The sequence below is a fragment of the Tasmannia lanceolata genome, unplaced genomic scaffold (assembly GCF_043159265.1).
Source record: "Tasmannia lanceolata isolate RefF3 unplaced genomic scaffold, GAP_Taslan_0.1 ptg000001l, whole genome shotgun sequence".
Taxonomy (NCBI): Eukaryota; Viridiplantae; Streptophyta; class Magnoliopsida; order Canellales; family Winteraceae; genus Tasmannia; species Tasmannia lanceolata.
The window spans coordinates 7,678,962-7,751,050 of NW_027518678.1; the positions used below are offsets into that span (position 1 = coordinate 7,678,962).

The 72,089-nt window shown below is 38.2% G+C and overlaps 1 protein-coding gene across 1 annotated transcript; it reads left to right on the forward strand.

Annotated features, from left to right (window-relative positions):
- Positions 1–25,831: 25,831 nt before the first annotated feature.
- LOC143853544 (uncharacterized) lies at positions 25,832–31,222 on the forward strand. Its single transcript, XM_077363557.1, has 2 exons — positions 25,832–25,971; positions 29,356–31,222. The coding sequence occupies exon 2, from the start codon at positions 29,489–29,491 to the stop codon at positions 31,028–31,030; it is 1,542 nt and encodes a 513-aa protein (XP_077219672.1). The 5' UTR covers positions 25,832–25,971; positions 29,356–29,488; the 3' UTR covers positions 31,031–31,222.
- Positions 31,223–72,089: the final 40,867 nt, after the last annotated feature.

Genomic DNA, 72,089 nt, shown 5'->3' on the forward strand with positions numbered 1-72,089 from the left:
TAGGGTTAGGGTTGATGCCTTCAGGTAACACTGATAAAATGTGTGAAGATTAAAAAAAACTTTTCCTTTGGGGTTAGGATGTAAATCCCATTCATTTTCAAAGATCTCATAGGATTAGTCATTCATGATCCATCCGTTGAAAGCAATCTTATGCTATCTCATCTCATCTTGATCACATATTTTCAATCTTCTATTATCTGATTCGATCGTGTTTCCATCTCTTTTAGAGAGTCTTTTGACTCATCTGTCTTTAGTTGTTGTCAGTAGAGTCTTTGAGTCATGTTCCTTTTCTTTTAGGGAGTCTTTGACTCATATATCCTTTAGTTGGTGTTAGTGGAGTCTTTGACTCGTGTTTTCATCTCTTTTAGAGAGTCTTTGACTCGTTTATCCTTTAATTGGTGTTAGTGGAGTCTTTGACTCGTGTTTCCATCTCTTTTAGAGAGTCTTTGACTCATTTGTCTTTAGTTGTTGTCAGTGGAGTCTTTGACTCGTATTTCCATCTCTTTTAGAGAGTCTTTGACTCATTTATCCTTTAGTTGGTGTTAGTAGAGTCTTTGACTCGTATTCCTTTTCTTTTAGGGAGTCTTTGACTCATATATCCTTTAGTTGGTGTTAGTGGAGTCTTTGACTCGTGTTTTCATCTCTTTTAGAGAGTCTTTGACTCATTTATCCTTTAGTTGGTGTTAGTAGAGTCTTTGACTCGTGTTTCTTTTCCTTTAGAGAGTCTTTGACTCATATATCCTTTAGTTGGTGTTAGTGGAGTCTTTGACTCGTGTTTTCATCTCTTTTAGAGAGTCTTTGACTCATTTATCCTTTAGTTGGTGTTAGTGGAGTCTTTGACTCGTGTTTCTTTTCCTTTAGAGAATCTTTGACTCATTTATCTTTTAGTTGGTGTCATTGGAGTCTTTGACTCGTTTATTCTTCAGTTACTGTCATTAGAGAGTCTTTGACTCATTTGCTCTTATAATAGTATTATTAGAGCATAGTTGATTTGCCGTAAGTGTTTGATAGTTAGAGAGTTAGTTTCGAACTACGTTGGCTTGATCCTCTTCCACGAGGTACGTAGTGCAGCTTGGGATCCACATCCCAAGTCCAGCCAAACCTTTAAAAATAAAAATTTTAAATCTTTCAAAGTTACAAAAATATTCAAACCATTTTCAAAAAGATCTTCCTCTAGAGTTAGGAGTATGTCCTAGCTGTTTAGGTTGTGTTCTAGAGTTAGGAGTTTGTCTTGATTTGTATTGATATGGTATGTCCTGTCGTGTGAGTGTCCCTAGAGTTAGGAGGCCTCGAGTCGATCGGTTAGACATTTAGTCGAACCGATGGCTAGACTAGGCATATAGTCAGCCCGTGGTTTTCATTAGGTTGCACAGCCTAGTTACACATAGGATTGTAGGAACCACCTGCATTAGCCTAAGGCTAATCAACTTGCATTAGTTAGGGCATATAGGGTGTCCTAAAATCCACAATTCACTGGAATTTTAATAATCATACAAGAAGCTTTAATAACTGGTTCGGTCTTTTAGATCGAGTCTAGGATAGAGGGCTAGATGTCTTAGGCATCATAATTTAGAATAGGGCATCGAACTACGTGGGCTCCGATTCTTCCCGAGGCCGGGATACGTAGCGCAGCTAGGATGGATGGCCATTCTGGTCCGAGTCCAGTCCTGCATTAGAGTTAGGACTTGTCTTGTCCCGTCATACATAGCATAGATTTGTGTCTCATGTTTTGATATGTTTTCTTACTTTCTTGTACTGATACTATACCTTTGGTTGTAGCTTGCATGTGCGTGTCCACCAGAAACTTAGACACCCATTAGGCATGTCACTCATAACCTAGCTTTGCTTAGGTGACACATTTTTCATTTCATTTTACGTGTTTATTTCTCCATTCTCAGGAAATGCATGCTTAGGTAGACGATTCCTGAGGATTGTTCCCATTTCACATGATTTTTACTCAAACTTCTTTGGAATTAATGAAAATGGCATAAGAGACCAAGTGCTTGCACTCGGGCGAATTGGGGGTGCTCTCAGACCTTCCCCATTCGTAACCAGGCACGAACCCATATATATTTCTGGTTATCCATTGCACAGAGGATTTGATTTTAGGGTTCCATGGCCTATCCATGGATGGCGACTCTGAGTTTATTTTGGGTATGTCTCGGTTTCGAACCTCGGTTCCGAATCAAGACATATCCCTTTCTTTTTATATCGCCACTCGTGCTATGCAATGAGGGTGGCATCCGTTTTGAGAGTTCCTTGGCAGAGCTCTCCTTCACACGTGGATGATCCAGAGAGGATGGTGTGGGGACCTGTCCCCTCACCTTCATCGTCGTTCTCTCGGATCGGGGTCCACAGGCTGGCGACTCTGCTGGGGAGTTCTTGAAACATTGCCTAACTCTTTAAAAATGCCATTTTTATTAACTTTGGAAAAATTTGAGCTAAAATCATTTTAAATGGGAACCTTTTCGCTTAGAATCCAGGGGCACCAGATAGGTGCGTAATTAAAACAAAGGATTCACACACTACATATCATGCATTATCATATTTGTTATTTCTTTCATTTTTGTTTTTCCTTCTTGGCTCCACGGGATAGATTCAATGCGTGCCCGACTGGGATGTCTTCACCCTGATGGTACTGTTGAATCTATTTCCAAGCTATGCGCCAGCGCTGTAGCCGTAAACACTCGGTGCACTTGTGTTTACAGCAGCCGATGAGCAATGAAGCATACTATGTATAACACTCGGTGCACTTGAGTTATACATATTAAGTATGTTTCATACGCATAGTACCCATTAGATTGAGTCCGGAGCCCTACTTTGTTTTATATATATTATATATATACTTACTGACCTAGTGAAGCCCAACTAGGGAGTACCCGTGTGTATATTGCATTCATGTAGGGTCGAACATGTGTTGCTTACACATGTGGAGCCTAGAGTTAGGAGCTTTGCCCCATTTGTAGACTAGGGTAGCTCATTTTTACATGGCTACAGCTCGGTCCTAGTACACTCATCAGTCTGTCTTGAGTCGAGACTTCCTTGACTCCGTTAGATTAGAATTAGGGCTGGTGCCCCTGGTTAGGATTTGTGTGTATGTGTATTTACTTATATATACTGATTATGTATATTATGGTTCTCCTCTTAGTCAGAGATTCCTTATTCCTTTCAGTCGGTTATATCCATTCCGAATTTAGATCTAGATCTAGTCAGTGGATTTTGACCGCCATTACCTTGGCCGGGTTTAGCCCTTGATCTGTTGATTATAGGGTTTGACCCATTGTTGTATATTCTCACCTTTGGTTAGTCCATCTGTTGATCACCCTTCTCTAGTAACCGTTATTCATACCTTTCGATTGAGCTAGGGTGATCCCTTGTATAGTCGTTATGCTGCCGGATTTTATCCAGAACATTTTGAGCATGACGGCTACCCTTTAGAGTCAGTTTACTTAGTCAGGACCTTGACCTCCTTGTATAGCTGTTGTGCTGCCGAATTTTTCGCAACACATGTTGAGCATGATTGCTATCCTTTGGAGTCAGTCTGCCTTGTCTTGATTCTCATGTATACATCATTCAGTAGGATTAGATCCTTACCCGTTTTGTCTTGAGATCTGGCCGATAGCTCGTTTGCTATCCTTATGACCATGATCTACCATTTCTGATCATATTGATCGTACAGTTGTTGATATCCATCATTCAGATTTTAGATCTGGTCTTTGACCCTACTTTTGTCATTCTTATGGCCATGGTCTATTATCTGAACCATTGATTTTTCATTGATCCATGTTTACCTATCATATATCTTTTACCCTTGGATCATATCGAAATCATTAATGGGAAAGTTTGATCTTACCTGTATTCTTTGAGTGCATGATCATTGCTGAGATCGAAATTTATTTTGATTAGGGATGTTTATCGTTCCTGACTCTTTCATTCCCAAAAAGAAGAGCAGTTATACTCAAATAAGACTTCAAGGTGTGGATTGAGAATTCATTGAAACCCTGTTGATGTAGGTCATATTATCACTGTCTATTTTTCCTTGACCTTCATAGACAATATTTCTTTGATTTTCAGAATAAAATACCCTTTGGTGTATTTCAAGATTACTCTTTTCTCTATTTGTTCAGAATCTTTATCCCATGACTATTGATCTAGTATGTGTGCTTCCAAGTCAAGAGTCTATGTTTAGCGAAAGACCATTCTTTCAAAAGACTGACCATATCCAAAATCATACTTGATCCAGGCAATCTATTGCTTTACCCACATTGTCAACATAAGCCTTTTGTTGCCCCCATTTAACCTAGACCTTGTGGAGTTGCCTTTTCTGGGATTTCTACTCCGGGATTGAACTTTATAGTTATCATTATCATGAGGAAAGGTGTATCACCTATAAGCTTTCAGTGTCAGTTCACTACTTTTGAAGAAGTGTCCTGTATCTTTAGATTTGTCTTTCATTGAGCGTACATCAACTTTCTTCTCTCTAAGTTGAAAAAGTTCAGTTACGTAGATGTTAAAAAAAAAAAAAAAGAAGTCATGTCTGTCAATCTTTCTTATATGGAGTCAGAACTGATGAAGAGCCCATTGAGGTGTGTCAGAAATCATCAATGTACTTACAGTCTTCAATTCAATAAAATTGTTGATTTCGTATCTTTGATACTCTATGATTCACTCTTGGATTTAATGTTTAAATAACTAAAGACCCCCTTCTCAAATGAGAATGCAGACGAAATTCACCTCGAGATCTGAAAGATGGTCAAACGAGAGGAAGAGCGTCGAGCATAGCCACTTAAAGAAGAAATCGAAGCCAATGATAGAGGTATCGAAATCCGAAACTCGGGATGGATGGATTGGAAAAACTTTATCTCCTAAGGAGCGCAAAGAATTGATAAACCTGTTTAGAGGGGTTTGAGGTAGTTTTACTTGATCTTATAAGGATAAACCAGGGGAATGCCCTGTCATTGAGCAAAGCAAGACTTCATCTGCTTTAGACATCCAGTTGAAGAGTAAAATTTTAAAGAGATACGCGTCAGACATCCTGTGGAGCTGATGAGATATTGAGAGAAGATTTTCAGACAGAGTTGTGGAATCTTGAGCATAAATTCAAGATCTTCGAGATGGGAGTGGAGCACAGTGGTTGAAGTTTTGCCAAAAAACCACCAGACTCCTCAAAAAGAAAAAAAATTCAAAGGCTTTGAACCTTAAACAGAAGGGCTTGTACATCAAATACATCAGGAGGCCATCCTTGATCGTTTGAGCTTTGATAGCCAAAATCCTAATGTTTTAAAATCCTTCTATAAACCCTTTGGGCCAAAAGCAAAATTAAACAATTTCTTTTCAAACACATTATAAACCCGGGGCATTTATGCACCCGAACTACGTCGGACCTGATCCCCATTTCTTCAGGGGTACGTAGGCAACTTGATTAATTCAAGTTCGGTCAAACCTTGGGATAAAACCCCTTTTGAAAATTTTGAAGCTAAATGCTAAACCATTCTTTGAAAAATCCCAAAGCGATCTACGCGGACCTGATCCTCCATTTTTGGGGTACGTAGGTAGTCTGGCTAGACCAGATTCGGTCCAAATCCTTAGAACCTTAGGTATTCAACCCTTTTGAACCAAAGCCCACCTAGAAAGCCCTTCTGGTGAAACAAGCAAAGGTTCGAGGCGAATGAAAAGAAAAACAGAAAGAAAAGAATGAGAGTCTGAAGACCCACTAGGTTAAAAACCCGAAAGGGCGGCCTAGAAATATGCATTTGCTAAGTTAACAGCCAAAAGAGTTGGCTTATGCAAAAGTCAGGGTAGTGGTCTGCTGGATTGAAAATTTGGGGAGACAATCTAATCAGAAGCAAACACTTCCCATGAAAAGTTGTGTAAGCCCAAGGGTCTACTCTCCTATCTTGTTTTGATGATTCTAAACATAATTGATTGTGTTTTTGAATTCTAATCAATTTGCTTTGAAGTGTTGTGTTTGAGATAGGATTGATCATTGAAGAAACCAACACACAACATGGTCATGCTTGGAGATATCCCATACAAGAGTCAAAGGAGCTAAGTGAAGCTCACCTCATCTCTCAAGCAAGCATACACAAGATGGAAGATCAATTGAAGACCAAGACTAAAGAGAAGTTGAAAGCTACATAGGTATCATTGTACATCCTTTCTCTTTAGATTTCCAAGTCAAGGCAAAGTGTTTTCAACTTGGTTTTCAAAGAACACTTAAGAACTTAAAATGCATTAGTGAATGGTTATGTGGTGGACCAACATGTTGGGACCCTCATAAACATTCCAAAATAACCATAGGAGTTGAGTTCCAAAAGCTAAAAATCAAATTTGCAATAAAAATCAAAAACTGCGGATTTTTAGGCTTCTCGGAACTCCGAGAATTTTTCTCGGAGCTCCGAGCTCGGAACTCCGAGAGTTCCCTCGGAACTCCGAGAAAAGGTCCAGTAGCATCTGGACACTTTCTCGGAACTCCGAGACAATTTCTCGGAACTCCGAGAAATGGTCCAGTAGAAATTTTATTTCTTCTGGCCGTTGTCTCGGAACTCCGAGAATATTTCTCGGAACTCCGAGAATTCTCGGAACTCCGAGAATGGTTCTCGGAACTCCGAGAACCTCGCGACAGACTAAAAAATAGCCGTTGGGATTCAAATTAATTATTGGTTTTTGATATTTCCACCCCCAAACGGTCATATTCTTTGGTGTGGTTATATATACAACATGTAGAGAAGTTTTTCACTCTCTCTTGATCTTTGAAAAACATCCTTAAGCATCAAAAACATTTGCAATCCATTTTAGCTTGAGTTTTTGTTTTTCATCCCAAACTTGCCTTTCACTTGTGAATCTTTTGAGTTTGGATATAGTAGTGCTTTCACTTGCAAATCACCATCTTTGAAGAGCAATCAAGGGTCTACAAAGAGCATCAAGCTTTCAAGAAGAAGCCAAGCTATTCTCTTTCAAATCTAGTGTAGGTGGCTAGGGCATTCCCTTTTTAATTCCCTAGAGAGCAACCGCTTAGAACTCGGCGGAGAAGGAGAGTCTTTGTAAAGGTGTAAGGGCATCCTTGTTTAATATCCCTTGGATTTGTAACCGCCTCGGAGCCGGGCATCGTGGAGGTCTCCTATAGTGGAATCCCTCAAGTGCGACCTTGAGTAGAGTGGAGTAGGCCGTTGGCCGAACCACTATATATCGGTGTGTCAATTTCTCACTCTTGCATTTCCATTATTGTTTTGGTTTGGCATTTCACTTTGTTCTTTCAATTATATTTGCACTAACCAAATATTTATTTAAGTGAAGAAAAATTCCAATTAGGGTTTATAGATAATTTTCAAAAGGCCTAATATTGAGTTAAATTCAATTCACCCCCCCTCTTGAGTATTTCAATTGGTATCAGAGCCTCGTCTCTATTTTTTTTGAAAACCCTAACCGGTTTAGAGTAAAGATTCAAAAATGGCAAACTACCCTCAACATCATGAAGGTTATTCAAACACTAGGCCACCCTATTTTGATGGTACAAATTATGGTTTTTGGAAAACTAAAATGAAAATCTTTTTAACTCAAGACTATCAAATGTGGAGAGCAATTAATAATGAATATATCCTACCCACAAGAAATTTAAATGATTGGACCGAAGCCGAACAACAAGCTTCGAATTATAATGCCAAAGCCATGAATTCTCTCATTTGTGCTCTATCTCCCGGAGAATTCAATAGAGTATCAAATTTGAATTCGGCTAAGGAAATTTGGGACACTCTAGAAGTCACCCATGAAGGAACCAATCAAGTTAAAGAATCTAAAATGAACCATATTTTTCGGCAATACGAACTTTTTCAAATGACACCCGATGAAACAATTGCCGACATGTACACTAGATTCACCAACCTTGTAAATGGATTAAGGGGACTTGGAAAACAATTTTCCAATAGAGATTTAGTAACTAAAATTCTTAGGTCCCTACCTTTGTCTTGGGAATCCAAAACCTCCGCAATCACCGAAGCCAAGGACATGAACACTTTGAACCTAGATGAACTTATAGGGTCCTTGATCACACATGAAATGATTTTCAAAACAAAAGCACCCGAAATCGAAACTAAAATCGAAAAAGGAAAAGGAATTGCTTTTGCGTGTAATGTAGGTGAAAGTGAAGATGCAAAGGAAGACATCGAGGATGAAGTAGCTCTCCTAACAAGAAGGATCAAGTTCTTGCAAAGAAACATGGGAGGCATGAGAAATAGAAGGACCAATCCTCCATTCAAGAAGAAAGAAGAAGTTGGTGATGGATCTTCTCAACCCCGATGTTACGGTTGCAAGAAGCTTGGACACATTCGCCCGGATTGTCCACTCAACAATGAACCTACTTCAAACAACCGCTTCAAGAGAAGAGAAGGCAAGAAAGGAATGTCCGCCACATGGGATGAGGAGATTGAAAGCGAAGGCGAACAAAATGATGGGGAAGATTGCCTATTAGCAAGAAATGTGTGCTTCATGGCCTCAACAAATGACAACAATGAGGTATGCCTTAAAAGCCACAACAAGAGGAACACATGGTACCTTGATAGTGGATGCTCTAGACACATGACCGGAGATCTCACTCAATTCGCATCCCTATCACTCAAGGATGGTGGAGAAGTTACCTTTGGAGATGACAAGAAAGGAAAAGTCAAAGGTGAAGGCACCATAGGTAACTCTACCTCTCCCATACATGATGTACTCTTTGTTGATGGCTTGTCCCATAATCTTATTAGCATTAGTCAATTATGTGATAATGGTTTTGAAGTTGTCTTCAATCCCGACAAATGCATTGTTAAAAATAAGATAAATGGAGAAGTAAAATTCATAGGGTCTAGAGACAATAACATTTATACAATTGGACTAGATGATCTTAGACTCCAAAAAGTGACTTGTCTAAATGCCATTAGTGAGGATTCTTGGCTATGGCATAGGAGGTTGGGTCATGCCGGAATGGATCTCATTTCGACCCTCTCCTCAAAAGAAAGTGTTAGAGGATTGCCTAAGTTCAAATTCATCAAGGATCACATTTGTAGAACTTGTCAATTAGGAAAACAATTGAAAAGCTCTTTTGCACCTAAAAATATGATTTCAACTTCCTACCCTTTGGAGCTACTTCATATGGATCTTTTTGGACCAATGAAGACTAGTAGCCTAGGTGGAAAGAGGTACGTGTTTGTAGTTGTTGATGACTACTCACGATTCACATGGGTCATATTTCTAGGACATAAAGATGAAACTTATGAAAACTTCCTAACATTATGCAATCAAATTCAAAATGAAAAAGGTGTTGCCATCTCCCACATTAGAAGTGATCATGGAACGGAATTTGAAAATGTACACTTTGACACTTACTGTAATGAACATGGCATTAAACATAATTTTTCCGCACCTAGAACACCTCAACAAAATGGAGTAGTAGAAAGAAAGAATCGAACCCTCCAAGAAATGGCTAGAACAATGTTGCATGAAAATGATCTCCCTAGATATTTTTGGGCGGAAGCGGTTAGCACCGCTTGCTATATCATAAACAGGGTATACTTAAGGCCAATCTCTAAGAAAACACCTTATGAGCTTTGGAAAAACTTGAAACCAAATATAAGCTATTTTAGAGTGTTTGGATGTAAATGCTTCATTTTGAACATTAGAGATAATTTACATAAATTTGATAAGAAGTCGGATGATGGAATATTCTTAGGGTATTCTTCTCATAGCAAAGCATATAGAGTATTTAATAGGAGAACCCTAGTAGTAGAAGAATCCATGCATGTGACATTTGATGAAAGAGAGCCAACACCTCAAGAAATGCCACATGATGAGGATGAACCCGTTGAACATCTTTTTCCAAAATTGAGTGCTCCTCCTCATGCATCTACTAGTCATACACCACCTAGTGAGGAAGTAGAAAATGAAGATGATGCCTCATTACCTAGGGATAGGAGAACATTGGTTGATCATCCTGAATCCCAAATCTTAGGTGATGCCACATTGCCAGTAAGAACTAGATCATACTATCGTAGTGTGAGCAATAATTTGGCATTCCTATCCGAATTAGAACCAAAATCCATCAAGGAAGCAGAAAAGGATGAATATTGGTTGATGGCCATGCAAGAAGAGTTGAGTCAATTCGAAAGGAACAAGGTATGGAGGCTAGTACCTAGACCTAGTGATCATCCAGTCATTGGCACGAGATGGGTGTATAGAAATAAATTGGATGAAAATGGAATTATCACTAGGAATAAAGCTAGGCTTGTAGCCCAAGGGTACAATCAGGAGGAAGGGATAGATTATGATGAGACATTTGCTCCTGTTGCCCGTATGGAGGCTATTAGGATACTTTTGGCATATGCATCTCATAAAGGATTTAAACTATATCAAATGGATGTCAAAAGTGCCTTCCTAAATGGCTATATCCAAGAGGAAGTGTATGTTGAGCAACCTCCAGGTTTTGAAGACTTCAAACATCCAAATCATGTCTTCAGGCTTGATAAAGCTTTATATGGATTAAAGCAAGCTCCTAGAGCTTGGTATGAGAGGCTTTGCACTTTCTTAGTTGAAAAGGGATTTGAGATGGGAAAGGTGGATAAAACCTTATTTATCAAAAGAGAAAATCATGATATCCTCCTTGTCCAAATCTATGTGGATGATACCATCTGTGGCTCAACTAATCAAAAATTGTGTGATGAATTTGCAACCTTAATGAAAAATGAATTTGAAATGAGCATGATGGGAGAGTTAACCTACTTCTTAGGACTCCAAATTAAACAATACAAAAATGGAATATTTTTAAATCAAGAAAAATATACAAAGGAGTTATTAAAGAAGTATGGCATGGATAGCAGTAAGACATCAAGAATTCCCATGAGTACTACTGCTAAGCTAGAAAAAGATGAATTTGGCAAATCTGTGGATCAGAAATTGTATAGGGGTATGATAGGTAGTTTGCTCTATTTGACAGCCAGCAGACCAGACATTATGTTTACTGTCTGTCTCTGTGCTCGATTTCAATCGGATCCAAAAGAATCTCACCTATCGGCAGTTAAGAAGATCTTCAAGTACTTAAAAGGAACCCAAAGTCTAGGACTGTGGTATGAAAGATCATCTTCCTTCACTCTCATCGGATATTCAGATGCAGACTTTGCTGGATGTAGAGTTGATAGGAAAAGCACTAGTGGGACTTGCCAATTCTTGGGTAAATCACTTGTTTCATGGTTTAGCAAGAAGCAAAATTCAGTAGCTCTGTCCACAACAGAAGCAGAATATGTGGCAGCTGGAGCTTGCTGTGCTCAAGTCCTATGGATGAAAAGCACATTGATGGACTATGCAATCAAAATGGAAAATATTCTCATCCAATGTGACAATACTAGTGCTATAAGCTTAACAAAGAACCCCATACAACACTCAAGAACAAAACACATTGAGATTAGGCACCACTTCATCAGAGATCACTCACAAAAAGGGGATATTTGCTTAAAATATATCAACACTGAAGAACAATTAGCGGATATCTTTACAAAACCCCTTAGTGATGATAGAATTTGCTATATCCGAAGTGCCTTAAACATATGGAGTGCGGATCAAATCAAAGAAATTGCCAAATAAATACTTTGTGCCTTTAACCGGCTTATCTATATAGTATTTATATATATAATCTTTGTTTGGTAGTATCTGCATGAATGAGATGTCAAATTTTTAATCTTAAAAATCACTCAATTGATATTCTTAGCCTTCTTAGTTTTTCTAAGTTGGAGAGGTATCTTCACTTTAATTAAAATACCTAACATCTTGACATATGTCAACATCTCGATCATGAACAGGTATATGTGCATTACTTGGTTATATAATTTTATACCATAAGCATTGATTCAGGGGGAGTTATCCACTCCTATTTTTTTACACCCTTTCTGTCGATGACAAAAGGGGGAGAAGTTTGAAATTGATTATCTATTCAATTGACTATATGCACCACTTGCTTATAACTTGTATCATTTATATGTGTGCATATATTGAGGGGGAGTTCTAGTATTCACTTGCCTACTATGTCACTCCACACACACCTCATAATCAATTTTGTTTGTCATCATCAAAAAGGGGGAGATTGTAAGCCCAAGGGTCTACTCTCCTATCTTGTTTTGATGATTCTAAACATAATTGATTGTGTTTTTGAATTCTAATCAATTTGCTTTGAAGTGTTGTGTTTGAGATAGGATTGATCATTGAAGAAACCAACACACAACATGGTCATGCTTGGAGATATCCCATACAAGAGTCAAAGGAGCTAAGTGAAGCTCACCTCATCTCTCAAGCAAGCATACACAAGATGGAAGATCAATTGAAGACCAAGACTAAAGAGAAGTTGAAAGCTACATAGGTATCATTGTACATCCTTTCTCTTTAGATTTCCAAGTCAAGGCAAAGTGTTTTCAACTTGGTTTTCAAAGAACACTTAAGAACTTAAAATGCATTAGTGAATGGTTATGTGGTGGACCAACATGTTGGGACCCTCATAAACATTCCAAAATAACCATAGGAGTTGAGTTCCAAAAGCTAAAAATCAAATTTGCAATAAAAATCAAAAACTGCGGATTTTTAGGCTTCTCGGAACTCCGAGAATTTTTCTCGGAACTCCGAGAGTTCCCTCGGAACTCCGAGAAAAGGTCCAGTAGCATCTGGACACTTTCTCGGAACTCCGAGACAATTTCTCGGAACTCCGAGAAATGGTCCAGTAGAAATTTTATTTCTTCTGGCCGTTGTCTCGGAACTCCGAGAATATTTCTCGGAACTCCGAGAATTCTCGGAACTCCGAGAATGGTTCTCGGAACTCCGAGAACCTCGCGACAGACTAAAAAATAGCCGTTGGGATTCAAATTAATTATTGGTTTTTGATATTTCCACCCCCAAACGGTCATATTCTTTGGTGTGGTTATATATACAACATGTAGAGAAGTTTTTCACTCTCTCTTGATCTTTGAAAAACATCCTTAAGCATCAAAAACATTTGCAATCCATTTTAGCTTGAGTTTTTGTTTTTCATCCCAAACTTGCCTTTCACTTGTGAATCTTTTGAGTTTGGATATAGTAGTGCTTTCACTTGCAAATCACCATCTTTGAAGAGCAATCAAGGGTCTACAAAGAGCATCAAGCTTTCAAGAAGAAGCCAAGCTATTCTCTTTCAAATCTAGTGTAGGTGGCTAGGGCATTCCCTTTTTAATTCCCTAGAGAGCAACCGCTTAGAACTCGGCGGAGAAGGAGAGTCTTTGTAAAGGTGTAAGGGCATCCTTGTTTAATATCCCTTGGATTTGTAACCGCCTCGGAGCCGGGCATCGTGGAGGTCTCCTATAGTGGAATCCCTCAAGTGCGACCTTGAGTAGAGTGGAGTAGGCCGTTGGCCGAACCACTATATATCGGTGTGTCAATTTCTCACTCTTGCATTTCCATTATTGTTTTGGTTTGGCATTTCACTTTGTTCTTTCAATTATATTTGCACTAACCAAATATTTATTTAAGTGAAGAAAAATTCCAATTAGGGTTTATAGATAATTTTCAAAAGGCCTAATATTGAGTTAAATTCAATTCACCCCCCCTCTTGAGTATTTCAAGTTGAGTTGAAGAGAAGTAGAAGGAGTTCATCCATTGCGTAGAATTCCCAAGTTTGAGTACAAGCAAAAGTTGAGATAAGTAGTCTTTTAGACTGAAAGCTTGGAAAGCAAAAGTTGAGATAAGTGGTCTTTTAGACTGAAAATTTGGAAGACATTAATTTTGACTTCTTCCGAAAAGAGAAATCAAGGAGACAGAGAAGCAACCTCTACAGGGCAGGATCTTGAAATCCGAATAGTGTCAGCGAGGCTTACTTTGACACCTTTTTAAACTAAGGGCATTGAAACCGAGCAATCCGAAGGTGGTATAACCATGACGGAGATCCTGATGGAGGAAATTAGGTCATCTTGACATGGTTTTTGAGAGTACTCTAAGAGTGACTAACCTTACCATAATAAAATAACACATTTTATCTAAGGGTGAATCAAAATTTAGTCAAGTCCCTTGAATATTGTAAGTCTTCTTTGAAAGAGTCTTCAAGAGTCTGTTTCTTGTTTATCATTGTTTTCTTTTAGATTCAAAAGTGTTTGGCACTGGACAGAATGGGTGTATACCTTCCAAAGTGAAAAGAAAATTCAAAGTAGATCCTGGTTTAAGAACCAAAGAAGGGCAAGAGATTTGTTATTCAGACCTGCCTAAAACATCAAAGCCTCAAGCACTGAGCAAAATGAAGAATTCTTACATTCAGCCTTTGTGGAGATGGTTTTACCACTATACCAAAGAAAGAACCCATGCAAACTCAAATTTTTTCTACTTACCTTGGTTTTGCCTTCTTAAGACTTTGTCATGGAAGCACATCATACTAGGGGCATCTTTTATGACTTGCGTCATAAAAGATATTACACAATGATAACTGGGATATCTATTCTTAGCAAATAGAAACCAGAGAAGCTTGAACATACTCTTTGAGTTGAATTCCTTGATCAAATTGTTTCTTTTGGAGTCAGTTTCAGAAACTTCAATTCCCAGCGGAGTATAGAATCTATTCTTGCATCCTTCAAACCTCATCAAAATGCTTCACCTGTTAAAGAGAGTCAGCACCTGAAAATCTCATCAATCTATTTGAGTTTTGCTTTCAGCAAAGATCATGCGCTCCTAGTTATTCTTGGTAAGAGATGACTGGCCCATTAGTGAAATTGATCAAATATGGTAAATTCTTCATTCCTTTTGAAGGTTTTTAATAGAATGTGAAAATTACCGAACCTGTGTTACACGGTTTGGTCTTTTCTTCGATCATTTTGAAAGATTTTTAATTAGGAGAAACTTTCCGATCCTGTGTTACACGGATTGGTCTTTTCTTCCTTCTCCCGGGTATTTAGTACCCCGATGATTAGTATTGTAATGTCAAGTGGTGACTTACCTAATCATCGTTCCGCAATGTGCAACTTCCTAACGTGTTAGGAGTCATGTGTATCTGCGAAGAAGTTTGTATGGGACTGTTTAGCAGGACATATGAATTTGGGTTTATGTGAAACTGTTTAGCAGAACCGCGTGACCTGGAGTGATTCGCTACCTTGAAAGAGAGGAGTCAGAGTTACTCGGATAGTTAAACAGATTTATTTTCAGTAATGATCTGTATAACTATCGCTAGGCTTGAGACTTAGTCTCGCCTTGGGTATTTAGTACCCTGATGATTAGTAATGTAATGTCAAGTGGTGACTTACCTAATCATCGTTCCGCAATGTGCAGCTTCCTAACGTGTTAGGAGTCATGTGTATCTGCGAAGAGGTTTGTAGGGGACTGTTTAGCAGGACCTACGAATTTGGATTTACGTGGAACTGTTTAGCAGAACCGCGTGATCCGGAGTGATTCGCTACCTTGAAATAGAGGAGTCAGAGTTACTCGGATAGTTACACAGATTTATTTTCAGCAATGATCTGTATAACTATCGCTGGGCTTGAGACTTAGTCTCGCCTCGGGTATTAGAAGTTTGAGTTTAGCTTGAATATTCGATTACCCTAATAATTGGTCGAGTCTTTGACTGATCGGCATGATTTAAAAAAAAAATTTACTCTTTGAGTGTTTGATTTTGAACTTGTTTTGGACGAGTTTTGATACATTGGTCTTTGGCCTATTTTTGCAGGTTTCTAAAAAAGAAAAAAAAAAAAACTCTTTGAGTGTTTCGAATTATACTTGTCTTGGACAAATTGCAATGTGGTTTCTAAAAAATTAAAAAAGAAAATGGAAGCTCTTTGAGTGATTGAAGTGATTAATTTGTTTGTTTGGTTGGTGCTCTTGGAGCAATTGTTATGTTTACTTTGGCTTAGCCTGATATAAAAAAAAATGGAAACTCTTTGAGTAATTAAAATGATTATTTTGTTTGTTTGGTTGATGCTCTTTGAGCAATTGTTATGTTTACTTTGGCTTAGCCTGATAAAAAAAAAAATGTGTGTTTGTGTTTTTTGCAATCGTTCGTTCGTCTTTTGTTAACTAGTTTAGATAGTTGAGTCATGAGTATTAGGGAGAGACTATCTCTTTGAGATGTCTTAGTTACAGAGTTAAGAGTCAGTGAGAGGCTATCTCCCTATTGTTGGTAGAGTTTTATCTTTGTGAATATCGTTTTAAAACTGAAAACCTAAAAATTGGCTTTGTTTTCGGGTCAGTCAAAATGTGTCGTCTATTCAGCTTTGCCATTCGCGTTTTGCACACGCTCTGCCAAAGAGGGGCATCTGTAGACACCCCATTTTGACCGGACCCAAGTTTGCTGTGCTTGGGCGAAGCCCCATCTAATCACCAAGTTAGGATCCCGAATTGCACCCTAAGCTAGGTTAGGGTCCCCCATAGGTCCCCGTAAAATTTCATCAAGATCCGAGCTGATTTGTCAAATAAGACGAGCCGGGAGAGGGTGCATAGTACAAATCCAAAGGGGGGTGAATTATCTGAAGAATGGGATATCCAGTTGAAGAGGGGAGTGAGTTATCCTGTGATGGTCACGCCCAGGCCGAATAAGACAAAAATGGCGGGCGCGACTCATCCATTTTTGTGCGCCCATCAAATGGGGGTGCGGATATCAACAAGTTATTTTAACATATAAAAAAAAATCAAAACGAAAGGGGAGGGAGGAGCTCATTGGTAAAAGACAAAAAAAGATAGAGAGAGAGAGAGGAAGAGGGGAGCTCATTTCTAAAAAAAAAAAAAAAAAAAAAAAAAAAAAAAAAAAAAAGATACAGAGAAAGGGAGAGAGAGAGCTTCTCCTCCGGCAACGGTGCCGGAGCTCCGATCGGATCGGCCACCACCTCATCTTTGCCTCCATCCTATTTCTGCAACCCAACTCCTCCGACCACATCCCACCGGAGCCGCCCATATTTTCCCTCATCACCACCTCCGATCGAGCTTTCACCCAATCACAACCACCAACAGCCACCACCTCCATTGATTCCGGCAAGCTTGCCGGAATCCGATCACCACCGTCGAACCATCTCCACCTTCTCCTTCATTTTCCCCTTTTCTCCTCTGCAAAACCCAAACCACCACTATTCGGCCATTTCCAGCCCTACCACCATCTCCTCCACCCCACTTCCAACTTCTTCTTCTTCATTTTATTTTATTTTTTTTATTTTTAAAAAAAGAAAAGAAAAAAAAAAGAAGGAGAGATCTGCAGAGAGAAAAGAGAGAGAGAGAGAAGGATCTTCTTCTCCGACAGAAATTTCGTCGGAGTCCGATCATCACCACCTCCGACCGGCTGTGCCGGAATCCGGCCCCAACTCCGGCCACCCTTACGCTCAGGTATTTTCATTTTTTATGTTTATTTATTTATTTATTTTTAATTTTTTTTGTCGTTTCATCATTGCATGTTTGACTGTTCGTTGATTATTAATATTAAATTATCGAGAATAGTAACAGCTGTTTGAATAGTAATAGGATTAAATTTTTATTTTCGTGAATAGTAAAGGTTGCGTGAACAGTACGAGGTCGATTAATATTATTAAATCATTATTTTCGTCGATTAATATTATTAAATTATTAATTTTGTCGATGATTAATTATTGTTTTTTGACCGTAATGATTATTTTATTTAAATTATTATTTTTGTCGGTTATTAATATTATTAAATTATTAATTTTTTTGACCGCGATGATTACTATTAATTAAGTATTATTATTTTTCTTTCGGTGAATATTTAATTGTTATTTCGTTTCCAATTACCGATGTGGGACCCGTTTGTGTGGGGCCCGCTGATGTGGGACCCGCTGTGTGGAGCCCGCCGATGTGGGGCCCGCTGATGTGGGGCCCGCTGATGTGGGGCCCGCCGATGTGGGACCCGTTTGTGTGGGGCCCGCCGATGTGGGACCCGTTTGTGTGGGGCCCGCCGATGTATGAATAGTACTTGGTAGGTCCTACTGTGAATAGTACTTTTGAATAGTACTTTTGAATAGTAGTTTTGAATAGTAGTTTTGAATAGTAGTTTTGAATAGTAACTGTGAATAGTAGTTTTGAATAGTAGTTTTGAATAGTAGTTTTGAATAGTAGTTGTGAATAGTAGTTGTGAATAGTAGTTGTGAATAGTAGTTTTGAATAGTAGTTTTGAATAGTAGTTTTGAATAGTAGTTTTGAATAGTAATCTTGTATAGTAATTATAAATAGTAGTTTGTATGCTTTATTTTCTCATCACATTTACTCAAACTTAATCTAACAAAACCTGAAGGCATCATAGATTGCGCGAACTTATTGCACACACTTACATCACTTTCATCTAAACCCCTGCATCTCACATGCACACACGTCCTATTTTAGGAACCCGGAGTGTTATCTAGCATGGTTGACTGGGATTTCATCACCTGGTGCCTCTGTGCTAGAGAAGCATTCCACCCTTAGCCTAGTACCTTTATGGTACGTAAACGGATCTCTTGTTCACGTACTGATACGCCGGACACTGGTACAGTATATCGAACATGGATTCGCGCTAAGGGAACTCTTGGCCTTACCCCTAGATTAACCCACACATGCATGTAGTATACGAACACATGTGCATCACGTGTGTGAGCCTAGTTTAGGATATCCTACCCACTTGTGTCTAGATTAGGCCGTAGTCCATCTTCCAATGGCTACGATCGGTCCTAGGTACACAAACAAAGTCATGAGTCGAGATCCTCTCTCCACTCCGCTAGATTAGGGTTAGGGTTGATGCCTTCAGGTAACACTGATAAAATGTGTGAAGATTAAAAAAAACTTTTTCTTTGGGGTTAGGATGTAAATCCCATTCATTTTCAAAGATCTCATAGGATTAGTCATTCATGATCCATCCGTTGAAAGCAATCTTATGCTATCTCATCTCATCTTGATCACATATTTTCAATCTTCTATTATCTGATTCGATCGTGTTTCCATCTCTTTTAGAGAGTCTTTTGACTCATCTGTCTTTAGTTGTTGTCAGTAGAGTCTTTGAGTCATGTTCCTTTTCTTTTAGGGAGTCTTTGACTCATATATCCTTTAGTTGGTGTTAGTGGAGTCTTTGACTCGTGTTTTCATCTCTTTTAGAGAGTCTTTGACTCGTTTATCCTTTAATTGGTGTTAGTGGAGTCTTTGACTCGTGTTTCCATCTCTTTTAGAGAGTCTTTGACTCATTTATCCTTTAGTTGGTGTTAGTAGAGTCTTTGACTCGTATTCCTTTTCTTTTAGGGAGTCTTTGACTCATATATCCTTTAGTTGGTGTTAGTGGAGTCTTTGACTCGTGTTTTCATCTCTTTTAGAGAGTCTTTGACTCATTTATCCTTTAGTTGGTGTTAGTAGAGTCTTTGACTCGTGTTTCTTTTCCTTTAGAGAGTCTTTGACTCATATATCCTTTAGTTGGTGTTAGTGGAGTCTTTGACTCGTGTTTTCATCTCTTTTAGAGAGTCTTTGACTCATTTATCCTTTAGTTGGTGTTAGTGGAGTCTTTGACTCGTGTTTCTTTTCCTTTAGAGAATCTTTGACTCATTTATCTTTTAGTTGGTGTCATTGGAGTCTTTGACTCGTTTATTCTTCAGTTACTGTCATTAGAGAGTCTTTGACTCATTTGCTCTTATAATAGTATTATTAGAGCATAGTTGATTTGCCGTAAGTGTTTGATAGTTAGAGAGTTCGTTTCGAACTACGTTGGCTTGATCCTCTTCCACGAGGTACGTAGTGCAGCTTGGGATCCACATCCCAAGTCCAGCCAAACCTTTAAAAATAAAAATTTTAAATCTTTCAAAGTTACAAAAATATTCAAACCATTTTCAAAAAGATCTTCCTCTAGAGTTAGGAGTATGTCCTAGCTGTTTAGGTTGTGTTCTAGAGTTAGGAGTTTGTCTTGATTTGTATTGATATGGTATGTCCTGTCGTGTGAGTGTCCCTAGAGTTAGGAGGCCTCGAGTCGATCGGTTAGACATTTAGTCGAACCGATGGCTAGACTAGGCATATAGTCAGCCCGTGGTTTTCATTAGGTTGCACAGCCTAGTTACACATAGGATTGTAGGAACCACCTGCATTAGCCTAAGGCTAATCAACTTGTATTAGTTAGGGCATATAGGGTGTCCTAAAATCCACAATTCACTGGAATTTTAATAATCATACAAGAAGCTTTAATAACTGGTTCGGTCTTTTAGATCGAGTCTAGGATAGAGGGCTAGATGTCTTAGGCATCATAATTTAGAATAGGACATCGAACTACGTGGGCTCCGATTCTTCCCGAGGCCGGGATACGTAGCGCAGCTAGGATGGATGGCCATTCTGGTCCGAGTCCAGTCCTGCATTAGAGTTAGGACTTGTCTTGTCCCGTCATACATAGCATAGATTTGTGTCTCATGTTTTGATATGTTTTCTTACTTTCTTGTACTGATACTATACCTTTGGTTGTAGCTTGCATGTGCGTGTCCACCAGAAACTTAGACACCCATTAGGCATGTCACTCATAACCTAGCTTTGCTTAGGTGACACATTTTTCATTTCATTTTACGTGTTTATTTCTCCATTCTCAGGAAATGCATGCTTAGGTAGACGATTCCTGAGGATTGTTCCCATTTCACATGATTTTTACTCAAACTTCTTTGGAATTAATGAAAATGGCATAAGAGACCAAGTGCTTGCACTCGGGCGAATTGGGGGTGCTCTCAGACCTTCCCCATTCGTAACCAGGCACGAACCCATATATATTTCTGGTTATCCATTGCACAGAGGATTTGATTTTAGGGTTCCATGGCCTATCCATGGATGGCGACTCTGAGTTTATTTTGGGTATGTCTCGGTTTCGAACCTCGGTTCCGAATCAAGACATATCCCTTTCTTTTTATATCGCCACTCGTGCTATGCAATGAGGGTGGCATCCGTTTTGAGAGTTCCTTGGCAGAGCTCTCCTTCACACGTGGATGATCCAGAGAGGATGGTGTGGGGACCTGTCCCCTCACCTTCATCGTACTTCTCTCGGATCAAAGCGCGAGTCTAACTATTTCCATCATAACTCTCAAAATACTTGGAGTTTTTCGTCTCCGTTTCTTCCGTTTTAAACTACACTTCGACACCTTCGAAATGGAATAAATTTCAATGAATTCCGAGTTGAATTGAGTGAGTTATGGTCAATCAATCGGAGTTAGGTCTGTAAAATGCTAGACCAAAGCGCGAGTCTAACTATTTCCATCATAACTCTTATAATACTTGGAGTTTTTCATCACCGTTTCTTCCGTTTTAAACTACACTTTGACACCTTCGAAATGGAAAAAATTTCAATGAATTTCGAGTTGAATTGAGTGAGTCATGGTCAATCAATCGGAGGTATGTCTGTAAAATGCTAGACCAAAGCGCGAGTCTAACTATTTCCATCATAACTCTCAAAATACTTGGAGTTTTTCGTCTCCGTTTCTTCCGTTTTAAACTACTCTTCGACACCTTCGAAATGGAACAAATTTCAATGAATTTCGAGTTGAAGTGAGTGAGTCATGGTCAATCAATCGGAGTTAGGTCTGTAAAATGCTAGACCAAAGCGCGAGTCTAACTATTTCCATAATAACTCTCAAAATACTTGGAGTTTTTCATCTCCGTTTCTTCCGTTTTAAACTACACTTCGACACCTTCGAAATGGAATAAATTTCAATGAATTCCGAGTTGAATTGAGTGAGTTATGGTCAATCAATCAGAGTTAGGTCTGTAAAATACTAGACCAAAGCGTGAGTCAAACTATTTCCATCATAACTCTTATAATACTTGGAGTTTTTCATCACCGTTTCTTCCGTTTTAAACTACACTTCGACACCTTCGAAATGGAACAAATTTCAATGAATTCCGAGTTGAATTGAGTGAGTCATGCTCAATCAATCGGAGGTAGGTCTGTAAAATGCTAGACCAAAGCGCGAGTCTAACTATTTCCATCATAACTCTCAAAATACTTGGAGTTTTTCGTCTCCGTTTCTTCCTTTTTAAACTACACTTCGACACCTTTGAAATGGAACAAATTTCAATGAATTCCGAGTTGAATTGAGTGAGTCATGGTCAATCAATCGGAGGTAGGTCTGTAAAATGCTAGACCAAAGCGCGAGTCTAACTATTTCCATCATAACTCTCAAAATACTTGGAGTTTTTCATCTCCGTTTCTTCCGTTTTAAACTACTCTTCGACACCTTCGAAATGGAACAAATTTCAATGAATCCCGAGTTGAATTGAGTGAGTCATGGTCAATCAATCGGAGGTAGGTCTGTAAAATGCTAGACCAAAGCGCGAGTTTAACTATTTCCATCATAACTCTCAAAATACTTGGAGTTTTTCGTCTCCGTTTCTTCCGTTTTAAACTACAATTCGACACCTTGGAAATGGAATAAATTTCAATGAATTCCGAGATGAATTGAGTGAGTTATGGTCAATCAATCGGAGTTAGGTCTGTAAAATGCTTGACCAAAGCGCGAGTCTAACTATTTCCATCATAACTCTCAAAATACTTGGAGTTTTTCATCACCGTTTCTTCCGTTTTAAACTCTACTTCGACACCTTCGAAATGGAATAAATTTCAATGAATTCCGAGTTGAATTGAGTGAGTTAAGGTCAATCAATCGGAGTTAGGTCCGTAAAATGCTAGACCAAAGCGCGAGTCAAACTATTTCCATCATAACTCTCAAAATACTTGGAGTTTTTCATCTCCGTTTCTTCCGTTTTAAACTACACTTCGACACCTTCGAAAGGGAATAAATTTCAATGAATTCCGAGTTGAATTGAGTGAGTCTTGGTCAATCAATCGAAGGTAGGTCTGTAAAATGCTAGATCAAAGCGCGAGTCTAACTATTTCCATCATAACTCTCAAAATACTTGGAGTTTTTCTCTCCATTTTTCCGTTTTAAACTACTCTTCGACACCTTCGAAATGGAACAAATTTCAATGAATTCCGAGTTAAATTTAGTGAGTTATGGTCAATATATCGGAGGTAGGTTTCTAAACCACTAGACCAAAGCGCGAGTGTAACTATTTCCACCATAACTCTCAAAATACATGGTGGTTTTCATCTCCGTTTATTCCGTTTTAAACTACACTTCGACACCTTCGAAAGGGAATAAATTCAAATGAATTTTGTGTTGAATTGAGTGAGTCTTGGTCAATCAATCGGAGGTAGGTCTGTAAAATGCTAGACCAAAGCGGGAGTCTAACTATTTCCATCATAACTCTCAAAATACTTGGAGTTTTTCGTCTCCGTTTCTTCCGTTTTAAACTACACTTCGACACCTTCGAAATGGAATAAATTTCAATGAATTCCGAGTTGAATTGAGTGAGTTATGGTCAATCAATCGGAGTTAGGTCTGTAAAATGCTAGACCAAAGCGCGAGTCAAACTATTTCCATCATAACTCTTATAATACTTGGAGTTTTTCATCACCGTTTCTTCCGTTTTAAACTACACTTTGACACCTTCCAAATGGAACAAATTTCAATGAATTTCGAGTTGAATTGAGTGAGTCATGGTCAATCAATCGGAGGTATGTCTGTAAAATGCTACACCAAAGCGCGAGTCAAACTATTTCCATCATAACTCTCATAATACTTGGAGTTTTTCATCACCGTTTCTTCTGTTTTAAACTACACTTCGACACCTTCGATATGGAACAAATTTCAATGAATTCCGAGTTGAATTGAGTGAGTTATGATCAATCAATCAGAGGTAGGTTTCTAAACCGCTAGAACAAAGCGCGAGTGTAACTATTTCCATCATAACTCTCAAAATACTTGGAGTTTTTCATCTCCGTTTCTTTCGTTTTAAACTACACTTCGACACCTTCGAAAGGGAATAAATTTCAATGAATTTCGAGTTGAATTGAGTGAGTCATGGTCAATCAATCGGAGGTATGTCTGTAAAATGCTAGACCAAAGCGCGAGTCTAACTATTTCCATCATAACTCTCAAAATACTTGGAGTTTTTCGTCTCCGTTTCTTCCGTTTTAAACTACTCTTCGACACCTTCGAAATGGAACAAATTTCAATGAATTCCGAGTTAAATTTAGTGAGTTATGGTCAATCAATCGGAGGTAGGTTTCTAAACCGCTAGACCAAAGCGCGAGTGTAACTATTTCCACCATAACTCTCAAAATACATGGTGGTTTTCATCTCCGTTTATTCCGTTTTAAACTACACTTCGACACCTTCGAAAGGGAATAAATTCAAATGAATTTTGTGTTGAATTGAGTGAGTCATGGTCAATCAATCGGAGGTAGGTCTGTAAAATGCTAGACCAAAGCGCGAGTCTAACTATTTCCATCATAACTCTCAAAATACTTGGAGTTTTTTGTCTCCGTTTCTTCCGTTTTAAACTACACTTCGACACCTTCGAAATGGAATAAATTTCAATGAATTCCGAGTTGAATTGAGTGAGTTATGGTCAATCAATCGGAGTTAGGTCTGTAAAATGCTAGACCAAAGCGCGAGTCTAACTATTTCCATCATAACTCTTATAATACTTGGAGTTTTTCATCACCGTTTCTTCCGTTTTAAACTACACTTTGACACCTTCGAAATGGAAAAAATTTCAATGAATTTCGAGTTGAATTGAGTGAGTCATGGTCAATCAATCGGAGGTATTGTAGACACCCCATTTTGTTTTGTTTTAATCAACAAAGAAGTTAGTGTTCTTGTTATCAGTCTCCTTTAGTGTTTTCCATTCCCGTGTCCGCTCCTCTTGTTTTCTCGATCTTTTTGGTTATTTTTGTCATGTTTTGTGTCGTCCTGATAATTGTTGAGAAAGGTTATTCCCAAGAATCCGAGCAAGAGAGAATTTGGATCCGATTGATGGGCCCGTCTTGAGCATTTGTTTAGATTTGGATCAAACAGGGTGGCCCGCGCATTGTTTTAGTGAAAAATGAGTTTTGAACCTACTTCGATCCAACACCTAAAGATGATCATCAAGAGAACGGTCAAGATCTCAGAGAAGTCGTTTTAACAACCAATTTTGTTACGATCATCAGGTTGAGTTACTCGGATCAGCCCATTGAAATGATTTAGGAGGACACAACCTACTTAGGTAGGGGACCCATCAATTGGATGGTCTGGATCGTCATAGAGGAATGATTTAAGGGGGCACAACCAATTTACATTGCGACCCACCATTTGAACGGTCAAGATCATCAATTGTCGCCCATCAAATGGACGGTTCGGATCATCAAATGGGAGTGATTTAAAAATGGGGTAACATATTCACATTTTGATCTATTGGATGGTTTGGATCAGCCCATAGGATTGATTAGTGGAGCACAAATTAAATCACATCGCAGCCCACTATTTGAACGGTCAAGATCATCAATTGTCGCCCATCAAATGGACGGTTCGGATCATCAAATGGGAGTGATTTAAAAATGGGGTAACATATTCACATTTTGATCTATTGGATGGCTTGGATCAGCCCATAGGATTGATTAGCGGAGCACAAATTAAATCACATTGTTGCCCATCAAATGAACGGTTCCGATCATACTTTGGAGTGGGGCATATGATTTTATGCACAATTGGGAATTTGGTCACATATGGGACCCACTTGGGTTATCTTTTACCTACTCAAAAGGACTTTAAAAAAACATGCATGGGGCCACACACATGTCAAAATTCAATGTCCACAATGGTGGCCACCTACCATGGAATATGTCCACAATGGTGGCCACCTACCATGGAATAAGTCCACAATGGTGGCCACCACCCTCCCATTCCTTTGCTATAAATGGTTCAATGAGGGTGAGTAAGAGGGAGAACTCATTTCTCTTCTATCATGTGTTCTAACAAAGTTGCTATGTGGGGTTGAAAAGAAAAAAAAAAAGAAGAAAAAGAAACAAGAAAAGAAGAAAAAGAAACAAAAAAAGAAGGAAAAAGAGAAAGAAAGCGGAAGCGATCGCACGGAGGCGGGATTTTCGAGTTTTTCGGCTCTCGGATTCGGCGAGGATTTCGATCACAGGTAGGTACACCGTTCTCGGAATCTTTTTAGAATTATTTGGTATATTTTCGGATTTTTGCATGATTTTTAACAAAGAAAACTAAACGATATACTAAACAGATTCCAAAAATAATGAAATTTTGTGGGAAAATAATATGATAATGATATATTCTACCATGAATTTGTGAGAATTTTTGGATTTTGTTTGGTATATAATTTTATGCTTTCTTTGAAAACCAGCAGATTTTGGGGGAATTTTTACTGACATCAGATCACAAAGACAATTCTTAAAATTTTTACAGTAGTCTTATATTTCATATTTCTTGCTTCTATAAAAGTTTCAATTACTTTAGATCTGGTTTTACATGGGATGTAGTGTTAATTCATAATCTGGTCTAACAATTGAAAAATCCGAAACTGATAGTAAAGAGTTTTCTAAATTCATGAAAATCTCACAGCATGCTACTTTCACTTATATCTTACTAATGTAGAAATTTCATGGAATTTAGATTTCTATTTCTAGTAGTTTCTGTGTTATTTTTGCAATCTGGTCAATTAATTGTTAAATCAAAATTAAATATGAGCTTAATGTAAAAATCTGTAAAAATCTTCCAGCAAGCTACATCTCATCATATCTTGCTGCTGTATAAGTTTCAACTCATTTCGAATTCGTTTGCAACAATTTCACTTGTAAAATCACTCATATGCTTAAAATTGATAAAATTCATTGAAAATCCGAAATTAATTGAAAATCACCTGAAAATCTCTAAAGAACCTTAAATCTCTGTCATATATTAAATCCTTAATCCATTGAAACAGAAATCTTAGGATCTTTAGATTTCCCTGGAAAAATGGCCAATGCATCCATAATCGTATCCCAATTGCAACCGATCTTTGACAATTTGAATACTTAAGCTATAGCACGTTGTTGGCTCCGAGGTTCACTGTCCACGGAAATCCTGAGATATGCCAGGCAATAAGATGCTATAACCTAAGTATTAAATTGCGCAAGGAAAGAGCGCACGATTCCCTTCCTTGGATGCTATCCTGGGCCGAAACTGGTGAACCCTAGAACCATTGGTAATCCTTGAATGTCCAAAAACTGAAAATCCTTGAAATCTAAAATTCATTAACCTCGAGAATTTAAATCGATTTGTCTTGTGTCTTTCGGAACCGTTGGATCACGGTTTCCGTCGTAAGGACCCTTAGAGCCCAATTTAGGAACACCGGTGTCGTGTCGTGTCCTAAGTTTTAGGGAGTCTTAGGTTTTAGGGAGTCCTAGAGTTAGGAGTCAAGCCTCATCACGGACGTTTGCTATGTATAGCAACCGTGCCATAGGTCTAGTTACACTAGTCACCCAATCTTTCCCTAGGACAAGCCTAGTAAAACTAGGATGTAGGCAAACCTGCATTAGTCTAAGGGACCATTTGCATTTAGATGAGAATCATATAGCATCTTAGATGAAATCCTAAGATAATAAAATCCTCAACTTGAATTAAATAACTTCTCCTAAAACTGTTGAAACAGTCAATCCCGTCTAGGTCGGTGTCTTAGTTGAGTTAGGCATATGTAACTTAGCTTAGGTGCACCGAACTACGTCGACTCTGATCCCAGTGAGGCTTGGGTACGTAGGCAGCTTGGATGTCTGATGGCATACCACCCGCGAGTCGGCACCACAAACAAATTGTGGTGTTTTGTATATTAATTTTCTTGTAAATGCTTAATCAAATCACTTAGGACTTTCCATGAAATTAGAATTTTAGGAGAACTTTCACTTAGATTGAATCCAGACAAATTAATAAATCAAGATACACATTTAGGATTCACATTGAAATTAGATCATAGGATGCATGTCACTTAGTTCGCACATTAACATAGAGTTGAATGAGCCATTTAAAAATAAATTTAAAAGAGTTAGCTTTTGGAATCGAAGACCGATTATCGGGCAAGAATGGTGCATGTGGTGGATAACTCCCCATACCTTCCATTCTCGTAACCAGGTAGCGAGTCTAGATTTCTGGTTAATTACGGGTCCTAGATCCCACATCTAGGTGGCGACTCTGTCAGTCTCTTTCGTGTGGAATTCGGATTGCCTTAGTGATCCCAAGTTCACAGGAAAGATTAATTCAAATCAATAATAAAATGCACACGCCAATCGCGTGGATACGAGAGACCAAGAGAGAGAGAGCGGCGGCTCGCGCCCCACACCCCTCTCGCGGGATCAGGGTACCACAGTCTGGCGACTCTGCTGGGGATCACCTAACTTCATTAAAATTCCAAAAGATAATTCATTTGAATTTAATTTAACTGGCTCATAAGAACTCTATCTCTTGTATACTTGTCAGATTAGTTTGTCTTGTTTTATTTTCTCATCACATTTTACTCAAACTTAATCTAACAAAACCTGAAGGCATCATAGATCGCGCGAACTTATTGCACACACTTACATCACTTGCATCTAAACCCTTGCATCTCACGTGCACACACGTCCTATTTTAGGAACCCGGAGTGTTATCTAGCATGGTTGACTGGGATTTCATCACCTGGTGCCTCTGTGCTAGAGAAGCATTCCACCCTTAGCCTAGTACCTTTATGGTGCGTAAACGGATCTCTTGTTCACGTACTGATACGCCGGACACTGGTACAGTATATCGAACATGGATTCGCGCTAAGGGGACTCTTGGCCTTACCCCTAGATTAACCCACACATGCATGCAGTATACGAACACATGTGCACCACATGTGTGAGCCTAGTTTAGGATATCTTACCCATTTGTGTCTAGATTAGGCCGTAGTCCATCTTCCAATGGCTACGATCGGTCCTAGGTACACAAACAAAGTCATGAGTCGAGATCCTCTCTCCACTCCGCTAGATTAGGATTAGGGTTGATGCCTTCAGGTAACACTGTTAAAATGTGCGAAGACTAAAAACTTTTCCTTTGGGGTTAGGATATAAATCCCATCATTTCTAAAGATCTCATAGGATTAGTTATTCTTAATCTACCCGTTGAAAGTAATCCTATGCAATCTCACATTTTGATCATGTGTCTATCATTCGTCTTTTGTGGGATTCGATTGTGTCTTCATTGGCGGAAATTGTGTCTCAATCATTTGATCGTGCAATCTTGATGATCCAATCTTGCCTGTACCCTTGATCTCTTCCTCCTCTAGGGGCTACCTTTTTCAAGAATATTTCTGCTAAATCCTTCAGAGTTTACTCTCATAATCCTTGAACTAAGGGCATTCCCCTATGCGAATCTGTCATCATTGTCATGTCTTGGTCCTTTAGGATTCATTCTATTATCCCAATTACTTGCTTAAATGTGTAATATTTTTCAGTCATTGAGAAGAAACACTCCATGAATGTCAAGCTCATATACCTCGTGTTCATTATTTCCATGACAGAGCAGTAAACACCATAGCTAACCCTGCTACTCCTTGGGTTCGGATTTCTTCACGGTTAAAGAGAAAATCTGTCTCTCCGCCACCTTCCCTGAGAATCCCAGCATCTCCTTCTTTCTCAACCTCATCTTCGCCAATGGCAGACAACCAAGATGGTCTTCCACCCGCTGCCATTATCGATACTCTTACCTTGATTCTCCAGCAGCTTCAAGAACTCAAAGAAGAGAACCGAGTTATCAAGGCCCAGCTTTCTGAAAAGTTGGGGCCATCGTTGTCCAAAGATAAAGGGTCCATGCACCATACAGTTACTTCAGCCGCACCTGCCCAGCCAGTGTTCATTCCTATCCCTGACAAAACTGAAGAAGATTTTGAAAAAGAGCAGTACAGCGAAAATCGCAGCAGGCCTTCTCAGTCCATGGTTGATAAAGTAGTTATGGAGAAATTAGAAAGTCTTACCAGGAAGGTTCAGGACATTCAGTTTCAAGACCAAGGTGGTTTCAATCCGAGTGATCTCACACTGTTCCCAGAAATCCGTCTCCCAGCCAATTTTCAAATGCCGGACTTTGATAAATATGATGGTGTGGGTTGTCCAATCACACATTTGCAAATGTTCACCATCATGTGTCAGCCTCAAGGCTTATCTTCTGAGCAAATGGCTCAATTGTTCCCGGTTTCCCTGACCAAGGTTGCCAGGAGGTGGTTCATGGTCTTGGACAAGACTCGTTACAAGACATGGAAGGATATCGGCGAGCAATTCATCAGGCAGTTCAAATATGATGATGGTACAGAAATCACTAGAAAGGATTTGGAAAGGACCAAGCAAGACTCGAGGGAGTCCTTCCTAATTTTTGTGAAAAGATGGAGGAGAACAGCAGCGCAGATGATGGAGCGCCCTTCTGAGGAAGAGCAGGTCCAAATAATCATGAAAAATATTTCCCCCCAGCTCCAGTATCACATGTCGTTGCAGTATTATCCGGACTTCAAACACTTTATCGTGGCAGGCACCCAAATAGAGGAGGCTATGGCTCAAGGTGTGTTCAACCGAAGTAACCCGAATACCAGAGAATTCAGGAAGCCTCCATCAGCTGAAATTAATAACCTTTCCCGCTCCAAGCCTCAGCCTTCAAAACCTCAGAACCCCATGGTGATGGATTATACCCAACTTGCTGTCGCACCTCGGCCACAGGCCCAGACAGAATTTACCCCTCTCCCTCTTCCACCATCTGAGATACTCAAGGAGTGTCTAGCCTCAGGTCGCATAATCCTGCCCGACATTAGGGCTCTTCCCAATCCTTTACCAGCAAATTGGCGAACAGATCAACACTGCGAATACCATAGAAATTCCGGCCATCTCACTGATAATTGCATCGCCCTAAAATTCAGGATCCAGAGGTTGCTCGACAACAAAGATCTTGTGTTCGAGCCAAAACCCGATAACTCATTACCTGGTCATGCAAACCCTGCTGATGCTGTTAATGCTATAACCATAGGGGACCCAAAATTTGATCCTCTCACTCTTATCTGTGCCTTAGAACCTACCTTTGAAACGTCTGGGTCGGAACCTTTTGAAGAAGAGGAAGATGCAGACAGTGGAGATGTTCTAGTAGCTGCTATCCCGATACGAGCCAGCCTTCGCCGAGCCTTCAACGCCAAACGGTTGCAGCAGTTAAAGTTTTAGTCACTTACTATTTTATGTTGAGTCAGTCATCATGGTCAGTATAATTGTTGAGTCCGGTCTTACAGTTCAAGGTCAATGCCTAGTCCAGGCAAGTTATCTTCTGTTTCTCTTTAGAGTTGTGAATCCTGAGCATGTTCAGGATAGGTCGTCAAATGTAATAGCTTTTCTTTAAATAAAAATTTCAGTTCCAAATCCTTAATGTAATTCACTTGTGTCTGTTTCTTAAGTATGCTTCTGATCTTAAAGTAAGACTCCCTCCTCAAATGAGAACAAAATTGACGAAACTCCACTTGAGTCAGCAATTACTTGAACAAGAGGAGGAGCGCCAATCCCAACCTTTCAAAGATGAAATTGAAATGATAAACATTGGCACTGAAACTTTGATTCAGTGAATACCGATTGAAAATACATTACCCTCTGAAGAGTGTGAAGAATTATTTCAAGAATAAGAAGATTGTCTAGAAAAGCTACAACCAATACCAGGGGCAAGACATGGATGGAAAGCTCAAAGAAAATGAAGAAAGTGAGAAGATATATGCTATACAAGGGGCATAGAGTGGAAACAACTTTCATATTTTCAATCAATGACCTTGGTTCTCAAATTCATAACATAAAGCCAACAAATTCAAGATAAGAAGTTCAAGAGCAAGCATTGAAAAGTGATCATCAGATATCAAGAGTACGAATCCATAGATGGAGGATGTCAAAGAACAAGTTTCGCTCTATGAAAGTCTAAAGCACGCTTTAGAATCTTGGAAAAAGAAGATCCATTATCTCTTACCTGGAAATGCCGTCAAACTCCGTGAAAAAAAAAAACAACAAAAAAAGAAAAAGAAAAAAAGAAAAAAATAATCACTACCAGACGGACTCTAGTAACCCAGATCGATTCCCAATCTGAACATCGAAAGGCCTCATTTGGCCGATTAAATCCCAAAATCAGAACCCAATGTCAAAAGAATACCGGTTTGCAAACCCTTCGAGCCTGAATAAAATTTTCTTGAAAACCCATCAAAGCAGGGGCATTTCCCCGAACTACGCGAGACCTGATCCCTATACTGGGGTACGTAGGCAACTCGGTTGAACCGAGTTCGGTCGATTCAAAAAGGAAAAGAAATTCAATCCTTTCAAAAAAAAAAGAGGGACAAGTTCCAAAAGAAGAGAAGTTAATTGTTCCAGAAAGAAAAGAAAAAAGGAAAAAAAATCAATTAACCTTCAAACAATTTATCTTCAAACTAGGGGCATTCGCCCTGAACTACACACGACCTGATTCCTACCTTGGGATATGTAGGCGACCTGTTCACAGGTTCGGTCGAAATCTTTGTTGAGCCTTAAGCCATTCTTTGAAAAGCCCTATCCTACCTATAAAAGTCCTTCTGGTGTTCAGAACTAATGAGCTAGGTCCTGAGATACAATAAAAAAATGAAATGATGATGAATAAGAAAAATAACGGAGTTTGAAGATCTGCTAGACTGAAAACCTGAAAGGGCGGTCTAGGCAAAATTTAAGATCATTCCCCTGCTAAGTTGAAAACCCGAAAGGGCGGCTTAGGCAAAAGCTAAGGGGATAGCCTGCTGGATCAAAAACCTAGAAAGGTGGTTCAGGCAAAAGTTAAGGCTAGCGCGGTCCGCCAAGTTAAAAACCCTGAAGAGGTAACTTGGTCACGGTAAGAGAATCAGTATAAGAAGGCTACAGCCGGTATCAAGACTGAAGATCAACTGAAATTCAAGCAAATCCAAGTGATATCCTCAAAACTGGGGGCATTGAAGCTAAGCAATCTTAGGGGGCGTAATTAAATCCTTGAGGCATTACTGTTTTAAGGAAAAAGTCCAGTGTTTACCAATTGAAAAACTATTCCTCGAAAGGATAGACTTACCAAACAAAATATTAACTAAGTCAGAAGCATCACTGTGTTTGTCAGTATAGTCAGTCAATCTTTGTTATTCTAAGTTCACTCCTTCAGGGCTGCTCAATCCTTTGAGTAGTGCCTTTCATCTAAGTTTTCTCTTTAGAAAGAGTCAATCGTCGTTCTTATGTCCAAATGATGTAACTGTCTTGGTGAAGGAGGCCCGGCCTAGGCAGCTCCCTGCAATTATACCTGAAAGGGTTCGAGAATCTAGTCAAACAGCTACATTTCAAATAAGATCAACTCAGAAGAGTTCAGAAGTAGAAACATCAGAAAGCCCAACTTCCGTAAAAAGATCATACCCCAGGAAGGCACCTTAAGCTTAGAAGAGCCCCAGATGTAATGGTGGTTGAGCAAATTTCTCAGAAAGATGAACCATTAAAATTCAGGATTTCCTTCCAGTTAGTTAAATACTATCCTGGTCAAAAAATGTTTATCTAAACACCTGTCAAGAGGCAAATCCCACTTTTCCATGATTATATCCAAGAGAGCCGTTGTTCTAAATTACCAATCTCAAATGTCTTGTTCAAAGTTTCAGTTATCAAAATCCCCAGAAGACAAGACTAGCAGTCTCTTTGAGAAAAATCTCGTTGAAGTTTCATAAAGGTATTCCTGATCCATTCTTGTTCGTAATGATTCTTCGTTCCTAAGGTTTGCTGTTTCATCTTTCGGCAAAATCTTAGTTTCCAATATCTTTGTCAGGCACGATCTATAATGTCCCCGATTTCATTAAGTTCAAAAATTAAAAAAAATAAAAAAAATAAAAAATTCATCAAATCAAATCCCAATTCAAAAAAAAATAAAAATCCAATCCTACGTCAAATTCAAATTCATGGAAAATCTCTAAATTCTTCGAGCCCGTTTGTGAACGATGCTTTTTTTCTCGATGCCATTTGTGAATGGTCTCGTCTTCTCCTTGAGCCCGTTTACGGACGGTACCTCATTTCCCAAAAATAAAAAATTTAGCAAATCCAAATCCTTAACTAAAAAAAAAAAATCCAATCCTACGAAAAATCTCATGTCCTCTTTGAGCCCGTTTGTGAACGGTGCCTCTTTTCTCGAGGCCATTTGTGAATGGTCTCGTCTTCTCCTTGAGCCCGTTTGCGGACGGTGCCACATTTCCCAAAAATACAAAAAAATAAAATAAAAATAATAAAAAATTTATCAAATCCAAATCCTTAATTCAAAAAAAAAAAATCCAATCCTACGAAAAATCTCATGTCCTCTTTGAGCCCGTTTGTGAACGGTGCCTCTTTTCTCGAGGCCATTTGTGAATGGTCTCGTCTTCTCCTTGAGCCCGTTTACGGACGGTACCTCATTTCCCAAAAATAAAAAATTTATCAAATCCAAATCCTTAATTCAAAAAAATCCAATCCTACGACAAATTCAAGTTCATAAAAATTCTCTAAATTCTTCGAGCCCATTTGTGAATGGGGCCTCGTTTCTCGAGTCCATTTGTGAATGGTCTCGTCTTCTCCTTGAATCCGTTTGTGAACGGTGTCTCATTCTCTGAGTCCATTTGGAATGGTCTCATGCCCTCTTTGAGCCCTTTTGTGAAAGGTTCTTCATTTCTCGAGTCCATTTGTGAATGGTCTTCTCCTTGAACCCGTTTGTGAACGGTGTCTCATTCTCTGAGTCCATTTGGAATGGTCTCATGTCCTCTTTGAGCCCTTTTGTGAAATGTTCTTCATTTCTCGAGTTCATTTGTGAATGGTCTCGTCTTCTCCTTGAACCCGTTTGTGAACGGTGTCTCATTCTTTGAGTCCATTTGTGAATGGTCTCATGTCCTCTTTCAGCCCTTTTGTGAAAGGTACCTCATTTCTCGAGTCCATTTGTGAATGGTCTCGTCTTCTCCATGAACCCGTTTGTGAACGGTGTCTCATTCTCTGAGTCCATTTGTGAATGGTCTCATGTCCTCTTTGATCCCTTTTGTGAAAGGTGCTTCATTTCTCGAGTCCATTTGTGAATGGTCTCGTCTTCTCCTTGAACCCGTTTGTGAACGGTGTCTCATTTTCTGAGTCCATTTGTGAATGGTCTCATGTCCTCTTTGAGCCCTTTTGTGAAAGGTGCCTCATTTCTCGAGTCCATTTGTGAATGGTCTCGTCTTCTCCTTGAACCCGTTTGTGAACGGTGTCTCATTTTCTGAGTCCATTTGTGAATGGTCTCAGGTCCTCTTTGAGCCCTTTTGTGAAAGGTGCCTCATTTCTCGAGTCCATTTGTGAATGGTCTCGTCTTCTCCTTGAACCCGTTTGTGAACGGTGTCTCATTTTCTGAGTCCATTTGTGAATGGTCTCAGGTCCTCCTTGAGCCCGTTTGTGAACGGTGCCTCATTTCTCGAGTCCATTTGTGAATGGTCTCGTCTTTTCTTTGAACCCGTTTGTGAACGGTGCCTCATTTCTCGAGTCCATTTGCGAATGGTCTCGTCTTCTCCTTGAGCCCGCTTGTGAGCGGTATCTCATTCTCTCGTTGCCCGTTTGTGAGCGGCACCGCAGCGGGATTTTTTTTATTGCATTCCAATTCTAGGACTTCGTTTAGGGTCTTGCATTAGGTAGTAAATGTTTGCGTCGGTTCCGTTTTGTGTAGAGTCCTTTGTCGATTAAAGCTACGCAAAATGGTTCTGTCATTTTTAACTTTGGTATTCAATGACTACGTCATCTCTACCAAAGAGGGGCATCTGTAGACACCCCATTTTGTTTTGTTTTAATCAACAAAGAAGTTAGTGTTCTTGTTATCAGTCTCCTTTAGTGTTTTCCATTCCCGTGTCCGCTCCTCTTGTTTTCTCGATCTTTTTGGTTATTTTTGTCATGTTTTGTGTCGTCCTGATAATTGTTGAGAAAGGTTATTCCCAAGAATCCGAGCAAGAGAGAATTTGGATCCGATTGATGGGCCCGTCTTGAGCATTTGTTTAGATTTGGATCAAACAGGGTGGCCCGCGCATTGTTTTAGTGAAAAATGAGTTTTGAACCTACTTCGATCCAACACCTAAAGATGATCATCAAGAGAACGGTCAAGATCTCAGAGAAGTCGTTTTAACAACCAATTTTGTTACGATCATCAGGTTGAGTTACTCGGATCAGCCCATTGAAATGATTTAGGAGGACACAACCTACTTAGGTAGGGGACCCATCAATTGGATGGTCTGGATCGTCATAGAGGAATGATTTAAGGGGGCACAACCAATTTACATTGCGACCCACCATTTGAACGGTCAAGATCATCAATTGTCGCCCATCAAATGGACGGTTCGGATCATCAAATGGGAGTGATTTAAAAATGGGGTAACATATTCACATTTTGATCTATTGGATGGTTTGGATCAGCCCATAGGATTGATTAGTGGAGCACAAATTAAATCACATCGCAGCCCACTATTTGAACGGTCAAGATCATCAATTGTCGCCCATCAAATGGACGGTTCGGATCATCAAATGGGAGTGATTTAAAAATGGGGTAACATATTCACATTTTGATCTATTGGATGGCTTGGATCAGCCCATAGGATTGATTAGCGGAGCACAAATTAAATCACATTGTTGCCCATCAAATGAACGGTTCCGATCATACTTTGGAGTGGGGCATATGATTTTATGCACAATTGGGAATTTGGTCACATATGGGACCCACTTGGGTTATCTTTTACCTACTCAAAAGGACTTTAAAAAAACATGCATGGGGCCACACACATGTCAAAATTCAATGTCCACAATGGTGGCCACCTACCATGGAATATGTCCACAATGGTGGCCACCTACCATGGAATAAGTCCACAATGGTGGCCACCACCCTCCCATTCCTTTGCTATAAATGGTTCAATGAGGGTGAGTAAGAGGGAGAACTCATTTCTCTTCTATCATGTGTTCTAACAAAGTTGCTATGTGGGGTTGAAAAGAAAAAAAAAAAGAAGAAAAAGAAACAAGAAAAGAAGAAAAAGAAACAAAAAAAGAAGGAAAAAGAGAAAGAAAGCGGAAGCGATCGCACGGAGGCGGGATTTTCGAGTTTTTCGGCTCTCGGATTCGGCGAGGATTTCGATCACAGGTAGGTACACCGTTCTCGGAATCTTTTTAGAATTATTTGGTATATTTTCGGATTTTTGCATGATTTTTAACAAAGAAAACTAAACGATATACTAAACAGATTCCAAAAATAATGAAATTTTGTGGGAAAATAATATGATAATGATATATTCTACCATGAATTTGTGAGAATTTTTGGATTTTGTTTGGTATATAATTTTATGCTTTCTTTGAAAACCAGCAGATTTTGGGGGAATTTTTACTGACATCAGATCACAAAGACAATTCTTAAAATTTTTACAGTAGTCTTATATTTCATATTTCTTGCTTCTATAAAAGTTTCAATTACTTTAGATCTGGTTTTACATGGGATGTAGTGTTAATTCATAATCTGGTCTAACAATTGAAAAATCCGAAACTGATAGTAAAGAGTTTTCTAAATTCATGAAAATCTCACAGCATGCTACTTTCACTTATATCTTACTAATGTAGAAATTTCATGGAATTTAGATTTCTATTTCTAGTAGTTTCTGTGTTATTTTTGCAATCTGGTCAATTAATTGTTAAATCAAAATTAAATATGAGCTTAATGTAAAAATCTGTAAAAATCTTCCAGCAAGCTACATCTCATCATATCTTGCTGCTGTATAAGTTTCAACTCATTTCGAATTCGTTTGCAACAATTTCACTTGTAAAATCACTCATATGCTTAAAATTGATAAAATTCATTGAAAATCCGAAATTAATTGAAAATCACCTGAAAATCTCTAAAGAACCTTAAATCTCTGTCATATATTAAATCCTTAATCCATTGAAACAGAAATCTTAGGATCTTTAGATTTCCCTGGAAAAATGGCCAATGCATCCATAATCGTATCCCAATTGCAACCGATCTTTGACAATTTGAATACTTAAGCTATAGCACGTTGTTGGCTCCGAGGTTCACTGTCCACGGAAATCCTGAGATATGCCAGGCAATAAGATGCTATAACCTAAGTATTAAATTGCGCAAGGAAAGAGCGCACGATTCCCTTCCTTGGATGCTATCCTGGGCCGAAACTGGTGAACCCTAGAACCATTGGTAATCCTTGAATGTCCAAAAACTGAAAATCCTTGAAATCTAAAATTCATTAACCTCGAGAATTTAAATCGATTTGTCTTGTGTCTTTCGGAACCGTTGGATCACGGTTTCCGTCGTAAGGACCCTTAGAGCCCAATTTAGGAACACCGGTGTCGTGTCGTGTCCTAAGTTTTAGGGAGTCTTAGGTTTTAGGGAGTCCTAGAGTTAGGAGTCAAGCCTCATCACGGACGTTTGCTATGTATAGCAACCGTGCCATAGGTCTAGTTACACTAGTCACCCAATCTTTCCCTAGGACAAGCCTAGTAAAACTAGGATGTAGGCAAACCTGCATTAGTCTAAGGGACCATTTGCATTTAGATGAGAATCATATAGCATCTTAGATGAAATCCTAAGATAATAAAATCCTCAACTTGAATTAAATAACTTCTCCTAAAACTGTTGAAACAGTCAATCCCGTCTAGGTCGGTGTCTTAGTTGAGTTAGGCATATGTAACTTAGCTTAGGTGCACCGAACTACGTCGACTCTGATCCCAGTGAGGCTTGGGTACGTAGGCAGCTTGGATGTCTGATGGCATACCACCCGCGAGTCGGCACCACAAACAAATTGTGGTGTTTTGTATATTAATTTTCTTGTAAATGCTTAATCAAATCACTTAGGACTTTCCATGAAATTAGAATTTTAGGAGAACTTTCACTTAGATTGAATCCAGACAAATTAATAAATCAAGATACACATTTAGGATTCACATTGAAATTAGATCATAGGATGCATGTCACTTAGTTCGCACATTAACATAGAGTTGAATGAGCCATTTAAAAATAAATTTAAAAGAGTTAGCTTTTGGAATCGAAGACCGATTATCGGGCAAGAATGGTGCATGTGGTGGATAACTCCCCATACCTTCCATTCTCGTAACCAGGTAGCGAGTCTAGATTTCTGGTTAATTACGGGTCCTAGATCCCACATCTAGGTGGCGACTCTGTCAGTCTCTTTCGTGTGGAATTCGGATTGCCTTAGTGATCCCAAGTTCACAGGAAAGATTAATTCAAATCAATAATAAAATGCACACGCCAATCGCGTGGATACGAGAGACCAAGAGAGAGAGAGCGGCGGCTCGCGCCCCACACCCCTCTCGCGGGATCAGGGTACCACAGGTATGTCTGTAAAATGCTAGACCAAAGCGCGAGTCTAACTATTTCCATCATAACTCTCAAAATACTTGGAGTTTTTCGTCTCCGTTTCTTCCGTTTTAAACTACTCTTCGACACCTTCGAAATGGAACAAATTTCAATGAATTTCGAGTTGAAGTGAGTGAGTCATGGTCAATCAATCGGAGTTAGGTCTGTAAAATGCTAGACCAAAGCGCGAGTCTAACTATTTCCATAATAACTCTCAAAATACTTGGAGTTTTTCATCTCCGTTTCTTCCATTTTAAACTACACTTCGACACCTTCGAAATGGAATAAATTTCAATGAATTCCGAGTTGAATTGAGTGAGTTATGGTGAATCAATCAGAGTTAGGTCTGTAAAATGCTAGACCAAAGCGTGAGTCAAACTATTTCCATCATAACTCTTATAATACTTGGAGTTTTTCATCACCGTTTCTTCCGTTTTAAACTACACTTCGACACCTTCGAAATGGAACAAATTTCAATGAATTCCGAGTTGAATTGAGTGAGTCATGCTCAATCAATCGGAGGTAGGTCTGTAAAATGCTAGACCAAAGCGCGAGTCTAACTATTTCCATCATAACTCTCAAAATACTTGGAGTTTTTCGTCTCCGTTTCTTCCTTTTTAAACTACACTTCGACACCTTTGAAATGGAACAAATTTCAATGAATTCCGAGTTGAATTGAGTGAGTCATGGTCAATCAATCGGAGGTAGGTCTGTAAAATGCTAGACCAAAGCGCGAGTCTAACTATTTCCATCATAACTCTCAAAATACTTGGAGTTTTTCATCTCCGTTTCTTCCGTTTTAAACTACTCTTCGACACCTTCGAAATGGAACAAATTTCAATGAATCCCGAGTTGAATTAAGTGAGTCATGGTCAATCAATCGGAGGTAGGTCTGTAAAATGCTAGACCAAAGCGCGAGTTTAACTATTTCCATCATAACTCTCAAAATACTTGGAGTTTTTCGTCTCCGTTTCTTCCGTTTTAAACTACAATTCGACACCTTGGAAATGGAATAAATTTCAATGAATTCCGAGAGGAATTGAGTGAGTTATGGTCAATCAATCGGAGTTAGGTCTGTAAAATGCTTGACCAAAGCGCGAGTCTAACTATTTCCATCATAACTCTCAAAATACTTGGAGTTTTTCATCACCGTTTCTTCCGTTTTAAACTCTACTTCGACACCTTCGAAATGGAATAAATTTCAATGAATTCCGAGTTGAATTGAGTGAGTTAAGGTCAATCAATCGGAGTTAGGTCCGTAAAATGCTAGACCAAAGCGCGAGTCAAACTATTTCCATCATAACTCTCAAAATACTTGGAGTTTTTCATCTCCGTTTCTTCCGTTTTAAACTACACTTCGACACCTTCGAAAGGGAATAAATTTCAATGAATTCCGAGTTGAATTGAGTGAGTCTTGGTCAATCAATCGAAGGTAGGTCTGTAAAATGCTAGATCAAAGCGCGAGTCTAACTATTTCCATCATAACTCTCAAAATACTTGGAGTTTTTCTCTCCATTTTTCCGTTTTAAACTACTCTTCGACACCTTCGAAATGGAACAAATTTCAATGAATTCCGAGTTAAATTTAGTGAGTTATGGTCAATCAATCGGAGGTAGGTTTCTAAACCACTAGACCAAAGCGCGAGTGTAACTATTTCCACCATAACTCTCAAAATACATGGTGGTTTTCATCTCCGTTTATTCCGTTTTAAACTACACTTCGACACCTTCGAAAGGGAATAAATTCAAATGAATTTTGTGTTGAATTGAGTGAGTCTTGGTCAATCAATCGGAGGTAGGTCTGTAAAATGCTAGACCAAAGCGGGAGTCTAACTATTTCCATCATAACTCTCAAAATACTTGGAGTTTTTCGTCTCCGTTTCTTCCGTTTTAAACTACACTTCGACACCTTCGAAATGGAATAAATTTCAATGAATTCCGAGTTGAATTGAGTGAGTTATGGTCAATCAATCGGAGTTAGGTCTGTAAAATGCTAGACCAAAGCGCGAGTCAAACTATTTCCATCATAACTCTTATAATACTTGGAGTTTTTCATCACCGTTTCTTCCGTTTTAAACTACACTTTGACACCTTCCAAATGGAACAAATTTCAATGAATTTCGAGTTGAATTGAGTGAGTCATGGTCAATCAATCGGAGGTATGTCTGTTAAATGCTACACCAAAGCGCGAGTCAAACTATTTCCATCATAACTCTCATAATACTTGGAGTTTTTCATCACCGTTTCTTCTGTTTTAAACTACACTTCGACACCTTCGATATGGAACAAATTTCAATGAATTCCGAGTTGAATTGAGTGAGTTATGATCAATCAATCAGAGGTAGGTTTCTAAACCGCTAGAACAAAGCGCGAGTGTAACTATTTCCATCATAACTCTCAAAATACTTGGAGTTTTTCATCTCCGTTTCTTTCGTTTTAAACTACACTTCGACACCTTCGAAAGGGAATAAATTTCAATGAATTTCGAGTTGAATTGAGTGAGTCATGGTCAATCAATCGGAGGTATGTCTGTAAAATGCTAGACCAAAGCGCGAGTCTAACTATTTCCATCATAACTCTCAAAATACTTGGAGTTTTTCGTCTCCGTTTCTTCCGTTTTAAACTACTCTTCGACACCTTCGAAATGGAACAAATTTCAATGAATCCCGAGTTGAATTGAGTGAGTCATGGTCAATCAATCGGAGGTAGGTCTGTAAAATGTTAGACCAAAGCGCGAGTTTAACTATTTCCATCATAACTCTCAAAATACTTGGAGTTTTTCGTCTCCGTTTCTTCCGTTTTAAACTACAATTCGACACCCTGGAAATGGAATACATTACAATGAATTCCGAGATGAATTGAGTTAGTTATGGTCAATCAATCGGAGTTAGGTCTGTAAAATGCTATACCAAAGCGCGAGTCTAACTATTTCCATCATAACTCTCAAAATACTTGGAGTTTTTCATCTCCGTTTCTTCCGTTTTAAACTACACTTTGACACCTTCGAAATGGAATAAATTTCAATGAATTCCGAGTTGAATTGAGTGAGTTATGGTCAATCAATCGGAGTTAGGTCTGTAAAATGCTAGACAAAAGCGCGAGTCAAACTATTTCCATCATAACTCTTATAATACTTGGAGTTTTTCATCACCGTTTCTTCCGTTTTAAACTACACTTCGACACCTTCGAAATTGAACAAATTTCAATGAATTCCGAGTTGAATTGAGTGAGTTATGATCAATCAATCAGATGTAGGTTTCTAAACCGCTAGAACAAAGCGCGAGTGTAACTATTTCCATCATAACTCTCAAAATACTTGGAGTTTTTCATCTCCGTTTCTTTCGTTTTAAACTACACTTCGACACCTTCGAAAGGGATTAAATTTCAATGAATTCCGAGTTGAATTGAGTGAGTCATGGTCAATCAATCGGAGGTATGTCTGTAAAATGCTAGACCAAAGCGCGAGTCTAACTATTTCCACCATAACTCTCAAAATACTTGGAGTTTTTCGTCTCCGTTTCTTCCGTTTTAAACTACTCTTCGACACCTTCGAAATGGAACAAATTCCAATGAATCCCGAGTTGAATTGAGTGAGTCATGGTCAATCAATCGGAGGTAGGTCTGTAAAATGCTAGACCAAAGCGCGAGTCTAACTATTTCCATCATAACTCTAAAAATACTTGGAGTTTTTCGTCTCCGTTTCTTCCGTTTTAAACTACTCTTCGACACCTTCGAAATGGATCAAATTTCAATGAATTTCGAGTTGAATTGAGTGAGTCATGGTCAATCAATCGGAGTTAGGTCTGTAAAATGCTAGACCAAAGCGCGAGTCTAACTATTTCCATAATAACTCTCAAAATACTTGGAGTTTTTCATCTCCGTTTCTTCCGTTTTAAACTACACTTCGACACCTTCGAAATGGAATAAATTTCAATGAATTCCGAGTTGAATTGAGTGAGTTATGGTCAATCAATCAGAGTTAGGTCTGTAAAATGCTAGACCAAAGCGCGAGTCAAACTATTTCCATCATAACTCTGATAATACTTGGAGTTTTTCATCACCGTTTCTTCCGTTTTAAACTGCACTTCGACACCTTCGAAATGGAACAAATTTCAATGAATTCCGAGTTGAATTGAGTGAGTCATGCTCAATCAATCGGAGGTAGGTCTGTAAAATGCTAGACCAAAGCGCGAGTCTAACTATTTCCATCATAACTCTCAAAATACTTGGAGTTTTTCGTCTCCGTTTCTTCCGTTTTAAACTATACTTCGACACCTTCGAAATGGAATAAATTTCAATGAATTCCGAGTTGAATTGAGTGAGTTAAGGTCAATCAATCGGAGTTGGGTCCGTAAAATGCTAGACCAAAGCGCGAGTCAAACTATTTCCATCATAACTCTCAAAATACTTGGAGTTTTTCATCTCCGTTTCTTCCGTTTTAAACTACACTTCGACACCTTCGAAAGGGAATAAATTTCAATGAATTCCGAGTTGAATTGAGTGAGTCTTGGTCAATCAATCGAAGGTAGGTCTGTAAAATGCTAGATCAAAGCGCGAGTCTAACTATTTCCATCATAACTCTCAAAATATTTGGAGTTTTTCTCTCCATTTTTCCGTTTTAAACTACTCTTCGACACCTTCGAAATGGAACAAATTTCAATGAATTCCGAGTTAAATTTAGTGAGTTATGGTCAATCAATCGGAGGTAGGTTTCTAAACCACTAGACCAAAGCGCGAGTGTAACTATTTCCACCATAACTCTCAAAATACATGGTGGTTTTCATCTCCGTTTATTCCGTTTTAAACTACACTTCGACACCTTCAAAAGGGAATAAATTCAAATGAATTTTGTGTTGAATTGAGTGAGTCTTGGTCAATCAATCGGAGGTAGGTCTGTAAAATGCTAGACCAAAGCGCGAGTCTAACTATTTCCATCATAACTCTCAAAATACTTGGAGTTTTTCGTCTCCGTTTCTTCCGTTTTAAACTACACTTCGACACCTTCGAAATGGAATAAATTTCAATGAATTCCGAGTTGAATTGAGTGAGTTATGGTCAATCAATCGGAGTTAGGTCTGTAAAATGCTAGACCAAAGCGCGAGTCAAACTATTTCCATCATAACTCTTATAATACTTGGAGTTTTTCATCACCGTTTCTTCCGTTTTAAACTACACTTTGACACCTTCAAAATGGAACAAATTTCAATGAATTTCGAGTTGAATTGAGTGAGTCATGGTCCATCAATCGGAGGTATGTCTGTAAAATACTAGACCAAAGCGCGAGTCAAACTATTTCCATCATAACTCTCATAATACTTGGAGTTTTTCATCACCGTTTCTTCTGTTTTAAACTACACTTCGACACCTTCGAAATGGAACAAATTTCAATGAATTCCGAGTTGAATTGAGTGAGTTATGATCAATCAATCAGAGGTAGGTTTCTAAACCGCTAGAACAAAGCGCGAGTGTAACTATTTCCATCATAACTCTCAAAATACTTGGAGTTTTTCATCTCCGTTTTTTTCGTTTTAAACTACACTTCGACACCTTCGAAAGGGAATAAATTTCAATGAATTTCGAGTTGAATTGAGTGAGTCATGGTCAATCAATCGGAGGTATGTCTGTAAAATGCTAGACCAAAGCGCGAGTCTAACTATTTCCACCATAACTCTCAAAATACTTGGAGTTTTTCGTCTCGGTTTCTTCCGTTTTAACCTACTCTTCGACACCTTCGAAATGGAACAAATTTCAATGAATCCCGAGTTGAATTGAGTGAGTCATGGTCAATCAATCGGAGGTAGGTCTGTAAAATGTTAGACCAAAGCGCGAGTTTAACTATTTCCACCATAACTCTCAAAATACTTGGAATTTTTCGTCTCCGTTTCTTCCGTTTTAAACTACAATTCGACACCTTGGAAATGGAATAAATTACAATGAATTCCGAGATGAATTGAGTGAGTTATGGTCAATCAATCGGAGTTAGGTCTGTAAAATGCTAGACCAAAGCACGAGTCTAACTATTTCCATCATAACTCTCAAAATACTTGGAGTTTTTCATCTCCGTTTCTTCCGTTTTAAACTACACTTTGACACCTTCGAAATGGAATAAATTTCAATGAATTCGGAGTTGAATTGAGTGAGTTATGGTCAATCAATCGGAGTTAGGTCTGTAAAATGCTAGACAAAAGCGCGAGTCAAACTACTTCCATGATAACTCTTATAATACTTGGAGTTTTTCATCACCGTTTCTTCCGTTTTAAACTACACTTCGACACCTTCGAAATGGAACAAATTTCAATGAATTCCGAGTTGAATTGAGTGAGTTATGATCAATCAATCAGATGTAGGTTTCTAAACCGCTAGAACAAAGCGCGAGTGTAACTATTTCCATCATAACTCTCAAAATACTTGGAGTTTTTCATCTCCGTTTCTTTCGTTTTAAACTACACTTCGACACCTTCGAAAGGGAATAAATTTCAATGAATTCCGAGTTGAAATGAGTGAGTCATGGTCAACGGAGGTATGTCTGTAAAATGCTAGACCAAAGCGCGAGTCTAACTATTTCCACCATAACTCTCAAAATACTTGGAGTTTTTCGTCTCCGTTTCTTCTCTTTTAAACTACTCTTCGACACCTTCGAAATGGAACAAATTCCAATGAATCCCGAGTTGAATTGAGTGAGTCATGGTCAATCAATCGGAGTTAGGTCTGTAAAATGCTAGACCAAAACGCGAGTCTAACTATTTCCATCATAACTCTCAAAATACTTGGAGTTTTTCGTCTCCGTTTCTTCCGTTTTAAACTACTCTTCGACACCTTCGAAATGGATCAAATTTCAATGAATTTCGAGTTGAATTGAGTGAGTCATGGTCAATCAATCGGAGTTAGGTCTGTAAAATGCTAGACCAAAGCGCGAGTCTAACTATTTCCATAATAACTCTCAAAATACTTGGAGTTTTTCATCTCCGTTTCTTCAGTTTTAAACTACACTTCGACACCTTCGAAATGGAATAAATTTCAATGAATTCCGAGTTGAATTGAGTGAGTTATGGTCAATCAATCAGAGTTAGGTCTGTAAAATGCTAGACCAAAGCGCGAGTCAAACTATTTCCATCATAACTCTGATAATACTTGGAGTTTTTCATCACCGTTTCTTCCGTTTTAAACTACACTTCGACACCTTCGAAATGGAACAAATTTCAATGAATTCCGAGTTGAATTGAGTGAGTTATGATCAATCAATCAGAGGTAGGTTTCTAAACCGCTAGAACAAAGCGCGAGTGTAACTATTTCCATCATAACTCTCAAAATACTTGGAGTTTTTCGTCTCCGTTTCTTCCTTTTTAAACTACACTTCGACACCTTTGAAATGGAACAAATTTCAATGAATTCCGAGTTGAATTGAGTGAGTCATGGTCAATCAATCGGAGGTAGGTCTGTAAAATGCTAGACCAAAGCGCGAGTCTAACTATTTCCATCATAACTCTCAAAATACTTGGAGTTTTTCGTCTCCGTTTCTTCCGTTTTAAACTACTCTTCGACACATTCGAAATGGAACAAATTTCAATGAATCCCGAGTTGAATTGAGTGAGTCATGGTCAATCAATCGGAGGTAGGTCTGTAAAATGCTAGACCAAAGCGCGAGTCTAACTATTTCCATCATAACTCTCAAAATACTTGGAGTTTTTCGTCTCCGCTTCTTCCGTTTTAAACTACAATTCGACACCTTGGAAATGGAATAAATTTCAATGAATTCCGAGATGAATTGAGTGAGTTATGGTCAATCAATCGGAGTTAGGTCTGTAAAATGCTGGACCAAAGCGCGAGTCTAACTATTTCCATCATAACTCTCAAAATACTTGGAGTTTTTCATCTCCGTTTCTTCCGTTTTAAACTATACTTCGACACCTTCGAAATGGAATAAATGCAATGAATTCCGAGTTGAATTGAGTGAGTTATGGTCAATCAATCGGAGTTAGGTCCGTAAAATGCTAGACCAAAGCGCGAGTCAAACTATTTCCATCATAACTCTCAAAATACTTGGAGTTTTTCATCTCCGTTTCTTCCGTTTTAAACTACTCTTCGACACCTTCGAAATGGAACAAATTTCAATGAATTCCGAGTTAAATTTAGTGAGTTATGGTCAATCAATCGGAGGTAGGTTTCTAAACCGCTAGACCAAAGCGCGAGTGTAACTATTTCCACCATAACTCTCAAAATACATGGTGGTTTTCATCTCCGTTTATTCCGTTTTAAACTACACTTCGACACCTTCGAAAGGGAATAAATTCAAATGAATTTTGTGTTGAATTGAGTGAGTCATGGTCAATCAATCGGAGGTAGGTCTGTAAAATGCTAGACCAAAGCGCGAGTCTAACTATTTCCATCATAACTCTCAAAATACTTGGAGTTTTTCGTCTCCGTTTCTTCCGTTTTAAACTACACTTCGACACCTTCGAAATGGAATAAATTTCAATGAATTCCGAGTTGAATTAAGTGAGTTATGGTCAATCAATCGGAGTTAGGTCTGTAAAATGCTAGACAAAAGCGCGAGTCAAACTATTTCCATCATAACTCTTATAATACTTGGAGTTTTTCATCACCGTTTCTTCCGTTTTAAACTACACTTCGACACCTTCGAAATGGAACAAATTTCAATGAATTCCGAGTTGAATTGAGTGAGTTAGGATCAATCAATCAGATGTAGGTTTCTAAACCGCTAGAACAAAGCGCGAGTGTAACTATTTCCATCATAACTCTCAAAATACTTGGAGTTTTTCATCTCCGTTTCTTGAGTTTTAAACTACACTTCGACACCTTCGAAAGGGAATAAATTTCAATGAATTACGAGTTGAAATGAGTGAGTCATGGTCAATCAATCGGAGGTATGTCTGTAAAATGCTAGACCAAAGCGCGAGTCTAACTATTTCCACCATAACTCTCAAAATACTTGGAGTTTTTCGTCTCCGTTTCTTCCGTTTTAAACTACTCTTCGACACCTTCGAAATGGAACAAATTCCAATGAATCCCGAGTTGAATTGAGTGAGTCATGGTCAATCAATCGGAGGTAGGTCTGTAAAATGTTAGACCAAAGCGCGAGTCTAACTATTTCCATCATAACTCTCAAAATACTTGGAGTTTTTCGTCTCCGTTTCTTCCGTTTTAAACTACTCTTCGACACCTTCGAAATGGATCAAATTTCAATGAATTTCGAGTTGAATTGAGTGAGTCATGGTCAATCAATCGGAGTTAGGTCTGTAAAATGCTAGACCAAAGCGCGAGTCTAACTATTTTCATAATAACTCTCAAAATACTTGGAGTTTTTCATCTCCGTTTCTTCCGTTTTAAACTACACTTCGACACCTTCGAAAGGGATTAAATTTCAATGAATTCCGAGTTGAATTGAGTGAGTCATGGTCAATCAATCGGAGGTATGTCTGTAAAATGCTAGACCAAAGCGCGAGTCTAACTATTTCCACCATAACTCTCAAAATACTTGGAGTTTTTCGTCTCCGTTTCTTCCGTTTTAAACTACTCTTCGACACCTTCGAAATGGAACAAATTCCAATGAATCCCGAGTTGAATTGAGTGAGTCATGGTCAATCAATCGGAGGTAGGTCTGTAAAATGCTAGACCAAAGCGCGAGTCTAACTATTTCCATCATAACTCTAAAAATACTTGGAGTTTTTCGTCTCCGTTTCTTCCGTTTTAAACTACTCTTCGACACCTTCGAAATGGATCAAATTTCAATGAATTTCGAGTTGAATTGAGTGAGTCATGGTCAATCAATCGGAGTTAGGTCTGTAAAATGCTAGACCAAAGCGCGAGTCTAACTATTTCCATAATAACTCTCAAAATACTTGGAGTTTTTCATCTCCGTTTCTTCCGTTTTAAACTACACTTCGACACCTTCGAAATGTAATAAATTTCAATGAATTCCGAGTTGAATTGAGTGAGTTATGGTCAATCAATCAGAGTTAGGTCTGTAAAATGCTAGACCAAAGCGCGAGTCAAACTATTTCCATCATAACTCTGATAAAACTTGGAGTTTTTCATCACCGTTTCTTCCGTTTTAAACTACACTTCGACACCTTCGAAATGGAACAAATTTCAATGAATTCCGAGTTGAATTGAGTGAGTCATGCTCAATCAATCGGAGGTAGGTCTGTAAAATGCTAGACCAAAGCGCGAGTCTAACTATTTCCATCATAACTCTCAAAATACTTGGAGTTTTTCGTCTCCGTTTCTTCCGTTTTAAACTACAATTCGACACCTTGGAAATGGAATAAATTTCAATGAATTCCGAGATGAATTGAGGGAGTTATGGTCAATCAATCGGAGTTAGGTCTGTAAAATGCTTGACCAAAGCGCGAGTCTAACTATTTCCATAATAACTCTCAAAATACTTGGAGTTTTTCATCACCGTTTCTTCCGTTTTAAACTACACTTTGACACCTTCGAAATGGAAAAAATTTCAATGAATTTCGAGTTGAATTGAGTGAGTCATGGTCAATCAATCGGAGGTATGTCTGTAAAATGCTAGACCAAAGCGCGAGTCTAACTATTTCCATCATAACTCTCAAAATACTTGGAGTTTTTCGTCTCCGTTTCTTCCGTTTTAAACTACTCTTCGACACCTTCGAAATGGAACAAATTTCAATGAATTTCGAGTTGAAGTGAGTGAGTCATGGTCAATCAATCGGAGTTAGGTCTGTAAAATGCTAGACCAAAGCGCGAGTCTAACTATTTCCATAATAACTCTCAAAATACTTGGAGTTTTTCATCTCCGTTTCTTCCGTTTTAAACTACACTTCGACACCTTCGAAATTGAATAAATTTCAATGAATTCCGAGTTGAATTGAGTGAGTTATGGTCAATCAATCAGAGTTAGGTCTGTAAAATGCTAGACCAAAGCGTGAGTCAAACTATTTCCATCATAACTCTTATAATACTTGGAGTTTTTCATCACCGTTTCTTCCGTTTTAAACTACACTTCGACACCTTCGAAATGGAACAAATTTCAATGAATTCCGAGTTGAATTGAGTGAGTCATGCTCAATCAATCGGAGGTAGGTCTGTAAAATGCTAGACCAAAGCGCGAGTCTAATTATTTCCATCATAACTCTCAAAATACTTGGAGTTTTTCGTCTCCGTTTCTTCCTTTTTAAACTACACTTCGACACCTTTGAAATGGAACAAATTTCAATGAATTCCGAGTTGAATTGAGTGAGTCATGGTCAATCAATCGGAGGTAGGTCTGTAAAATGCTAGACCAAAGCGCGAGTCTAACTATTTCCATCATAACTCTCAAAATACTTGGAGTTTTTCATCTCCGTTTCTTCCGTTTTAAACTACTCTTCGACACCTTCGAAATGGAACAAATTTCAATGAATCCCGAGTTGAATTGAGTGAGTCATGGTCAATCAATCGGAGGTAGGTCTGTAAAATGCTAGACCAAAGCGCGAGTTTAACTATTTCCATCATAACTCTCAAAATACTTGGAGTTTTTCGTCTCCGTTTCTTCCGTTTTAAACTACAATTCGACACCTTGGAAATGGAATAAATTTCAATGAATTCCGAGATGAATTGAGTGAGTTATGGTCAATCAATCGGAGTTAGGTCTGTAAAATGCTTGACCAAAGCGCGAGTCTAACTATTTCCATCATAACTCTCAAAATACTTGGAGTTTTTCATCACCGTTTCTTCCGTTTTAAACTCTACTTCGACACCTTCGAAATGGAATAAATTTCAATGAATTCCGAGTTGAATTGAGTGAGTTAAGGTCAATCAATCGGAGTTAGGTCCGTAAAATGCTAGATCAAAGCGCGAGTCTAACTATTTCCATCATAACTCTCAAAATACTTGAAGTTTTTCTCTCCATTTTTCCGTTTTAAACTACTCTTCGACACCTTCGAAATGGAACAAATTTCAATGAATTCCGAGTTAAATTTAGTGAGTTATGGTCAATATATCGGAGGTAGGTTTCTAAACCACTAGACCAAAGCGCGAGTGTAACTATTTCCACCATAACTCTCAAAATACATGGTGGTTTTCATCTCCGTTTATTCCGTTTTAAACTACACTTCGACACCTTCGAAAGGGAATAAATTCAAATGAATTTTGTGTTGAATTGAGTGAGTCTTGGTCAATCAATCGGAGGTAGGTCTGTAAAATGCTAGACCAAAGCGGGAGTCTAACTATTTCCATCATAACTCTCAAAATACTTGGAGTTTTTCGTCTCCGTTTCTTCCGTTTTAAACTACACTTCGACACCTTCGAAATGGAATAAATTTCAATGAATTCCGAGTTGAATTGAGTGAGTTATGGTCAATCAATCGGAGTTAGGTCTGTAAAATGCTACACCAAAGCGCGAGTCAAACTATTTCCATCATAACTCTTATAATACTTGGAGTTTTTCATCACCGTTTCTTCCGTTTTAAACTACACTTTGACACCTTCCAAATGGAACAAATTTCAATGAATTTCGAGTTGAATTGAGTGAGTCATGGTCAATCAATCGGAGGTATGTCTGTAAAATGCTACACCAAAGCGCGAGTCAAACTATTTCCATCATAACTCTCATAATACTTGGAGTTTTTCATCACCGTTTCTTCTGTTTTAAACTACACTTCGACACCTTCGATATGGAACAAATTTCAATGAATTCCGAGTTGAATTGAGTGAGTTATGATCAATCAATCAGAGGTAGGTTTCTAAACCGCTAGAACAAAGCGCGAGTGTAACTATTTCCATCATAACTCTCAAAATACTTGGAGTTTTTCATCTCCGTTTCTTTCGTTTTAAACTACACTTCGACACCTTCGAAAGGGAATAAATTTCAATGAATTTCGAGTTGAATTGAGTGAGTCATGGTCAATCAATCGGAGGTATGCCTGTAAAATGCTAGACCAAAGCGCGAGTCTAACTATTTCCATCATAACTCTCAAAATACTTGGAGTTTTTCGTCTCCGTTTCTTCCGTTTTAAACTACTCTTCGACACCTTCGAAATGGAACAAATTTCAATGAATTCCGAGTTAAATTTAGTGAGTTATGGTCAATCAATCGGAGGTAGGTTTCTAAACCGCTAGACCAAAGCGCGAGTGTAACTATTTCCACCATAACTCTCAAAATACATGGTGGTTTTCATCTCCGTTTATTCCGTTTTAAACTACACTTCGACACCTTCGAAAGGGAATAAATTCAAATGAATTTTGTGTTGAATTGAGTGAGTCATGGTCAATCAATCGGAGGTAGGTCTGTAAAATGCTAGACCAAAGCGCGAGTCTAACTATTTCCATCATAACTCTCAAAATACTTGGAGTTTTTCGTCTCCGTTTCTTCCGTTTTAAACTACACTTCGACACCTTCGAAATGGAATAAATTTCAATGAATTCCGAGTTGAATTGAGTGAGTTATGGTCAATCAATCGGAGTTAGGTCTGTAAAATGCTAGACCAAAGCGTGAGTCTAACTATTTCCATCATAACTCTTATAATACTTGGAGTTTTTCATCACCGTTTCTTCCGTTTTAAACTACACTTTGACACCTTCGAAATGGAAAAAATTTCAATGAATTTCGAGTTGAATTGAGTGAGTCATGGTCAATCAATCGGAGGTATGTCTGTAAAATGCTAGACCAAAGCGCGAGTCTAACTATTTCCATCATAACTCTCAAAATACTTGGAGTTTTTCGTCTCCGTTTCTTCCGTTTTAAACTACTCTTCGACACCTTCGAAATGGAACAAATTTCAATGAATTTCGAGTTGAAGTGAGTGAGTCATGGTCAATCAATCGGAGTTAGGTCTGTAAAATGCTAGACCAAAGCGCGAGTCTAACTATTTCCATAATAACTCTCAAAATACTTGGAGTTTTTCATCTCCGTTTCTTCCATTTTAAACTACACTTCGACACCTTCGAAATGGAATAAATTTCAATGAATTCCGAGTTGAATTGAGTGAGTTATGGTGAATCAATCAGAGTTAGGTCTGTAAAATGCTAGACCAAAGCGTGAGTCAAACTATTTCCATCATAACTCTTATAATACTTGGAATTTTTCATCACCGTTTCTTCCGTTTTAAACTACACTTCGACACCTTCGAAATGGAACAAATTTCAATGAATTCCGAGTTGAATTGAGTGAGTCATGCTCAATCAATCGGAGGTAGGTCTGTAAAATGCTAGACCAAAGCGCGAGTCTAACTATTTCCATCATAACTCTCAAAATACTTGGAGTTTTTCGTCTCCGTTTCTTCCTTTTTAAACTACACTTCGACACCTTTGAAATGGAACAAATTTCAATGAATTCCGAGTTGAATTGAGTGAGTCATGGTCAATCAATCGGAGGTAGGTCTGTAAAATGCTAGACCAAAGCGCGAGTCTAACTATTTCCATCATAACTCTCAAAATACTTGGAGTTTTTCATCTCCGTTTCTTATGTTTTAAACTACTCTTCGACACCTTCGAAATGGAACAAATTTCAATGAATCCCGAGTTGAATTAAGTGAGTCATGGTCAATCAATCGGAGGTAGGTCTGTAAAATGCTAGACCAAAGCGCGAGTTTAACTATTTCCATCATAACTCTCAAAATACTTGGAGTTTTTCGTCTCCGTTTCTTCCGTTTTAAACTACAATTCGACACCTTGGAAATGGAATAAATTTCAATGAATTCCGAGATGAATTGAGTGAGTTATGGTCAATCAATCGGAGTTAGGTCTGTAAAATGCTTGACCAAAGCGCGAGTCTAACTATTTCCATCATAACTCTCAAAATACTTGGAGTTTTTCATCACCGTTTCTTCCGTTTTAAACTCTACTTCGACACCTTCGAAATGGAATAAATTTCAATGAATTCCGAGTTGAATTGAGTGAGTTAAGGTCAATCAATCGGAGTTAGGTCCGTAAAATGCTAGACCAAAGCGCGAGTCAAACTATTTCCATCATAACTCTCAAAATACTTGGAGTTTTTCATCTCCGTTTCTTCCGTTTTAAACTACACTTCGACACCTTCGAAAGGGAATAAATTTCAATGAATTCCGAGTTGAATTGAGTGAGTCTTGGTCAATCAATCGAAGGTAGGTCTGTAAAATGCTAGATTAAAGCGCGAGTCTAACTATTTCCATCATAACTCTCAAAATACTTGGAGTTTTTCTCTCCATTTTTCCGTTTTAAACTACTCTTCGACACCTTCGAAATGGAACAAATTTCAATGAATTCCGAGTTAAATTTAGTGAGTTATGGTCAATCAATCGGAGGTAGGTTTCTAAACCACTAGACCAAAGCGCGAGTGTAACTATTTCCACCATAACTCTCAAAATACATGGTGGTTTTCATCTCCGTTTATTCCGTTTTAAACTACACTTCGACACCTTCGAAAGGGAATAAATTCAAATGAATTTTGTGTTGAATTGAGTGAGTCTTGGTCAATCAATCGGAGGTAGGTCTGTAAAATGCTAGACCAAAGCGGGAGTCTAACTATTTCCATCATAACTCTCAAAATACTTGGAGTTTTTCGTCTCCGTTTCTTCCGTTTTAAACTACACTTCGACACCTTCGAAATGGAATAAATTTCAATGAATTCCGAGTTGAATTGAGTGAGTTATGGTCAATCAATCGGAGTTAGGTCTGTAAAATGCTAGACCAAAGCGCGAGTCAAACTATTTCCATCATAACTCTTATAATACTTGGAGTTTTTCATCACCGTTTCTTCCGTTTTAAACTACACTTTGACACCTTCCAAATGGAACAAATTTCAATGAATTTCGAGTTGAATTGAGTGAGTCATGGTCAATCAATCGGAGGTATGTCTGTAAAATGCTACACCAAAGCGCGAGTCAAACTATTTCCATCATAACTCTCATAATACTTGGAGTTTTTCATCACCGTTTCTTCTGTTTTAAACTACACTTCGACACCTTCGATATGGAACAAATTTCAATGAATTCCGAGTTAAATTGAGTGAGTTATGATCAATCAATCAGAGGTAGGTTTCTAAACCGCTAGAACAAAGCGCGAGTGTAACTATTTCCATCATAACTCTCAAAATACTTGGAGTTTTTCATCTCCGTTTCTTTCGTTTTAAACTACACTTCGACACCTTCGAAAGGGAATAAATTTCAATGAATTTCGAGTTGAATTGAGTGAGTCATGGTCAATCAATCGGAGGTATGTCTGTAAAATGCTAGACCAAAGCGCGAGTCTAACTATTTCCATCATAACTCTCAAAATACTTGGAGTTTTTCGTCTCCGTTTCTTCCGTTTTAAACTACTCTTCGACACCTTCGAAATGGAACAAATTTCAATGAATCCCGAGTTGAATTGAGTGAGTCATGGTCAATCAATCGGAGGTAGGTCTGTAAAATGTTAGACCAAAGCGCGAGTTTAACTATTTCCATCATAACTCTCAAAATACTTGGAGTTTTTCGTCTCCGTTTCTTCCGTTTTAAACTACAATTCGACACCCTGGAAATGGAATACATTACAATGAATTCCGAGATGAATTGAGTGAGTTATGGTCAATCAATCGGAGTTAGGTTTGTAAAATGCTATACCAAAGCGCGAGTCTAACTATTTCCATCATAACTCTCAAAATACTTGGAGTTTTTCATCTCCGTTTCTTCCGTTTTAAACTACACTTTGACACCTTCGAAATGGAATAAATTTCAATGAATTCCGAGTTGAATTGAGTGAGTTATGGTCAATCAATCGGAGTTAGGTCTGTAAAATGCTAGACAAAAGCGCGAGTCAAACTATTTCCATCATAACTCTTATAATACTTGGAGTTTTTCATCACCGTTTCTTCCGTTTTAAACTACACTTCGACACCTTCGAAATTGAACAAATTTCAATGAATTCCGAGTTGAATTGAGTGAGTTATGATCAATCAATCAGATGTAGGTTTCTAAACCGCTAGAACAAAGCGCGAGTGTAACTATTTCCATCATAACTCTCAAAATACTTGGAGTTTTTCATCTCCGTTTCTTTCGTTTTAAACTACACTTCGACACCTTCGAAAGGGATTAAATTTTAATGAATTCCGAGTTGAATTGAGTGAGTCATGGTCAATCAATCGGAGGTATGTCTGTAAAATGCTAGACCAAAGCGCGAGTCTAACTATTTCCACCATAACTCTCAAAATACTTGGAGTTTTTCGTCTCCGTTTCTTCCGTTTTAAACTACTCTTCGACACCTTCGAAATGGAACAAATTCCAATGAATCCCGAGTTGAATTGAGTGAGTCATGGTCAATCAATCGGAGGTAGGTCTGTAAAATGCTAGACCAAAGCGCGAGTCTAACTATTTCCATCATAACTCTAAAAATACTTGGAGTTTTTCGTCTCCGTTTCTTCCGTTTTAAACTACTCTTCGACACCTTCGAAATGGATCAAATTTCAATGAATTTCGAGTTGAATTGAGTGAGTCATGGTCAATCAATCGGAGTTAGGTCTGTAAAATGCTAGACCAAAGCGCGAGTCTAACTATTTCCATAATAACTCTCAAAATACTTGGAGTTTTTCATCTCCGTTTCTTCCGTTTTAAACTACACTTCGACACCTTCGAAATGGAATAAATTTCAATGAATTCCGAGTTGAATTGAGTGAGTTATGGTCAATCAATCAGAGTTAGGTCTGTAAAATGCTAGACCAAAGCGCGAGTCAAACTATTTCCATCATAACTCTGATAATACTTGGAGTTTTTCATCACCGTTTCTTCCGTTTTAAACTGCACTTCGACACCTTCGAAATGGAACAAATTTCAATGAATTCCGAGTTGAATTGAGTGAGTCATGCTCAATCAATCGGAGGTAGGTCTGTAAAATGCTAGACCAAAGCGCGAGTCTAACTATTTCCATCATAACTCTCAAAATACTTGGAGTTTTTCGTCTCCGTTTCTTCCGTTTTAAACTACACTTCGACACCTTCGAAATGGAATAAATTTCAATGAATTCCGAGTTGAATTGAGTGAGTTATGATCAATCAATCAGATGTAGGTTTCTAAACCGCTAGAACAAAGCGCGAGTGTAACTATTTCCATCATAACTCTCAAAATACTTGGAGTTTTTCATCTCCGTTTCTTTCGTTTTAAACTACACTTCGACACCTTCGAAAGGGATTAAATTTTAATGAATTCCGAGTTGAATTGAGTGAGTCATGGTCAATCAATCGGAGGTATGTCTGTAAAATGCTAGACCAAAGCGCGAGTCTAACTATTTCCACCATAACTCTCAAAATACTTGGAGTTTTTCGTCTCCGTTTCTTCCGTTTTAAACTACTCTTCGACACCTTCGAAATGGAACAAATTCCAATGAATCCCGAGTTGAATTGAGTGAGTCATGGTCAATCAATCGGAGGTAGGTCTGTAAAATGCTAGACCAAAGCGCGAGTCTAACTATTTCCATCATAACTCTAAAAATACTTGGAGTTTTTCGTCTCCGTTTCTTCCGTTTTAAACTACTCTTCGACACCTTCGAAATGGATCAAATTTCAATGAATTTCGAGTTGAATTGAGTGAGTCATGGTCAATCAATCGGAGTTAGGTCTGTAAAATGCTAGACCAAAGCGCGAGTCTAACTATTTCCATAATAACTCTCAAAATACTTGGAGTTTTTCATCTCCGTTTCTTCCGTTTTAAACTACACTTCGACACCTTCGAAATGGAATAAATTTCAATGAATTCTGAGTTGAATTGAGTGAGTTATGGTCAATCAATCAGAGTTAGGTCTGTAAAATGCTAGACCAAAGCGCGAGTCAAACTATTTCCATCATAACTCTGATAATACTTGGAGTTTTTCATCACCGTTTCTTCCGTTTTAAACTGCACTTCGACACCTTCGAAATGGAACAAATTTCAATGAATTCCGAGTTGAATTGAGTGAGTCATGCTCAATCAATCGGAGGTAGGTCTGTAAAATGCTAGACAAAAGCGCGAGTCAAACTATTTCCATCATAACTCTTATAATACTTGGAGTTTTTCATCACCGTTTCTTCCGTTTTAAACTACACTTCGACACCTTCGAAATTGAACAAATTTCAATGAATTCCGAGTTGAATTGAGTGAGTTATGATCAATCAATCAGATGTAGGTTTCTAAACCGCTAGAACAAAGCGCGAGTGTAACTATTTCCATCATAACTCTCAAAATACTTGGAGTTTTTCATCTCCGTTTCTTTCGTTTTAAACTACACTTCGACACCTTCGAAAGGGATTAAATTTTAATGAATTCCGAGTTGAATTGAGTGAGTCATGGTCAATCAATCGGAGGTATGTCTGTAAAATGCTAGACCAAAGCGCGAGTCTAACTATTTCCACCATAACTCTCAAAATACTTGGAGTTTTTCATCTCCGTTTCTTCCGTTTTAAACTACTCTTCGACACCTTCGAAATGGAACAAATTCCAATGAATCCCGAGTTGAATTGAGTGAGTCATGGTCAATCAATCGGAGGTAGGTCTGTAAAATGCTAGACCAAAGCGCGAGTCTAACTATTTCCATCATAACTCTAAAAATACTTGGAGTTTTTCGTCTCCGTTTCTTCCGTTTTAAACTACTCTTCGACACCTTCGAAATGGATCAAATTTCAATGAATTTTGAGTTGAATTGAGTGAGTCATGGTCAATCAATCGGAGTTAGGTCTGTAAAATGCTAGACCAAAGCGCGAGTCTAACTATTTCCATAATAACTCTCAAAATACTTGGAGTTTTTCATCTCCGTTTCTTCCGTTTTAAACTACACTTCGACACCTTCGAAATGGAATAAAATTCAATGAATTCCGAGTTGAATTGAGTGAGTTATGGTCAATCAATCAGAGTTAGGTCTGTAAAATGCAAGACCAAAGCGCGAGTCAAACTATTTCCATCATAACTCTGATAATACTTGGAGTTTTTCATCACCGTTTCTTCCGTTTTAAACTGCACTTCGACACCTTCGAAATGGAACAAATTTCAATGAATTCCGAGTTGAATTGAGTGAGTCATGCTCAATCAATCGGAGGTAGGTCTGTAAAATGCTAGACCAAAGCGCGAGTCTAACTATTTCCATCATAACTCTCAAAATACTTGGAGTCTTTCGTCTCCGTTTCTTCCGTTTTAAACTACTCTTCGACACCTTCGAAATGGATCAAATTTCAATGAATTTCGAGTTGAATTGGGTGAGTCATGGTCAATCAATCGGAGTTAGGTCTGTAAAATGCTAGACCAAAGCGCGAGTCTAACTATTTCCATAATAACTCTCAAAATACTTGGAGTTTTTCATCTCCGTTTCTTCCGTTTTAAACTACACTTCGACACCTTCGAAATGGAATAAATTTCAATGAATTCCGAGTTGAATTGAGTGAGTTATGGTCAATCAATCAGAGTTAGGTCTGTAAAATGCTAGACCAAAGCGCGAGTCAAACTATTTCCATCATAACTCTGATAATACTTGGAGTTTTTCATCACCGTTTCTTCCGTTTTAAACTGCACTTCGACACCTTCGAAATGGAACAAATTTCAATGAATTCCGAGTTGAATTGAGTGAGTCATGCTCAATCAATCGGAGGTAGGTCTGTAAAATGCTAGACCAAAGCGCGAGTCTAACTATTTCCATCATAACTCTCAAAATACTTGGAGTTTTTCGTCTCCGTTTCTTCCGTTTTAAACTACACTTCGACACCTTCGAAATGGAATAAATTTCAATGAATTCCGAGTTGAATTGAGTGAGTTATGATCAATCAATCAGATGTAGGTTTCTAAACCGCTAGAACAAAGCGCGAGTGTAACTATTTCCATCATAACTCTCAAAATACTTGGAGTTTTTCATCTCCGTTTCTTTCGTTTTAAACTACACTTCGACACCTTCGAAAGGGATTAAATTTTAATGAATTCCGAGTTGAATTGAGTGAGTCATGGTCAATCAATCGGAGGTATGTCTGTAAAATGCTAGACCAAAGCGCGAGTCTAACTATTTCCACCATAACTCTCAAAATACTTGGAGTTTTTCGTCTCCGTTTCTTCCGTTTTAAACTACTCTTCGACACCTTCGAAATGGAACAAATTCCAATGAATCCCGAGTTGAATTGAGTGAGTCATGGTCAATCAATCGGAGGTAGGTCTGTAAAATGCTAGACCAAAGCGCGAGTCTAACTATTTCCATCATAACTCTAAAAATACTTGGAGTTTTTCGTCTCCGTTTCTTCCGTTTTAAACTACTCTTCGACACCTTCGAAATGGATCAAATTTCAATGAATTTCGAGTTGAATTGAGTGAGTCATGGTCAATCAATCGGAGTTAGGTCTGTAAAATGCTAGACCAAAGCGCGAGTCTAACTATTTCCATAATAACTCTCAAAATACTTGGAGTTTTTCATCTCCGTTTCTTCCGTTTTAAACTACACTTCGACACCTTCGAAATGGAATAAATTTCAATGAATTCTGAGTTGAATTGAGTGAGTTATGGTCAATCAATCAGAGTTAGGTCTGTAAAATGCTAGACCAAAGCGCGAGTCAAACTATTTCCATCATAACTCTGATAATACTTGGAGTTTTTCATCACCGTTTCTTCCGTTTTAAACTGCACTTCGACACCTTCGAAATGGAACAAATTTCAATGAATTCCGAGTTGAATTGAGTGAGTCATGCTCAATCAATCGGAGGTAGGTCTGTAAAATGCTAGACAAAAGCGCGAGTCAAACTATTTCCATCATAACTCTTATAATACTTGGAGTTTTTCATCACCGTTTCTTCCGTTTTAAACTACACTTCGACACCTTCGAAATTGAACAAATTTCAATGAATTCCGAGTTGAATTGAGTGAGTTATGATCAATCAATCAGATGTAGGTTTCTAAACCGCTAGAACAAAGCGCGAGTGTAACTATTTCCATCATAACTCTCAAAATACTTGGAGTTTTTCATCTCCGTTTCTTTCGTTTTAAACTACACTTCGACACCTTCGAAAGGGATTAAATTTTAATGAATTCCGAGTTGAATTGAGTGAGTCATGGTCAATCAATCGGAGGTATGTCTGTAAAATGCTAGACCAAAGCGCGAGTCTAACTATTTCCACCATAACTCTCAAAATACTTGGAGTTTTTCGTCTCCGTTTCTTCCGTTTTAAACTACTCTTCGACACCTTCGAAATGGAACAAATTCCAATGAATCCCGAGTTGAATTGAGTGAGTCATGGTCAATCAATCGGAGGTAGGTCTGTAAAATGCTAGACCAAAGCGCGAGTCTAACTATTTCCATCATAACTCTAAAAATACTTGGAGTTTTTCGTCTCCGTTTCTTCCGTTTTAAACTACTCTTCGACACCTTCGAAATGGATCAAATTTCAATGAATTTCGAGTTGAATTGAGTGAGTCATGGTCAATCAATCGGAGTTAGGTCTGTAAAATGCTAGACCAAAGCGCGAGTCTAACTATTTCCATAATAACTCTCAAAATACTTGGAGTTTTTCATCTCCGTTTCTTCCGTTTTAAACTACACTTCGACACCTTCGAAATGGAATAAATTTCAATGAATTCCGAGTTGAATTGAGTGAGTTATGGTCAATCAATCAGAGTTAGGTCTGTAAAATGCTAGACCAAAGCGCGAGTCAAACTATTTCCATCATAACTCTGATAATACTTGGAGTTTTTCATCACCGTTTCTTCCGTTTTAAACTGCACTTCGACACCTTCGAAATGGAACAAATTTCAATGAATTCCGAGTTGAATTGAGTGAGTCATGCTCAATCAATCGGAGGTAGGTCTGTAAAATGCTAGACCAAAGCGCGAGTCTAACTATTTCCATCATAACTCTCAAAATACTTGGAGTTTTTCGTCTCCGTTTCTTCCGTTTTAAACTATACTTCGACACCTTCGAAATGGAATAAATTTCAATGAATTCCGAGTTGAATTGAGTGAGTTAAGGTCAATCAATCGGAGTTGGGTCCGTAAAATGCTAGACCAAAGCGCGAGTCAAACTATTTCCATCATAACTCTCAAAATACTTGGAGTTTTTCATCTCCGTTTCTTCCGTTTTAAACTACACTTCGACACCTTCGAAAGGGAATAAATTTCAATGAATTCCGAGTTGAATTGAGTGAGTCTTGGTCAATCAATCGAAGGTAGGTCTGTAAAATGCTAGATCAAAGCGCGAGTCTAACTATTTCCATCATAACTCTCAAAATATTTGGAGTTTTTCTCTCCATTTTTCCGTTTTAAACTACTCTTCGACACCTTCGAAATGGAACAAATTTCAATGAATTCCGAGTTAAATTTAGTGAGTTATGGTCAATCAATCGGAGGTAGGTTTCTAAACCACTAGACCAAAGCGCGAGTGTAACTATTTCCACCATAACTCTCAAAATACATGGTGGTTTTCATCTCCGTTTATTCCGTTTTAAACTACACTTCGACACCTTCGAAAGGGAATAAATTCAAATGAATTTTGTGTTGAATTGAGTGAGTCTTGGTCAATCAATCGGAGGTAGGTCTGTAAAATGCTAGACCAAAGCGCGAGTCTAACTATTTCCATCATAACTCTCAAAATACTTGGAGTTTTTCGTCTCCGTTTCTTCCGTTTTAAACTACACTTCGACACCTTCGAAATGGAATAAATTTCAATGAATTCCGAGTTGAATTGAGTGAGTTATGGTCAATCAATCGGAGTTAGGTCTGTAAAATGCTAGACCAAAGCGCGAGTCAAACTATTTCCATCATAACTCTTATAATACTTGGAGTTTTTCATCACCGTTTCTTCCGTTTTAAACTACACTTTGACACCTTCAAAATGGAACAAATTTCAATGAATTTCGAGTTGAATTGAGTGAGTCATGGTCCATCAATCGGAGGTATGTCTGTAAAATACTAGACCAAAGCGCGAGTCAAACTATTTCCATCATAACTCTCATAATACTTGGAGTTTTTCATCACCGTTTCTTCTGTTTTAAACTACACTTCGACACCTTCGAAATGGAACAAATTTCAATGAATTCCGAGTTGAATTGAGTGAGTTATGATCAATCAATCAGAGGTAGGTTTCTAAACCGCTAGAACAAAGCGCGAGTGTAACTATTTCCATCATAACTCTCAAAATACTTGGAGTTTTTCATCTCCGTTTCTTTCGTTTTAAACTACACTTCGACACCTTCGAAAGGGAATAAATTTCAATGAATTTCGAGTTGAATTGAGTGAGTCATGGTCAATCAATCGGAGGTATGTCTGTAAAATGCTAGACCAAAGCGCGAGTCTAACTATTTCCACCATAACTCTCAAAATACTTGGAGTTTTTCGTCTCGGTTTCTTCCGTTTTAACCTACTCTTCGACACCTTCGAAATGGAACAAATTTCAATGAATCCCGAGTTGAATTGAGTGAGTCATGGTCAATCAATCGGAGGTAGGTCTGTAAAATGTTAGACCAAAGCGCGAGTTTAACTATTTCCACCATAACTCTCAAAATACTTGGAGTTTTTCGTCTCCGTTTCTTCCGTTTTAAACTACAATTCGACACCTTGGAAATGGAATAAATTACAATGAATTCCGAGATGAATTGAGTGAGTTATGGTCAATCAATCGGAGTTAGGTCTGTAAAATGCTAGACCAAAGCACGAGTCTAACTATTTCCATCATAACTCTCAAAATACTTGGAGTTTTTCCTCTCCGTTTCTTCCGTTTTAAACTACACTTTGACACCTTCGAAATGGAATAAATTTCAATGAATTCGGAGTTGAATTGAGTGAGTTATGGTCAATCAATCGGAGTTAGGTCTGTAAAATGCTAGACAAAAGCGCGAGTCAAACTACTTCCATGATAACTCTTATAATACTTGGAGTTTTTCATCACCGTTTCTTCCGTTTTAAACTACACTTCGACACCTTCGAAATGGAACAAATTTCAATGAATTCCGAGTTGAATTGAGTGAGTTATGATCAATCAATCAGATGTAGGTTTCTAAACCGCTAGAACAAAGCGCGAGTGTAACTATTTCCATCATAACTCTCAAAATACTTGGAGTTTTTCATCTCCGTTTCTTTCGTTTTAAACTACACTTCGACACCTTCGAAAGGGAATAAATTTCAATGAATTCCGAGTTGAAATGAGTGAGTCATGGTCAACGGAGGTATGTCTGTAAAATGCTAGACCAAAGCGCGAGTCTAACTATTTCCACCATAACTCTCAAAATACTTGGAGTTTTTCGTCTCCGTTTCTTCCCTTTTAAACTACTCTTCGACACCTTCGAAATGGAACAAATTCCAATGAATCCCGAGTTGAATTGAGTGAGTCATGGTCAATCAATCGGAGTTAGGTCTGTAAAATGCTAGACCAAAACGCGAGTCTAACTATTTCCATCATAACTCTCAAAATACTTGGAGTTTTTCGTCTCCGTTTCTTCCGTTTTAAACTACTCTTCGACACCTTCGAAATGGATCAAATTTCAATGAATTTCGAGTTGAATTGAGTGAGTCATGGTCAATCAATCGGAGTTAGGTCTGTAAAATGCTAGACCAAAGCGCGAGTCTAACTATTTCCATAATAACTCTCAAAATACTTGGAGTTTTTCATCTCCGTTTCTTCAGTTTTAAACTACACTTCGACACCTTCGAAATGGAATAAATTTCAATGAATTCCGAGTTGAATTGAGTGAGTTATGGTCAATCAATCAGAGTTAGGTCTGTAAAATGCTAGACCAAAGCGCGAGTCAAACTATTTCCATCATAACTCTGATAATACTTGGAGTTTTTCATCACCGTTTCTTCCGTTTTAAACTACACTTCGACACCTTCGAAATGGAACAAATTTCAATGAATTCCGAGTTGAATTGAGTGAGTTATGATCAATCAATCAGAGGTAGGTTTCTAAACCGCTAGAACAAAGCGCGAGTGTAACTATTTCCATCATAACTCTCAAAATACTTGGAGTTTTTCGTCTCCGTTTCTTCCTTTTTAAACTACACTTCGACACCTTTGAAATGGAACAAATTTCAATGAATTCCGAGTTGAATTGAGTGAGTCATGGTCAATCAATCGGAGGTAGGTCTGTAAAATGCTAGACCAAAGCGCGAGTCTAACTATTTCCATCATAACTCTCAAAATACTTGGAGTTTTTCGTCTTCGTTTCTTCCGTTTTAAACTACTCTTCGACACCTTCGAAATGGAACAAATTTCAATGAATCCCGAGTTGAATTGAGTGAGTCATGGTCAATCAATCGGAGGTAGGTCTGTAAAATGCTAGACCAAAGCGCGAGTCTAACTATTTCCATCATAACTCTCAAAATACTTGGAGTTTTTCGTCTCCGCTTCTTCCGTTTTAAACTACAATTCGACACCTTGGACATGGAATAAATTTCAATGAATTCCGAGATGAATTGAGTGAGTTATGGTCAATCAATCGGAGTTAGGTCTGTAAAATGCTAGACCAAAGCGCGAGTCTAACTATTTCCATCATAACTCTCAAAATACTTGGAGTTTTTCATCTCCGTTTCTTCCGTTTTAAACTATACTTCGACACCTTCGAAATGGAATAAATGCAATGAATTCCGAGTTGAATTGAGTGAGTTATGGTCAATCAATCGGAGTTAGGTCCGTAAAATGCTAGACCAAAGCGCGAGTCAAACTATTTCCATCATAACTCTCAAAATACTTGGAGTTTTTCATCTCCGTTTCTTCCGTTTTAAACTACTCTTCGACACCTTCGAAATAGAACAAATTTCAATGAATTCCGAGTTAAATTTAGTGAGTTATGGTCAATCAATCGGAGGTAGGTTTCTAAACCGCTAGACCAAAGCGCGAGTGTAACTATTTCCACCATAACTCTCAAAATACATGGTGGTTTTCATCTCCGTTTATTCCGTTTTAAACTACACTTCGACACCTTCGAAAGGGAATAAATTCAAATGAATTTTGTGTTGAATTGAGTGAGTCATGGTCAATCAATCGGAGGTAGGTCTGTAAAATGCTAGACCAAAGCGCGAGTCTAACTATTTCCATCATAACTCTCAAAATACTTGGAGTTTTTCGTCTCCGTTTCTTCCGTTTTAAACTACACTTCGACACCTTCGAAATGGAATAAATTTCAATGAATTCCGAGTTGAATTGAGTGAGTTATGGTCAATCAATCGGAGTTAGGTCTGTAAAATGCTAGACAAAAGCGCGAGTCAAACTATTTCCATCATAACTCTTATAATACTTGGAGTTTTTCATCACCGTTTCTTCCGTTTTAAACTACACTTCGACACCTTCGAAATGGAACAAATTTCAATGAATTCCGAGTTGAATTGAGTGAGTTAGGATCAATCAATCAGATGTAGGTTTCTAAACCGCTAGAACAAAGCGCGAGTGTAACTATTTCCATCATAACTCTCAAAATACTTGGAGTTTTTCATCTCCGTTTCTTTAGTTTTAAACTACACTTCGACACCTTCGAAAGGGAATAAATTTCAATGAATTACGAGTTGAAATGAGTGAGTCATGGTCAATCAATCGGAGGTATGTCTGTAAAATGCTAGACCAAAGCGCGAGTCTAACTATTTCCACCATAACTCTCAAAATACTTGGAGTTTTTCGTCTCCGTTTCTTCCGTTTTAAACTACTCTTCGACACCTTCGAAATGGAACAAATTCCAATGAATCCCGAGTTGAATTGAGTGAGTCATGGTCAATCAATCGGAGGTAGGTCTGTAAAATGTTAGACCAAAGCGCGAGTCTAACTATTTCCATCATAACTCTCAAAATACTTGGAGTTTTTCGTCTCCGTTTCTTCCGTTTTAAACTACTCTTCGACACCTTCGAAATGGATCAAATTTCAATGAATTTCGAGTTGAATTGAGTGAGTCATGGTCAATCAATCGGAGTTAGGTCTGTAAAATGCTAGACCAAAGCGCGAGTCTAACTATTTTCATAATAACTCTCAAAATACTTGGAGTTTTTCATCTCCGTTTCTTCCGTTTTAAACTACACTTCGACACCTTCGAAAGGGATTAAATTTCAATGAATTCCGAGTTGAATTGAGTGAGTCATGGTCAATCAATCGGAGGTATGTCTGTAAAATGCTAGACCAAAGCGCGAGTCTAACTATTTCCATCATAACTCTAAAAATACTTGGAGTTTTTCGTCTCCGTTTCTTCCGTTTTAAACTACTCTTCGACACCTTCGAAATGGATCAAATTTCAATGAATTTCGAGTTGAATTGAGTGAGTCATGGTCAATCAATCGGAGTTAGGTCTGTAAAATGCTAGACCAAAGCGCGAGTCTAACTATTTCCATAATAACTCTCAAAATACTTGGAGTTTTTCATCTCCGTTTCTTCCGTTTTAAACTACACTTCGACACCTTCGAAATGGAATAAATTTCAATGAATTCCGAGTTGAATTGAGTGAGTTATGGTCAATCAATCAGAGTTAGGTCTGTAAAATGCTAGACCAAAGCGCGAGTCAAACTATTTCCATCATAACTCTGATAATACTTGGAGTTTTTCATCACCGTTTCTTCCGTGTTAAACTACACTTCGACACCTTCGAAATGGAACAAATTTCAATGAATTCCGAGTTGAATTGAGTGAGTCATGCTCAATCAATCGGAGGTAGGTCTGTAAAATGCTAGACCAAAGCGCGAGTCTAACTATTTCCATCATAACTCTCAAAATACTTGGAGTTTTTCGTCTCCGTTTCTTCCGTTTTAAACTACAATTCGACACCTTGGAAATGGAATAAATTTCAATGAATTCCGAGATGAATTGAGTGAGTTATGGTCAATCAATCGGAGTTAGGTCTGTAAAATGCTTGACCAAAGCGCGAGTCTAACTATTTCCATCATAACTCTCAAAATACTTGGAGTTTTTCATCTCCGTTTCTTCCGTTTTAAACTATACTTCGACACCTTCGAAATGGAATAAATTTCAATGAATTCCGAGTTGAATTGAGTGAGTTAAGGTCAATCAATCGGAGTTGGGTCCGTAAAATGCTAGACCAAAGCGCGAGTCAAACTATTTCCATCATAACTCTCAAAATACTTGGAGTTTTTCATCTCCGTTTCTTCCGTTTTAAACTACACTTCGACACCTTCGAAAGGGAATAAATTTCAATGAATTCCGAGTTGAATTGAGTGAGTCTTGGTCAATCAATCGAAGGTAGGTCTGTAAAATGCTAGATCAAAGCGCGAGTCTAACTATTTCCATCATAACTCTCAAAATATTTGGAGTTTTTCTCTCCATTTTTCCGTTTTAAACTACTCTTCGACACCTTCGAAATGGAACAAATTTCAATGAATTCCGAGTTAAATTTAGTGAGTTATGGTCAATCAATCGGAGGTAGGTTTCTAAACCACTAGACCAAAGCGCGAGTGTAACTATTTCCACCATAACTCTCAAAATACATGGTGGTTTTCATCTCCGTTTATTCCGTTTTAAACTACACTTTGACACCTTCGAAAGGGAATAAATTCAAATGAATTTTGTGTTGAATTGAGTGAGTCTTGGTCAATCAATCGGAGGTAGGTCTGTAAAATGCTAGACCAAAGCGCGAGTCTAACTATTTCCATCATAACTCTCAAAATACTTGGAGTTTTTCGTCTCCGTTTCTTCCGTTTTAAACTACACTTCGACACCTTCGAAATGGAATAAATTTCAATGAATTCCGAGTTGAATTGAGTGAGTTATGGTCAATCAATCGGAGTTAGGTCTGTAAAATGCTAGACCAAAGCGCGAGTCAAACTATTTCCATCATAACTCTTATAATACTTGGAGTTTTTCATCACCGTTTCTTCCGTTTTAAACTACACTTTGACACCTTCAAAATGGAACAAATTTCAATGAATTTCGAGTTGAATTGAGTGAGTCATGGTCCATCAATCGGAGGTATGTCTGTAAAATGCTAGACCAAAGCGCGAGTCAAACTATTTCCATCATAACTCTCATAATACTTGGAGTTTTTCATCACCGTTTCTTCTGTTTTAAACTACACTTCGACACCTTCGAAATGGAACAAATTTCAATGAATTCCGAGTTGAATTGAGTGAGTTATGATCAATCAATCAGAGGTAGGTTTCTAAACCGCTAGAACAAAGCGCGAGTGTAACTATTTCCATCATAACTCTCAAAATACTTGGAGTTTTTCATCTCCGTTTCTTTCGTTTTAAACTACACTTCGACACCTTCGAAAGGGAATAAATTTCAATGAATTTCGAGTTGAATTGAGTGAGTCATGGTCAATCAATCGGAGGTATGTCTGTAAAATGCTAGACCAAAGCGCGAGTCTAACTATTTCCACCATAACTCTCAAAATACTTGGAGTTTTTCGTCTCGGTTTCTTCCGTTTTAACCTACTCTTCGACACCTTCGAAATGGAACAAATTTCAATGAATCCCGAGTTGAATTGAGTGAGTCATGGTCAATCAATCGGAGGTAGGTCTGTAAAATGTTAGACCAAAGCGCGAGTTTAACTATTTCCACCATAACTCTCAAAATACTTGGAGTTTTTCGTCTCCGTTTCTTCCGTTTTAAACTACAATTCGACACCTTGGAAATGGAATAAATTACAATGAATTCCGAGATGAATTGAGTGAGTTATGGTCAATCAATCGGAGTTAGGTCTGTAAAATGCTAGACCAAAGCACGAGTCTAACTATTTCCATCATAACTCTCAAAATACTTGGAGTTTTTCATCTCCGTTTCTTCCGTTTTAAACTACACTTTGACACCTTCGAAATGGAATAAATTTCAATGAATTCGGAGTTGAATTGAGTGAGTTATGGTCAATCAATCGGAGTTAGGTCTGTAAAATGCTAGACAAAAGCGCGAGTCAAACTACTTCCATGATAACTCTTATAATACTTGGAGTTTTTCATCATCGTTTCTTCCGTTTTAAACTACACTTCGACACCTTCGAAATGGAACAAATTTCAATGAATTCCGAGTTGAATTGAGTGAGTTATGATCAATCAATCAGATGTAGGTTTCTAAACCGCTAGAACAAAGCGCGAGTGTAACTATTTCCATCATAACTCTCAAAATACTTGGAGTTTTTCATCTCCGTTTCTTTCGTTTTAAACTACACTTCGACACCTTCGAAAGGGAATAAATTTCAATGAATTCCGAGTTGAAATGAGTGAGTCATGGTCAACGGAGGTATGTCTGTAAAATGCTAGACCAAAGCGCGAGTCTAACTATTTCCACCATAACTCTCAAAATACTTGGAGTTTTTCGTCTCCGTTTCTTCCCTTTTAAACTACTCTTCGACACCTTCGAAATGGAACAAATTCCAATGAATCCCGAGTTGAATTGAGTGAGTCATGGTCAATCAATCGGAGGTAGGTCTGTAAAATGCTAGACCAAAACGCGAGTCTAACTATTTCCATCATAACTCTCAAAATACTTGGAGTTTTTCGTCTCCGTTTCTTCCGTTTTAAACTACTCTTCGACACCTTCGAAATGGATCAAATTTCAATGAATTTCGAGTTGAATTGAGTGAGTCATGGTCAATCAATCGGAGTTAGGTCTGTAAAATGCTAGACCAAAGCGCGAGTCTAACTATTTCCATAATAACTCTCAAAATACTTGGAGTTTTTCATCTCCGTTTCTTCAGTTTTAAACTACATTTCGACACCTTCGAAATGGAATAAATTTCAATGAATTCCGAGTTGAATTGAGTGAGTTATGATCAATCAATCAGAGGTAGGTTTCTAAACCGCTAGAACAAAGCGCGAGTGTAACTATTTCCATCATAACTCTCAAAATACTTGGAGTTTTTCGTCTCCGTTTCTTCCTTTTTAAACTACACTTCGACACCTTTGAAATGGAACAAATTTCAATGAATTCCGAGTTGAATTGAGTGAGTCATGGTCAATCAATCGGAGGTAGGTCTGTAAAATGCTAGACCAAAGCGCGAGTCTAACTATTTCCATCATAACTCTCAAAATACTTGGAGTTTTTCGTCTCCGTTTCTTCCGTTTTAAACTACTCTTCGACACCTTCGAAATGGAACAAATTTCAATGAATCCCGAGTTGAATTGAGTGAGTCATGGTCAATCAATCGGAGGTAGGTCTGTAAAATGCTAGACCAAAGCGCGAGTCTAACTATTTCCATCATAACTCTCAAAATACTTGGAGTTTTTCGTCTCCGCTTCTTCCGTTTTAAACTACAATTCGACACCTTGGAAATGGAATAAATTTCAATGAATTCCGAGATGAATTGAGTGAGTTATGGTCAATCAATCGGAGTTAGGTCTGTAAAATGCTAGACCAAAGCGCGAGTCTAACTATTTCCATCATAACTCTCAAAATACTTGGAGTTTTTCATCTCCGTTTCTTCCGTTTTAAACTATACTTCGACACCTTCGAAATGGAATAAATGCAATGAATTCCGAGTTGAATTGAGTGAGTTATGGTCAATCAATCGGAGTTAGGTCCGTAAAATGCTAGACCAAAGCGCGAGTCAAACTATTTCCATCATAACTCTCAAAATACTTGGAGTTTTTCATCTCCGTTTCTTCCGTTTTAAACTACACTTCGACACCTTCGAAAGGGAATAAATTTCAATGAATTCCGAGTTGAATTGAGTGAGTCTTGGTCAATCAATCGAAGGTAGGTCTGTACAATGCTAGATCAAAGCGCGAGTCTAACTATTTCCATCATAACTCTCAAAATACTTGGAGTTTTTCTCTCCATTTTTCCGTTTTAAACTACTCTTCGACACCTTCGAAATGGAACAAATTTCAATGAATTCCGAGTTAAATTTAGTGAGTTATGGTCAATCAATCGGAGGTAGGTTTCTAAACCGCTAGACCAAAGCGCGAGTGTAACTATTTCCACCATAACTCTCAAAATACATGGTGGTTTTCATCTCCGTTTATTCCGTTTTAAATTACACTTCGACACCTTCGAAAGGGAATAAATTCAAATGAATTTTGTGTTGAATTGAGTGAGTCATGGTCAATCAATCG

What these genes read in the sequence shown, in the direction of transcription:
- LOC143853544 (XM_077363557.1), top strand. Translation starts at nt 29,489, where the DNA reads ATGGCAGACAACCAAGATGGTCTTCCACCCGCTGCCATTATCGATACT.